Genomic DNA, 72,089 nt, shown 5'->3' on the forward strand with positions numbered 1-72,089 from the left:
TATGTTCTAAAATTTACTCGTCTATTAAATAACTGAATCACCCGTTATCGCAAGCTATAGACAGCAAGATTAGACCACGAAAAGGGTGTTTTAGGGATATTAGGCCTAAAAGTGCTAAACGACCAAATGGGTCGTCACACTACTACATCTGATCACCTTTATATACAAGCTCTCAGCAAGACTCCTAATTTAAATAATTTTCTCGGATAAGCAGGTCTTCATCACTCAAATTTTCCATTAAGTCAGCAACCATACAGGAAATGATAAAACAGAAAGAACTAGCAGTCAATGGGTATAAGTTCATTTTCTTGGGGGATGATATTGGTAACTTCCAGTTAATCTTGTGCCATTGGTAGATCTCGGAGCACTGAATGTCATCGAAGTTTAGTTGTAGAAATTCTATATACTAAATGTGAAATGAAGAGACTACATCAAATTTGATTTGTAAAGTGAAGAATATTGCTCCCAGTGACACTGCTCCAAATTTGTAAATCTTTGTTCTATTGATTGGTAATTTGTTCAACTGGAAGCAATGGTACTGACCAACTTCAATGGAACCGGTGTCGGTTTTGGTATGCATAAATTTTCATTCTTGTCTTTTGAATAAAAAGCTTCTTTTTGTTCTCTTTTTTTTTTTTTGGCTTGTTTTCATGTACTGATGCAAAAAAATTGAAATTGGAAGAAAGGGACGGGTGGGGGAAGGGTGGGGAAATGAAGAAGAAAGAGACGGGTGGGGGTTGGAAGAAAGGGAGGGGTGGGGAAATGAAGATGAAAGGGACGGGTGGGGGGAGGGGTGGGGAAATGAAGAAGAAAGGGACGGGTGGGGGTTGGGGGTGGGGTTGGGGTTGGGATTAAAAAAATATAAATTTAGTATTAAAAAAAAGGAAAAATGAATTAATTTTAATTAAAACGCGCCTATTTTTTAATTATTTTTAAATTTTATGTCACATCAGCTCTCTGGGAGCAAATAATATCACTTTTTTATATATTAGCTGTGTAATAGGTCACTACTGAAGTTTAAGTGTGAACTCGACTTTTCGGGTATAGTTTAAGTGTCATTTGATGTATTTTGCCTATATTTATATACCACGATGGTATCATGGTCTTGAGGAGTGTCTCATTGAAGGACTGAAGCAGTCCTTCATGATACCATCACGGTATATGTATATAAGACGATGGTATCATAGAGGTTTTTTTCGAGAAAATTATGTCATTTTTAATAAATGAACATGATCATTCATAAACCGTCTCGATATATTTATATACCATGATGGTATCATGGAGGACTAAGAGAAGGACTGAAGCATCTTCCATCAAACCATCTCAGTATATTTATATACCATGATGGTATCATGGAGGACTAAGAGAAGGACTGAAGCATCTTTCATCATACCATCTCAGTATATTTATATATCATGATGGTATCATAACTAGGGGGCATCTGGGGTAAATATTTTTTATTTTTTCTGGGGGTACAAAAGTAATGGGGGTATGGGCAAGTAATTATTTTGGTTTAAGAGGTCATGCGTGATCTTTCCCCCAAAATTAATGGAAAAGGAAATTGTGTGGCCATCAATAGTTTTAATGGCTCAATTTTCACCTTAATGCCGTGAAATGGACTTTCGGCCCAAACTATTGACATGAAAGAGCCTGGCGGCCCAATCACTACAAGAGATCAGACTTTTTTGTGGCGACCAAAGTCCCTGCAAAAGATCACAAAGTCGAAAGGTCTCTACATGTACTGTTGTCATGCTAAAGGTTCTTTTATAACGACTCCAGAAGGTCGCCACAAGAACTACACATTTTGTGGTGACTGAGCTTGCCACAAAAAGGAAACAAATATGCGACGAAAAAAAAAATTCACATGCGGGAGAAATGAAGAAGAAAGAAGAAGAAGTGGTGGAGGAAATTGAGTATTCAAGAAATATCCCAAAAACATGTATAATATGTGTATAATAATTGTATAATATGTGTACAATTAGTAAGTATACGTTGATTATACATTTATTATACACAAAATATACAAGAATGATATATTTTCTAAACACGTACTGTAGGGATACATATTCTATACAACAATGATATAGTTTCTATACGATACATATTCTATACATATACAGTAGCGATACATATTCAATACAACAATGATACCGTTTCTATACATATGCTGGAATTAATTGGAAAAAAAACTACAAAATGATTTTTTTTTTTTTGCTACGAAATGAAATGATTTTAAGAAAGCTAAAAATATCTTTTAAACTTCTTGGGCCATCCGGTTATCAATAGCTTGGGCCGGAGGGCTACTTGTGTTTCTTTCCCAAAAATTAAAGACCAGTCCATTTAAAGGAAAACCGTGCAACTGCTTGCTTGAAATTGGGTGTTTTTTGGGCCGAAAAATGGGCCTAAGAGTTTCACTTTTTCAGGTTTTACCAACACGAAATGGTTCCTGCCGCTAGATATCTCCAGGAACAATTGAGCCTTCATTTTTTTTATAAGAAATTCAGAGACCTTACATCACATTTTGCTTCGTCATATTATCCTCCTCTCACGCTTACAGCCATATTAACCTCCTCTCACGCTTACAATATTACGCTTACTTTTTCTATCTTAATTTCTTTATAATAGCTATTCAGTCTTATTTTTTATTAACGAGAAAACACTATGGAGCCGTTTGGACATGCAATTTGAATTTCTTAAGTTGCAATTTTTTTATATACATAAAAACTCACAAGTTGTGAAAACTATCAAAATTTTCCTAATTCTTATATAATCGTACCAAAATGGGTAAATCATAGTTCGTAATAAAATTAATACGCTACTAGAAGACCTTTCTAAAAAATACAACATCAATTGATCAAACTTTAGTTCAATAAAAAGGAAATTTTAACATGAATAGTAATGTAACTACGCTTTATATAATCCACCCACATGGTAAACATGATTGGTAAATATATTTTACCAACTTGCATATTAATATTTAATACAAATGGTTGGTAAACATGAGTGGTAAATATATCTACCAACTTATGGGTCTTTTTTTACAAAATATAAATGTATGGATCGAATTTTACATTTATATTTTTTTGAAATCATGATTTCAAATCCCAAATCATGCCTTTTTGGATGATTTGGGATTTCATCTCATGAGATGAAATCAGAGATAAAATTGCATGTCCAAATGCTAATTTCATCTCATGGTATGAAATCACATGTCCAAACGTCTTACTTCATCAATTGATATTGTATTTTTTAGAAAGGTCTTCTTGTAGCGTATTAATTTTATTATGAACTATGATTTACTCATTTGGTAAGATTATATAAGAATTGGAAAAACTTTGATGGTTTTCACAACTTGTGGGATTTTTATATTTATATAAAAAAACCGCAACTTAAAAAATCCAAATGAGAAAAGACGTAAAATCCCCCGTAAAGTTGTCGTGAAAACTCACTTTGGCAATTTAACTTTACAGACGTTTATATACCCCCCCCCCCCCCTAAACAACTTTCCAGAGAATTAAATATCACCTTAATGGATGACGTGGATCAATTTTTTAAAAGCGTGAGGGAGGGGGAAAAATAACACTAAAAGTGGTCCTAACTATACATATGTCATCTTCTAATTGGATGATATATTAAGATTTTCTTAATATTTTATTTTCCATTTTAGATTATCTTTTTCCTTTTCCTTCTTTTTCTTTCTCTTCTCTTTCTGCTTTCTATTTCAACAGACGGCCCTTCGCACCATTTTTTTCTTCTTCTTTATTTATTTGTATATAGCTTTAATTTATGGTTTTGATTTGACACAATAAAAGAGATCATTTTTTTTGATCGATTTTAATTATATAAGCCCGTTTGAATTGGCTTTTAAGTTGCTTATAAGCTGTTTTCAGCTTTTTTGAGTGTTTGGCTGGTCAGCTTAAAGTCATTTTGTGCTTAAAATAAGCCCAAAAAATTAATTGAACCCATTTGACTTAATTTATCTAAAGCAACTTATAAGGGGCAATTGGCGCGAATGCCCCTCTTCTGGGCTGGTCTTTAGATTTTGCCCCTCAAAATGGTGGTCTTTAATTATTGCCCTTCCGAGCAAAACCAACATAGTAAAAAGGCATTAATACCCCTAACCGTTACATATAAAACACAAAAATCGTTATTCTCAAATCCTTCTATCGTTAACCCAACCCAACTTCGTTCCCCAAGCCAGATTTCTCAATTATTCAAATCATTGTTTCAAGCCAGATTTCTCCATTGATTTTGCTGCTACATCATCAGTAAAAGGTACAAATCTTAATTCAACTCAATTTAATGATTTTATTGAGTTTAGATTGTTAATATTTGAAAAAGATCATCTTCTACGACCTGATTATTAAGAAACAGATGACATACAGCTCAGATTGAACATTACACATGATAAAATTAATCAGCAAAATAGAATCGATTGGATTTAATGCTTTGTTCTGATTAAACTTTATACCTTATTAAATTAGTATAATGCTTATTTACTTGAAATTGTAATTATAGTAAATTCAATTTAAATCAGGCAATGCTTATCGATTTAAACTTCAATTAAGGTAAACTGTGTGCAAATTTAGAACAAGTATGCCGGAGGAGGCAAAAGTTCAATTTACAAAAGAGTAGAGTATGCCGTTAACGGCAATGTTCTGAACCAATTTCATAACAAGTATGCCGGAGAAGGTAAAAGTTCTAGTTTATATAGAAGTATAAATTAGCCCAGTTGCGTCAATCCTCTAATTGGAATAATTGTTGCAGAAATTTGATTTAAATTGGATGAAGGTAGAGGAGGTTTTCATTTTTTTTAACCAAAAACAGTTACTGCATTATCATCAGCAAAACAAAACGTGCTTATGCCGGAGGAGGCAAAAGTTCAATTTACAAAAGAGTAGAGTATGCCGTTAACGGCAATGTTCTGAACCAATTTCATAACAAGTATGCCGGAGAAGGCAAAATTACAGTTTACAAAGTAGTAGAGTATGCCGTTACAAGCAAAGTTCTGAACAAACTTCTGAACAAGTATGCCGTAGAAGGCAATACTTCTGTTTAGAAGCCATTAAAGTAAAATTCTACATACCTAAAGAAACTTACACTTCATTAACATATATTTAAATATATATATATATATATATCTGTGTGTGTGTGTGTGTGTGTGTGTGTCCACAAAACATAAACTCCTAGCTTCATAAGTACCAAACTACCATCATCAGTTCTAATTTCATGTGTACCCATTCCAAATTGCCCCATCGTCAACTTGGCCAGTGTGCTGGAATAACCTCTGCCTTACAAATCATAATTCTCTTTGTAAATCATCATTTTCTCTACTTAGAGCACCGTAAAGAGCCCTCGGAATATCTATGTCTCTTTTGATATCAGCAATTTCATGAGTAATTTGGAAATTTGAAATATTAGGATGGATTTGATTATGAAGATGGGCATGTTCATGTGCTTGCCCATGGCCACCATTAATATGTACAATATGTTGATTTTGGTTCATTTTGTATATGATTATATCTGGTTTTCAGAAGTAAAGTGTTTTTTTTCCTTCTTCCAAAAGTTGTGTTGGTTTATATAAAAGTATAAATTAGTCCATTTTAAATTAGAATAATTGTTGCATGGATTTGATTTAAAATTGGATAAAGACAGAGGAGATTTTTCAGTTTCATGAAAATAACTATTGCAATTTCATTGGAATAACTGTTGCAGAAACAGTTACTCCGTTTTTGAAGAATGCTGGTAGCGGCAGAACTTCTGTTTACAAAATGGCAGAGTATGTCGTTTCAGGCATACTTCATGACTTTACATACAAAGCCTGCTGGGGAGGGCAGAACTTAAATTTTCAAAACTAACAACTTAAATACATTTCATTTTGGTTTTTTCTCAAGTGAATCTCTCTTTATCAGGAAGTTTAACAAAAAAATGACACTAAGATGCATCTACGTAGCCTTCAACGGCAAATGGGACGCCGCCTACAATTATGTTAATCATGAAACCAAGCTAATACTTGTCAATGATGGTGTAAATTTTCAAAAATTCACTCAACAGATATTTGCGGGGCATACACAAGACACTCAGCAAAAAGAGGCCAACATATGGTTTGACCCCAGTGAGAAAACATGTAAAGGGATGCGTGTAACAAACGACATTGATCTTCACACTTGCTTGTACCTGCTCAACAACAATGACAACTTTAGAAATTCCCATTTCATATTAGAGTTCAATTCAGCTGATGCGGAGAACAACCTATTACAAGAACATCATAATGAATCTATCCTAATGATAGAAGGACAAACCATAGACGAAATTGACAGACAACTCTGCATTGCTTATGAAGAAGACATGTCTGAAGTTGGATTGGATGACGAACAACACAGCCCTATTGGACATAACCTTGGGATTCCACATGAGCAGAGCGAGATAGTAACTCCTAACCAAACACCTCAGCAGCTACAATGGCAACCACTAAACATTGAGCAAGTTGTAAACAATGACCTTTCTCAGCATCCAACTTCAATGAATGTTGTATCACTTACTCCGAGCATGACAGTTAAAGAGACACAAACACATCCATGAAACAAAACAAAGACATTAAAGAGGAAGAGGATACAAAATGATACACAAATTTTGACACCTAGTGCATCAATCGATCAAATAGAAGTTGGCATTTTATTCAAAGACAAAGATACCGTGAAAAAGTGCATGAATAACATTGCAATTACTCGTCATAAACAGTACAAGGTAGAAAAGTCATGCATGCAACGGAATTACATCAGATGTGTTGACCCAACCTGCATTTGGCGTTTCCACAGTTCAAGGTTCAGAGGATCAGAACTTTTCAAAGTAGTTAACTTTGAAAAGAGACATAGTTGTTCAATAAATTTCATCACCTCATGAGGAATGCAACTTCAAAATTCATAGCGGAATACATTACAGACCTAGTACGCCATACACTACAAGAGATAACACCCAAATTTGTCATTGAAGAAATGAGAAGCAAATATGGCTTGCACATTGGTTACCACAAAGCATGGTTCCCTCCAACACGCTTATAATGTCATAAGAGGAATCCCAGAAAATAACTACACACTTCTACCGCAATATCTTCACATGATGAAATTAAGAAATCTTGGAACAGTTGCTAACATCAAATGGACCGCTGACAATAAGTTTAAGTATGCTTTTTTCGCGTATGGAGCATCAATTGAGGGTTGGAAACACTGCAGACCAGTAACGATAGTGGATGCAACCTTCTTGAAATCAAAATACCACGGTGTGCTCATGATAGCAGTAGCAAAAGATGGAAACAACAGCATATTTCCTCTCGCATTTAGTATTGCAAACTCTGAGAATAATGAATCCTACAGGTAGTTCTTCAGACACGTGAAAAAGGTGTTTGGCACGCGCAAAGACCTATCAATTCTTTCCGATCGCCACTCATCAATTGCAACTGCAATCAAAGAACTGTATCCAGATACCCAGCATGGAATATACATCTACCACATGGAGAAGAACTTGCAGAAATATTTCCCATCCGAAGCGATCCTATCACTGTTCTACAATACAACAACTACATATAAACAGGCAGAGTTTCGTACCTATATCTCACAGATACAACAAATCGATCCAAAAGCTGCAGAATACATAGAACAAGAACCACCGGAAAGATGGGCACGTTCATTCCACACCAACAGGCGTTACAACATGCTCACAAAAAACAATGTCGAGACAATGAATTCTGTATTGAGGAAAGCAAGGGAGTTGCCAATAATGACATGTATTGATTACATCCAGAACAAGCTGCAAAATTGGTTTTACCAGAGAAAATTGGACGCAACAGGACCGTCCCATGACCTGACATGTTGGGCTGAAAAGATTCTGCTTGAAAAGATAAGTAGAGGTTTCACAATGAAAGTAAGTACATTTTACCAACACACACTTCAATATTAGTTTGGTGATGCATAGTTTAATTTTAACCTAACACAAAAGTTATGCTGGATAAAGGAAGAACTATGACCCTATTTTTATACCTCGTTTTGCCGGAAGGGGCAACACTTATTTTAACTAGCATGGAATTATGCCGGTAAGGGCATAACTATGACACTTTTTTTATGCTCACAATGAAAGTAAGTAAATTTTACCAACACACACTTCAATCTTAGTTTTATGAGTAATGTATAGTATAAAATTAACCAAACCCAAAAGTTGTGCTGGACAAAGGAATAACTATGACCGTATTTTATACTTAGTTCTGCCGGAAGGGGCAAACTCTTATTTTCACTGTACAGGAAGTATGCCGGAAAGGGCATAACTCTCATATAATCTGAAAATTGCCACAAAAAATATCACTCATTTATATTGTCAATTTCCACAGGTAGAAAACATAACTCCCGTCAAATTTGTTGTGAAAGATGAAGGATATCAATACAATGTAGACCTGAAGAATATGACTTGTGAGTGCTTGGAATTCCAAACTGATGAGTTACCATGCATACATGCCATGGCAGTTATAGACAAAGAAGTTTTCCAAAATCTACATACTGTGCGGACTGGTTCAAGAAACAAGCCTGCCAAGAGACATACAAAGGTGAAATACTATCAGTTGGAAATCAAGACTCATGGATTATTCCAAAAACATTATGGATATTAAAATAACGCCGCCTGATGTTAAAATAAGACCTGGAAGAAAACAAACAAAAAGAAATCGCCTAAGAAGAGAATCGACAAAGTACACATATAAATGTGGTAGATGCAAGTTCTTTGAACACACTAGGGCAACCTGTAACCACAGTCCAGCTCTCAATCCATATTCAAGAAGATACAGGAAGAGGAAATTGTCATCCTAACATCACACTCTTATACATGGTGTATATGAATTTATCTTATGATTCTTGACGCATAATGCACAATCTACTTGAAAGAAATGGCAAAACTTTGGTATTACTAAGACTGAGACTTCAAGCATCTTATCACTCATTTATTCTTCTGTCCATTCTTTCTTTTATTATTTTCTTTTATTAAGTTGTTATCTTCTTGTTGCTGATAATAAAATACTATATAATAGCAACAGATAAATGTCCCTACATGAAATCTACAATTCTCTACCATAAAACATTGAGGAAAAAGAAAAAAAAATCATCAACTTTAATTATCCAGTTTTATAATTTATGCCTCCTGTGGCAGGTATAACAGTTTTTGTCGGGAAAACAAAATTGGTATCTCAAAGACTACATCCTGGTAAGTTTAATAGATGTATGCCTTGGGACATAACAATATTGTTTATGTCTGATGTTTTCAAGTTTTACATTTATGCCAGAATCGGCAGGTCTTCCGCTTACAAAATAAATAAGTAGGTCGTTAGGGGCACACTTATGTGCTTTGCTATTTATACAATATTTTAAATGCTGAAAAATTGGATAAAACATTTAGCACAATACAGTTAACACTAAGTAAAATATTTCATTCATTAATACTAAAATTTCATTCATACAAATTTTGGATTGGAAAAAAAAAATAACAACAACAACAACATAGACTACTAAAAATAAAAATTCATTCATACTAAAATAACAATTATGGGATCTCAACTAATCCCAATAAAATGTGTTCTGACTGGTGAAAAAAGTTAAAAGGTTTTGCCTTTGTTGCTGGTTGTGGCAAGTTCTCTGAACTTAATTTCTGTCGGAAAGTGTGGAACTTCTGTTCATAAAATGACAAACTATGCCGACCCCGGCAAACTCCTATTACATAACCACCATAAAGTTGTGATGCAAAGGGCATAACTTTGGTTTTCAACAAAATAACAGCTTTACGTCACAAATAATCCCCAATAAATGCATTTTTGCTGGTCAATAACTTCAAAGGGTTTGTCTTTGTTGCTGGTTTTGGAAGGTTTTCTGAACTTAAATTATGCCGGAATGGGCAGAACTTCTATTTACATAATGAGAAACTATGCCGACCCCGGCAAAATTCTATTACACAACCACCATGAAGTTGTGATGGAAAGGGCAGAACTTGGATTTTCAACAAAATAACAGCTTTTATGAGATTAAAAATGAACACCATCAAATTATAAAGGGGCTTAAATTTGAAATTTATAACACAAACAAACTATACAATCTTATAACATTTACAAAAAACACAAGGGCGCACGAAAAAAAATTACATAGTGCAAAAATAACTAAAACAAACTATTTTTTTCCTTTCTTCACAGATCTAGCTCAACTAAAACAAACTATTTTTTTGCTTTCTTCACAAATCTTGCTCTCTTTTTCATCTCATATTCACACTCCATATCGTTATGCTCATGACAATCACTTCCAGATGTATCTGGTGGCGTGTCATAACCCTTTTTCAGCTTATCTTTCCCATGACAAACCAAATTGATTGACCACTCTTTCATGTAGTCCATCAAACCAGAACCATCCCAATCAGCAGGATTTTCACCACTAATCAGCATATCATCAAACTTGATCAAAAAACGACCACAATTATAATCTCTGAAAGTCATAAAATAGAGATGTTTTAGAACAACAGAAAAAAAAAATCAACAAAAAACAATGGAAAAGTTAAAAAAGATAAGAATGAAACGTACGATCCTTGCTTTGGACAAGCAGCCCAGGTATATGTCAAATTACTGAAGTTATTGTATGATGACCTGAATAATTGAAAATCATTGACCATCAACGACTTAGGGATCATACCACAGTAGGCCTCGACAATGCGAACCAAACGATCATCATTATGATTGAGTGAGTTATAAACTACCAATTTACGCTCATCAATTATGAAAACAGCAAGTACATAGTGAGAAATTGCTTTAGGATCATCAGATCCTGAGCGAATAGGAATTAATACCCTGTTGACATTCTCCTATGATATACCACATTTTCCTCTTTGACCATACACAATATTACTCAGCAAAAATGCATCATCATTGCCACCAGCAAACCAGTGGTAATTAACTGGGTCTTGGTAGTATCTATTGATGTCAAATTGCACAAGCTGATCAAACATCATATCTACGGCTGTGTACTTAACAGCATTGGCAGCTGGAGGATGATACATCATTTTCTTCCTCAAATAATATAGCATCACATCAATATGCTGTGTTAAGGAAAAAAAATAACGATTCAGCAATAAAGAAAAAAAAAGCAAGAAGCAATAACTAATAGCAAAATAAGAAAAGAAAAAGTAAAAGACAATCACGAACCTCATCATTAAGCGCATAGACATCATGGTACAACTCCAAAAAAAGACATCCTATATTTTGGGTCAACATCACCCAACTTATAAACTTCACTGAGTTGGTTCAACTTTCCAGGATACATTACCTCATCTTCTTCCCTAATTAAAGAAAAGGGAACGAAAATTAGAAAAATACAAGCAGAAGTTTGGTTCACAGAAAGGAAATTTTATGAATAAGGTTTGCCGGAAGAGGCAAACCTTATGCTTGAAAAAGGGAAAAGTATGCCGGAAGGGGAAAGATTTAGGTTTCAAAAAGTAAAAGTATGCCGGAGTGGGAAGAAAATAACTTTCCAAAAGAGATGAGTATGCCAGAGGAGTCAGAACATGAGTTTGCAATAAAATATGAAAGTATACCTAGGCAGAAATATAACTTTGCGAAAAAAGGTAGTATGCCGGAGTAGGCAGAACAAGAGTTTGGAATAAAAGGGGGGATTATGCCAGGAGGGGCAAAAATACAGATATTGTACTTAAAAGACTGAAAATAAAATAAAAACATAAACCCAAAAATAAGGAAGAAAAATGCAAGAAAGCACACAATAACTAAAAACTTACCCAGTAGGCCGAAAGCTACTTGGTGGAAGATTTCGAGGATTGATAAAAACTTTCCAAAAGGTCACAGCAAGTTTGCTTTTGAAGTAATGGAATGGGCACATCCTTCTGTATTGTTCATCCCAATCACTTTCGTCCTTCCGTGACCCAAAAGGAAGATCGTTTCGTCCAGAATATAGCATCCATCCGGGTACCGGGGTATCACCCACTACTTTCCTTTTCCTCTGGCACCTTGTCTTCAAGGAAGATAGCATTTCCGCCACTTCAACAACAGGTTCTTCTTCAGCAATAGGAGGGGTTTGACTAACAATACTCTCTTTGACAGCGGAAGAAGTGACATTTACAATATCTTCAAAAGACACATATCGAAAATTGTCGTTCATTCCTTAAGAGTTCTCACCCTTTCCATCAACAACAGTGGACTCCCTAGGAGTACTGACTTGAACCGGGTCTGCATTGGCTGGTTCGCTCCTCAATGGCTCAACCGCATTAATAGGCTCGGGCAGGTCTGCATTGGTTGGTTCGCTCCTCAATGGCTCAACCGCAATAATAGGCTCGGGCATAACACCAATATGAGGAACAAGAGTGCGTTCATCACCCTCGTTAGAAACTTGAGCTTCAGGTGTTTCACGTCTTATATGCTCAAGATTTTCAAGTGTTGTTTGCTCAAGATTTTGAGCCATATCTCCTTTTGGTGGAGATACAATGGATTCTTCGCAATTGGCGTCACCAAATTGTTCACCGCCCAATTGTTCCTCCATAACAACCTACATAAAGTAACAAATTAAGAAACACAACTTCCGTCATCAAAGCAAAAATATTAAAATAAAAAATTAACAAATTCTGCAAGTGGTAAAAGATTGAAAATTATGTCGAAACAAGCAGAAATTAGGTTCACAAAAAGGAAAATTTACGAACAAGTTTCAAAAAAATATGCCGGAAGGGGCAAACCTTATGCTTGAAAAAGGAAAAAGTATGCCGGAAGGGGTAAGATTTAAGTTTCAAAAAGTAAAAGTATACCGGAGTGGGCAGAAAATAACTTTCCAAAAGAGATGAGTATGCCGGAGAAGGCATAACATGAGTATGCATATAAAATGTGAAAGTATGCCGGAAGGGGCAAGAGCTAAATTCAAAAACTAAAAGTATGCCAGTGTAGGCAGAAATATAACTTTGCGAAAAAAGGTAGTATGCCGGAGTAGACAGAAAATGAGTTTGCAATAAAAGGGTTGATTATGCTAGAAGGGGCAACACTATCATTTGCATAAGCAAAACAGAAAAGAGCAAACAAAGTGTTAAAAACAACAAAGTATAAATGTAAATTTACCAAAGGCAATTCAGCCTCAACATTTCCAGTTGCATTTCCTTCAGCTTGAGATACAATGGATTCATCATGATGAGGCGACACCAACGTATCACCCTCTTCTATCCTATCATCTCTGGCAGGAGATAAATCTAGTTCGAGATGATCAGAAACCACCACAGCGTCATCTTGAATTTGCTCAAGATTTTCAGGCATATGTCCTTTCGGTGGAAATACGTTGGAATCTTCACGATTGGCGTCACCAAACTGTTCACTGGCAAATTGTTCCTCCATAACAACCTACATAAAGTAACAAATTAAGAAACACAACATTCATCATCGAAGCAAAAATATTAAAATAAAAAACTAACAAATTCTGAAAGTTCTAAAAGATTGAAAATTATGTCGAAACAAGCAGAAGTTAGGTTCAAAAAAAGGAAAATTTATGAACAAGTTTTGAAAAATATGCCGGAAGGGGAAAACCTTATGCTTGAAAAGGGGAAACGTATGCCGGAAGGGGCAAGATTTAAGTTTCAAAAAGTAAAAGTATGCCGGAGTGGGCAGAAAATAACTTTCCAAAAGAGATGAGTATGCCGGAGGAGGCAGAACATGAGTTTGCATTTAAAATGTGAAAGTATGCCTGAAGGGGCAAGAGCAAGTTTCAAAAAGTAAAAGTATGCCAGTGTAGGCAGAAATAAAACTTTACCAAAAAGGTAGTATGCCGGAGTAGGCAGAACATGAGTTGCAATAAAAAAAAAGGATTATGCCAGGACGGGCAAAACTATCATTTGCATATAGGGAAACAAAAAAGAGCACACAAAGTGTCAACTACCAGAAAAGTGTGCCAGGCAACTTAGATTTAGTAAACAACAAAGTATAAATGTAAAATTACCGAAGGAAATTCAGCCTCAACATTTTCGGTTGCATTTAGAGATTCAACTTGTTCAACATCTGTCTCCATAGGACATGCCACATTTGCTTGGCCTTCTCCAAAAAAATCTTCAAATGCCACATTTAGAGAAGCATTTGCATCTTGTTGTTTTGCGTAATTTTCTTCTCTTATAAAACTGGATTTTGCCTCCCAACTCTATCTCATCAACGGTTCTTTCACTAGAACCGGCTTGCACATCTTTCATCTGAATTTCTTGATTACTTTCAGCCTCAACATTAGACAAATCAACACTGTTGCCCCCCTCGTCTACGGTGGCAGTTTCAGATTCCCAAAATGCCTGTTCAAGATAAGCACTATCTTCCCCAACATCAGACTGCACCGATCTTCTTCGTTGCCCAACAGAAGATTGATCAACATTTTTACGAGACATGGCTTGTTTAGTTTTCCTTTTAGCAGCAGCACTTTTACGAAAAGATCTTGTGCTCTTGCGCCTACCTTTTCAATATGACGAGGAGAATCAACATGTTGACGAACATTTTCAGCATCAGAAGCAGTTTGGGATTCAAAATTTAACCCTGCTTTTTGCAAAGCAGAAATCAGCTGATCTATCTGGGTCTTCTCCTTCTGTTGATTATTCAAAATCCTATCCAATTTAACATTACAAACATTTTCCAGGAACTGTGAAAATAAACAAATACAACAAAGTGTTAAACTCGAGAGAAAAAAAAAGGAACAAAACTTTTACAGGAAAAATAGAGAGGACCCATGAGAAATACCTCAATGCGACGCTCTAGAGAAGAGCTTTCAGTGGATTTGCCAGCAATATTGGCATCTTCAGATTCGCTTCCATCACCACTTGAATTGTCCGGAGATTCATCAACCACCCCTTTACCTCGCTATTGAAATAAAATCCATACAACAATAAAATAAATAATGACATCAAAACAGAAAAAGAAAAACCACATTAAAAGTTGACACGAAAAGTAAAGGGCAATAAACACCATTACCTTTCCACTCGTGTACTCTTCGGATACAAGCAATTTCTTCACATCATTGAAATGTGGAGATTTATTGCTGACATACGACAACATCAGAGGTTCACGACAATTGCAAATAATATCAACATATTGTTTGCGATAGTCATTGAATCTAGACCAAACCCAAACACTAAAACCAAAAACAAAACCAACAACACCATAATCAATGTTATGTCTATTTATCCCTTGCTTATATATTAATTTGAAACACCTCAAGAGTTCGGCAAAACACAAAGACCCCCAATTAAACTGCTCAAACAATTCACTGTCTTCTATGTATATAATATGCTGCCACAATACCTTTTTATCAATTCTACCTCCCAATAAAACACGACCAAGAATGTATACCTCTGCTAGCATCACCACATCAAGGTAATCTTCAAAATCTACATTTTCAGCACTCATCACATTCTTCAAATCCCTCATTTCCAAATTCCTTTTACCATCTTCAACACTAAAATATCTTCTCAAAAGACGACTGCCATTCGTTTTGTTATATTTAGCATAGAAAGATCTAGGAGGTTCAGTAATTGACAACCCAGTGACTCTCTTAAATGATTGGTCTGTAAATGTCACAAGTTTATCTTGTATATTAAAATGCATTTCATTTGTTTCAGAACACTGAACTTCCGACAACAACATAAAATTCACCAAGATACCCGACATTTTTATATTATGTAATTCCATAAATTTCCAAAAAGGACGATTCTTCAAAATTACCAATTGTTCTTTTGTAAGAAATTTCTCAACAAATTTAACAAACTTTTCATCCCCTCGTCATACAGCGCTGATGCGTGTATCCGTCCACTCTTCCGGAGGAATATAATAGTCAACAACTTGTCCAAATTGTCGTCTCATGATTTAGCACACTAACATGAGCAAAACATAAAATTCAATCAGGAAAAAAAAGGGGAAAAAAACACATAAAAAACATTATCAACAAAAATACATTACCACAATGCATTACCAAAAACGTAAAAGGAAAAAAAAAACAGAAAACCTTATTCAAATAAAATACAGACACAAACAATTGAAGGAAATAACTTATCAACAAGTAATAAAATAGTAATTAATAACTTACACATGAAATTGGAACCCCACTAAGAGAAATTAATGAATGATAAAGATGATATAAGAAACGTGACAAAGCAACTGCCTTCTTCAGCTTTAAAGTGAACAAACGAAAATAAAAAGTAAATTACAGGAAGAGCGGGCAAATATATATTGAACAAAAAAAAAATTAAAATTGCACACGTGCTAACCACGTGACAAAACTTATGCCGAAAGCGGCATAATGTAAGTGTGTTAGGAATAAAAGTTTGGCGTTGCCGGCATAACTCTGTGGCTTTATATAGAAGTTCAAATTAGTCCATTTTAAATTGGAATAACTGTTGAAACGGTTGGATTTCATTTGAATGAGGATACAGGGAGTTTTGCAGTTTTTTCTAAAAAAAAAAAAAAAAAAAACAGTTAGTGAAATTTGAATTGAAGTAACTGTTGCAATTATTGACAAAAATACAAAGAGTTTCTCAGTTTTTTCTTTTTTCTTTTTTTTAAAAAGAATTAATACATTTTCAATTGAAAAGTAAATGTAGCAATACCTATTAGAGATATTGGGAATAAGAGTCACTTTTTCATTATCTTTTTTTATTTCTAGAGAAAAAAAAATTGTTACTATGAATTTAGAAGTATGCCGGAAGGGGCATAATTTATGTTCCCAACGGGTAAACTTATGCCGGAGGCGGCAAGATTAAAATTATTGAATTTTTTTTTTAAAACCAAAAACAGTTACTCAAATTTAAATTAGAGTAACTGTCGCAACTATTGACAAAAATACAAAGAATTTTTCAGTTTTTCTTTCCATTTTTTTTAAACAAAATAATTAATACATTAATTGGAAGTAACTGTCGCACTTATTCGAGATGTTTTGGAACAAGAGTCACTTTTTAATTATCTTTTTTATTTTTAGGAAAAACAGTTACTTCCATCTTTGAAGTATGACGGAAGGGGCAGAACATTTATTGACAAAATGGCAAAAGTATGCCGGTTAAGGCAGACTACAGAACACAGTTTGAAAAAGTGAAACTTCATTATATGTACAGAAATGAAAGACCAATTTACATATACATCATTCGAAAAAGGGAGAAACACAATAACATAACACTTGCCGTAAATAACAACGAAAAAATCAATTCACTTTCCTAACTCTTCTGCAGTACAGTATATATCTTCAACAGCAGAACTCAACCGTTTATCAACTGGAGTACTGCTTGGTGTAAGCAAATACCAATTAGGATAACCATCATCTTCTTTGTTTTCATCTTCGCATCTCGGACGTTTTCTACTATCTTCAACAGCAGTTGCTGCTTCATTTACATTTTGTGATGCTTCATTTGAAGAAAACACATAATCTCCGCATTGAAAAGCATTATTAATTGCAGCAATTTCTTTAACGCGGTCTTCATTTTCTTTCACGAATTCCTTTTCAAACTGAGAAAGAGTTTGAGTTTTATCAGACAGTTGACTTGATGAAGAAACAACAGCATCACAGAGCATATCGAGCATGAGAGACGTCTCATTTTTTGTAGACCTTGCTTTACAAAGCATATTCTCCTCTTTTCCAAGATGTGCATCTAACTTCACCTCATCATTCACTGAATAACCCAAATCAGGTTGTCTTTTACCAGATGCACATGCTTTACAAGATTTGTTTTCGCTATGCAGTCAAACTAAACTTTCAACACAATGCATCACATAATCAAATTTACTTTCCAAACTGTCAAGTCTACTTTCTAAACAAGTTCTTTTAGCACTTTCAGAAGCTGCTACACATGACTTTGTTTCATCATGTACACGAACTAAGCTATCCACAGCATTAATCGCGCCAACAAATTTTTTATCCAATTCTTCGAAACGGCTATCCAAAGACTACAAAAAAATGGGAAAAAAAAATTAAACAAAGAAGAAAAGAAAATGAGAATAAACAAAAACAACGAATGCAGCATGCAAAGTATACATATCATATTAACAAACTCAAAAATAAAAAAATAAAAAGTCATACCTTTACTTGATTGACAATTATAGATCGTTCATCATCAAGTTGCTTCTTCACACTACACAAAACACCCTGCATAACAGATCAATAAAACAACAAATTACTTTTGATGTCACTAAATTAATGTTGAACAAGTATGTCGGAACCGGCAGAACTGAAGTCTGAAAATGAAAACAGTTTGTCGGTAGGGGCAGAATTCAAATATGAAAGGAGAAATGTATGCCGGAAGGGGCAGATTTTAAGTTTGCAAAACCAAAAAATATGCCTCAAGAGGCATAAACTTTCATTTCCAAAACCAAAACAGAGAAGACTGCAAAATGTTTTACCTACTAAAATTAGTCTCAAAATGAGAACAGTATGCCGGTAAGGGCAGAACTGAAAATATGAAAGGAGAAATCTATGCCGGAAGGGGCAGATTCTACGTTTGCAAAATCAAAAAGTATTCCTCAAGGGGCATAAACTTTAATTTCCATAACCAAAATAGAAAAGACTACAAAAATGTCTCCTACTAAAATACTATACCACAAGGCCTCTAACTCAGAATTCAGTTAAACAAACAAAAACACAAAAAGAAAAGTACAACTTACATCAACTATCTGAGAAGTAACTTCATATGGCAAAACCGCACGGGAAGAACAAGGGCCTAAATCATCAGGAAATTTAAGTGCAACTGGATAATCCAGCATCTCTTGTTCCGTACCAACAACAACAGCATGGACAATAAATTTTTTGAATCTCTATAACACAATATAAACACATCAATTTAGACAAAAACACAAAAAATAACAAGAGGGAAAAAAATCAAGAAAAAGAAGCATCAACAAAAGGGAAACACGTACTTTTTCAGCATAGAAGAAATTATCAGTAATAACTTTATAATCAACTTGCTTTGAAGGACCCCAAGACAACATACGAGGAGACTTCAGACAATGAAAACTTGAAAACCCTCGAAAGATAGGGAAAACCTCCAACAGCCACACATTTAAAGCGTAAGGGAAACCACTAATCATATAACGTGTAGATGGCATGCTCTTGAAAGTCTTCACACAACCACAATCGACCGTACCAATCAATTAAAACTAAGAGAACCCCAAGGATAAGACACCCGAAGACTGTCATCGTCAATTATCTTCATTAGATGACCTTTAACAACACATTTCTCGTTACGACCTAACAAAACCCTCTCCAATATATAGACCTCAGCAAATCTAACAGGATCACTAGATCTTTCCCAAAAACCACCAGTACGATTACTTGACTTGATCTGTAAGAAACTCTTGAGATCACACAACCTTATTCTATCCTGATTTGGAAAATAAAGTCTCCACAATCTATTTGGTCTGCTAGACACAACACTAAAATCGCCAACAAAAGAATCCAACCCAGTAATAAGACGGAAAGACTCGGAATCAAATACACACACGCGATCAAAAATCTTAAACTTTAACGCACTATCATTACTAGATGAAAGTTGCGATAAGATCAAGCAATGGAAAATACTATCACTCAGGAGGACATCAACCAAATCCATAAACTGTCCAAACACACCCTTTTTCAACAACTCCAATTGAGAGACACTCAAAAAGGACAAAATCAAACTCTGAAAATGAAAATCACCACTGCACATGCCACCTCCTTCAACCCAGTGTTCAAACTTAACCAATGGATGTTCCTTCTATAAACGAAAAATTAATGTCAATAGAAACCAAGAGTTAACATAAGAATAAACCAAAAATGAAAATGAAAATAATTAACATATACCATAATAAAAAATCAGCCCCTAGACTGGTACACAAATACCTGCATAATAGAAGAAAGAACCAAAACACATAAGATTGCATAAAAAGCCAACATTATTAACAAAACAACACCAAAACACATAAAAATTGCATAAAAACCAAAATTATTAACAAGACAACACCAAAAAACCAAGACACACATAAATTAACTTAATTCATGAAGTTATGCCGGAACAGGCATAACTTTATGCCGGAACCGGCATAACTTCAGTTTCAAAAACCAAGAACTCTGCCGGACCGGGCATATGTTCCCTTAGACAAACACATTCTTCACAAAACCCAGATTATGAAACAAAAACAACATCAACAACATAAAACAGCTTTTCACAGGCAAAACTTCAAAGATTCAACAAAGAGAAAACCAAAACGCATATCAAAATCAACTAAAACATATTACGACATTCATAATATGACATTCAAAAAATCAGAATATATACATGGGGACCGAAACTAAAGTTCAAAAAATCATACAGACACTGTAATAAAAACACTATAATTTTAAATCAAAAAGGATCAATTAAATATAAAAAACGACGAAGACAAAGATATCAATTCAACAAACAACAATTTAACATAAAAAAAATATTGAAACGAGCAAAAAATCCAAATTCATACCTAAATTTTAGAACAGATAAGACAGACACAAAACAGAGGAGGAATGAAGAAGCAAAAAAAGAAAAGAAAAGGGCAAATGACGAAATAGAAAGGGTTTTAATGGGGTAAGGGTAATTTCGTCAAAAAATATTCATTAAACAGGCGGTAGAGGCAAAAATTAAAGAAGGCATAAATGAGGGCAAAATATAAAGACCATCCCAAAAGAAGGGCACTCCGCGCAAAAAAAAAAGGCTTATAAGCTGAAAATAGCTTATAAGCCAAAAAAAAAAAAAATTGAGCTACCCCAACTTTTTTTTTTTTTACTTATAAGCTGTTTCGAGCTTATAAGCTATTTTTTTAAGCCCATCCAAACAGGCTCCGTGTAGGTTTAGTTGGCAGGAATAGGAAAACAGAGGTATGGACGTACCGTTGCTATGGACTTGCGAGCCCTCATTTTCGATTATTCTTCTAATCACCCCCCGTTTTTAAGATTATTCTACTAAACCACCTCCCCATTTTCAGATGAGGCAGTAAAAGAAGACCCGTCCATTTATTCTTTGGCCCAATTCGATCAACAACTATTGAAATTTAAGCCATCTTCTTTCTTTTTCAGTGATTTTTGCAGTAGAAAATGTGAATATATATAGAGGTGCTTCTTGGTGTATATGGGTCATCTTCATAGAAGAAATGAATGTATTTCAATTTGGTGTTGATTCTGGGTGTTGTTCTAATGGGTCTAATTTCTTGGATTTGTTTGCTCTTCCTAAGCTATTTTGCAGTGAGAAGTTTAAACTGAAATTATTTTGAGAATTATTGGGTTGATTATGAAATAATGAAAACTTGGTTGCCATGGAAGTACAGCTCTAAGCTGCCATGAATATGGAAAAAGAAAAGAAAGTGGGGAAAGAAGAAAGAAGAAAGGGAAATTGTTTTTTTAGTTTGTATATGACTGTAAGAGCCCATTTGAATTGGCTTATAAGTTACTTATAAACTGTTTTCAGCTTTTTTTGAGTGTTTGACTGGTCAGATTAAAGTCATTTTATGCTTAAAATAAGTCCCAAAAAATAATTGAGTCCGTTTGGCTTAACTTATCTAAAGCAGCTTATAAACTGTTTCCAACTTATAAGCTCCTTTTTTTAAACCCATCCAAGCAAGCTCTAAAAGTAGAATTTGATTTTAGCATATGAGAAATTTCATTTCTCTCCTATGTCACCACTATATATATATATACATATATAGAGAGAAATTACTGCATATATATAGAAATTACTGCATATATGCTTTGACCAGTAATACATACTTTAACTGGTCTAAAATGAAAGTTGTTTAATGATCACTCATAATTGGTCCAACTGATGCAGAAAGCTATGATTATAAGTTCTTCTTAAAGGAGTCTCCTGTTTGGCCAAGCTTATTTTCCCCCCAAAATACTTATTTTAAAAAAATATGAGGTGTTTAGCCAAGTTTTTGAGAGAAAATAAGTGCTTTTGGAGAGTAGCAGAAACAGTTTTCAAAAGCTTAAAAAAAATAGTTTTTGCCCAAAAGCACTTTTTTAAAAAGTGCTTTTGAGAAAAATACACATAGAAGCACTTTTTAAAAGCTTGGCCAAACACTAATTGTTGCCCAAAAATATTTTTTAAATTAATTGGCCAAACACAAACTGCTTTTAGCTAAAAATACTTTTTTAAACTTTTTAAAATAAGCTATTTTTAAAAGTTTGGCCAAACATGCTATAAAGAGTACAACTAAATTATTTGGCTGAAAAATACTTTTTGGTTTAAAAATGATCTTATAGATGGGGTAGATGTACCGAAAGTCTGAAGCTGATAATAAAGATGATATGTTTAATAAAAAGTGCGGATTATTCTATCAAAATGACTACTATGTCCTTAAATTTAATTTATAACAATTACAAATTAAAAAGAAACTTCACGAGGAGAAGAACGAATGTTGAAAATGGAATAGAGAGAGTTAGAAGTTATATTTTGAGAAGAGTATTTTGAAAATTAAGAAAGATATTAGGAATAAATTAATAAAATATTTGATCAATCCGAAGTGCTTATTATGAACTAAAAAGCATTGGGTGATCAATTTATGGCTTTTTGGTTGATTTTGCGGTATAAGCACTTAGCTTATAAGTAATTGGGTGTTTTATCAAATGAGTAGATAAGCAAAAAAAAGATCTTTTAAGTTAGTTTGATCAACTTATAATTAAGCTTTACCCAAACACCCTTTTGGAATTTCTAATATATATGTCTTCCTGACAATGACAAAATTGTTAATGGGTTATTTCCTATATATATACATACATATATGTATATATAGATTACTGCATATAGACTTTGACCACTAATACATACTTTTAACTGATCTAAAATGAAAATTGTTATAATGATCACTCATTGGTCCAACTGATGCTGAAAGCTATGATTATAAGTTCTTCTTAAAGGAGTCTAAAGAGCACAACTAAATTATTTGGCTGAAAAATACTTTTTGGTGTAAAAATGGTCGTATAAATAAGCATTTACACGTTAGGTTAGAAATACCGAAAGTCTAAAGCTGATAATAAAGATGACGTGTTTAATAAAAGTGTGGATTATTCTATCAAAATGACTAATATGTCCTTAAATTTAATTTATTACAATTACAAATTAAAAAGAAACTTCACGAGGAGACGAACGAATGTTGAAAATGGAATAGAGAGAGTTAGAAGATCTATTTTGAAAATTAAGAAAGATATTAGGAATAAATTAATAAAATATTTGCTCAATCCAAAGTGCTTATTATGAACTAAAAAGCATTGGGTGATCAATTTATGGCTTTTTGGTTGATTTTGCGGTATAAGCACTTAGCTTATAAGTAGTATTTGGGTGTTTTATCTAGATAAGCAAAAAAAAAAAAAAGATCTGTTAAGTTAGTTTGATCAATGGGTTATTTCTATTATCAATACTAATTTATTCTTACCTTTATACGTAATAAAATTCTACCATTTGATAAAATGGTGATTTGAGTCGGGGGGGGGGGGGGGGGGATCACCCCACTTGCATGTCTTGATTCTTGACTCTTAACGTGTTTTAATGGTTGCCACAATTTTCTTCTACTGTACATTATCATTAATGTACTCTTCCACGCCCCTCCGCCCTCCCTGGTAAAAATTTATTCACACCGAGTGTTTACACCAAATTAATGAATATATGTCGTGTATGGAATATACACAATTATCACTCAACCATGATTAATTAATGTATATATTCACTTCATTAAATCACTTAACTATCGTAATATGCATTACTTATTTACCTCCCCGCCCCGCGTACTGTTACCCATTCCAAAAATAGAAGTAATGGAGGAACTTTACTTCCTGAATCCAAGCAAATTAAGAGCAAGAATCGGGCATTTCAAAACAGACGTTACACTACTAAGCGTAAATCACTTCAAATCACATATAACAGATGAACCAAATAATTTCCATATTTTTCACTTTCCACCTCACACACCAAAAAACAGATCAATATAAATAAATACCCCTCACTCTCACACACACACAAACGAACAAAAAAAAAGGATGGAATTCCGCCTATGCATTATTTTCTTTTTCTCACTAGCCTTGATAATCTATCCATCATCTTCGTCTTTATACAATAATTTCAAGACTCAGTACAAGAACTTCGATCAATTATCGATCATGCATGGCGACAACCGTGCAATTACATCCTCGACGAGGAAATGCAATGGCCTTGTAGGAAATTGCATAGATCAGGAGGAAGAAATGATGATGGAGTCGGATTTTAGTCGACGAGTATTACAAGGACAGAGTAGCTATATTAGTTATGCTGCAATGTCGAGGAACAATATTCCTTGTAATGTACGTGGTGCATCTTATTACAATTGCCATGCACACCAACAGGTTAATCCTTATCGTCGTGGCTGCTCTGAAATTACACGTTGTGCTAGGACCAATTCTTGAATAATCTTGGAAAAAAGACAATGTTTGATTTATTTAGTGTTTTGGTTATTTAGGGTAAGTAACTAGATTCTTTTCTTCTCTATTATATCGGATGACTTGTAGGAGGTGAGAGAGGTCTTATTTCGTTCTATACAATTTATTACTATCGTCAGTCAAACAATATCCACATGAGGAATATCGAGGATGAATTTCGAAATCTCATGGTGTGAGAGTTCCTTTCTACATTTTCTCTACCTAGGATTTACTTCATTAGGGTTATTGTCCAAGGATGTCTTGAAAAGATTTGTTAGTATTTGCTTATGATGACCTGATCGAAGGAGTACATTATATCAGTGTAACTGATCGATCTACCTACACAAATTTGATCAGCAGATATTTTTTTTTTTTTGTTGCGCCCTCAATTGGTAGATTTGAGGCGGAGTCTTAGCGGCCATTTCCAAAGTGTTTGCTTTTGTTGATTGATTTTGTACACTGTAGGAATGATACGTAAATTTCATTAAGACTGGAGATTTGAATTTTACACTTGTTGTCTATTTATTTTCTGTTTTATTTCCTTATCAACGTCATTAGCTGTGCGTTTCTGCTTATTCGCCAGAATCTCAAAATATAAATGTCTTAATTCCATACCATATCTTTTCCATTTAAAAAAGACCAGAACAAGAACAAAGTTCAGTGACACATTACTTAAAAAAAAAAAAAACTAGGGATTGTCACCCAAATGTTGTCTTAAATCTGGACACTTTCTCATCGATTTTTGTTATAGTTATTTTGTTACTTTTGAGATATTCTTTTAGGTGTTACACCAACTTTATACGATATATTTTTTGCTTCTCTTGATTAAATTATGTAACATTTGACAAATATTTTAAAATGTACTCCTATTAGTCATCATATAAACATGAGAAAAATGACAACCGCTCCCTCTTTTCATATAGTATTTTAATTTTAAATTATTGACTTGAACTAATCCAATTTAGCTGTAAGTAACATTTTAATTGACTCTTCGAAAACAGGAAAATGAGCTATAAATTGGGAATATCGTAGCTTCATAAGTAATAAGCACCAGTGGTCTAGTTGTAGAATAGTACCCTGTCACGGTACAGACCCGGGTTCGATTCCGGCTAGTGCATTTCTAGAGCAAAGATGAAAATTTGCTCTAAATTGTGAGCGGATGGGTCGTCACGCTCATCTGATCTCAGATGAAATAATGTGCATTTGAGCTCTTTTTTGCTGCTCCGTTTTCTATTTTTTTTCATTTTATTTTTTTGGTAAATTTGTTAACTCTAATTTATCTGCTAGTGAAAAAAAAAAACTGCTGGTGAAGCTTATGGTTATTTCTCTTTTTATGCTTGCAAGAGTTTGGAAAAATCTAATTTAAATAAATCTGTAGATCTATGAATGGACCTAATAATAACTTCTCAAGTGTCACAATAGTACAAAGTTATTCCTATATAGTTTTTTCTAGGGAGTAAACATATGTCAAATACTTATTAATTTGATATATATTTGATGTGGGTAAATTTTTACTATTAATTCAATGACTTAGATATCACAACACACATACGCAGCTTTCGACTTGGAACTTCCTTATTGTTTTTGTTAACAAATGTGAATCAGTCATTAGAAGATTGATCTGCATTACTTCCTCTTTTGTTAAGCTTCCTCTATATTTCATTGATCTTCAATTGAACATTTGATTCATACTGTTTTTAAATAATTGGAAGTACTAAATAAACTACACCACGATTTATTCGCAAACTCTATGTTATTATTGTAATCTTATGTAAATCTTAGAAATAAAATAATATAATAAGTAACGTTTGCATAGTCAATCAATTAATATGACAATGATTACAGTTTTAGCCGTTAGGGATAATTAAGATGAACTTATGTGTTATGGATAATTGTTCTAATCAACTCACAACTAATTAGAACAGTTTGAAATGTACAAATTAAAAGACAAGATCTTTTTTAACTATGCACTCTAAGCATGTAGTGTCCAGATCTGTTGGAGCCTTAAAACTTCCCACCACCCCAACATTCCCCTTCAACAAAGTATTATTTCTTATATTTCAACTTATATAGAAAGATAGTTTGTTAAAAATCCATGACTAACTCGAATATTCTAAGATAGGCATATCATTATGAAACTTATTTAATGCTTACATCAAACTAATAAAAACGTTGTATACGTATCTCTTATGCCCCTTTATAATTAATCTATAGTCTAATAACACTATACACATCTTCACCTCAACTAAATACCCTTATTAACTCTAATAAATTAATATGGTTTGTGTACATACTAAATACCGAATATGAATTTCTTCCATGTTATGTCAAGATTAAGTATAAAAGAACCACGACTTGAATCATGAGAGATAATTTTGAAAGAAAACAATCTCAAATATCCAAATACATTTTAGTCGCACTAAGTTTTCTCCAAAGTGCCACCTGTCGCCCTTCTTAATTAATTGCAAGTTTAACTAACAATGGTTTAGCCTAACAAGAGGGTTAATCTTTTAAAAATAAAATTAAAAAAGGCTTCACCTTATATAGGCAAAGCACATGGCTTTTTCAAAACCTTCATAAAGGCGAAGAACTCGCAAGTCGCAACACAACACACGACCCTTTTTCACTTAACATATGCTATGTTTTTTAGATCCTTAAGGCTTAAACCGCCCGACGTCCACAAAATCTTTCTACATACATTCTGTTAGGATATATACTATTAACCATGTGTTTGGATATAGTATTTATTATAGAACAATTATTTATTCAATTTTTAATAAAGAGTTAATAGATCATGTCTAGTATGTGTGTCGTTTACTTATATAGTAGATGATTTAGTGTATAGAGTTTAGCTTATACACGGAAGATTAAATCATCAGTTCTTATAAATATAAAGTTTATGTTCATAATCTAAGATGGAAATTGGACAAAGCCAGCGGTATGATTGTAGCACAAGATTAAATATAATGTATCTTCATTATGGGAATGGTATAGTTCCGTCTTCTTGTTCTAGCACATTTTGTATGTATTGAACAGACCAAGTAAAGATAAGTGTTTTTGTCCTGAATATATAAAACAAATTCTCTAGTTCATTAAATGTACTTATACTCTTAATCTTGATATAATTATTACGATCAATGTGATTTGTTCATTATTTTGATTTATTAAAAGGTACGACTCAATTGTCGGTCTATGTATTCCTGGTACATTGGCTAATGACAAAATATATTTATGAAATAATAATTAGTTGTTAGAATCCATGTCTCGACTTTGAGATTGATGATGCCCCTTTATGGATGCTTATAAGTTTTCATGTGAAAACCTTGCAGGTGGATTTTGTATCCGTCACATGAAATAAGTTAAGCGGAAGTATAAAGGATCTAATTAGTCAATGAATTAAATTGTCAGTAATTTAATTGAATTAATTGGTATCTGTAATCTTAACATGGAGAGTTAAATAAGATTTAATGAAGTTGAACTGAGGAGTGCAATTATGATATTTTAGTGGAATAATTCTTAATTTATTATGGTAGGATTAGTTCAGCTATTTCGAATTAATTCCATAATAGGAAGCCTCGTTAATTAAATTATGTGGTTCCTGTTGTGCCTGAATAATTAGGAATTAAATGGAATCTGATTTCATGGTGGAAAAGGAAGACCTAGCAGGTTTGGGAAAGGAAAACCCTGAGACCTGTGGCTATATAAAGAGTCTTATTCCATAAGAAGTGGACGAAGATTTTTCATAAGTTACTACACATTCTTCCATGGAAATTCACCCACACGAATTTTGTAGATTTCGATTTTATTTGGGTTACACAATAGAAGACAGTGGATGATGCAGACTGAATGAAGTAAATACAAAACAGAGGAAAAACTAAAAAGAAAGCTACAACTAATTAGCCAACTACTGCTAGGGTATATTTTCATAGATGAGGCAATTACAAATGGGAACATTACAATATATAGCATCCCTAAAACCCTAGCTGACTCACCATTTCCCTTTAAGAGATAAGGTAGTACAGTACTATTTGCTTCCCTTTAAGAGATAAGGTAGTACAGTACTATTTGCTGGAAAGAGATAAAGGACTAGATAGGGACCCTTCCTAAATGTTAGGGTCTAGTGTTAAAATAAAAAGAACTCTTTAATTAAAACCTAAGGGACTTAATTGAACATACGACTTAACTATTTTTTTAAATAACTTAACCGCCACGTCCAAACTCGCAAGCCTGAGGTACAATTACTGAAACATCGATTTCTTCTTCTTTCTTCTCTCCCACCTCAATCTGCATCATTTCTCCCTCCTTAAAAACTTCCTTGTCCTCAAGGAATAATGAAGGAAACCTTGTTCTGACCACATGATAATCCTCCCAGGTAGATTGCTCCTTGGGCATGTCCTTCCACTGAATTAGAAGTTGTGCTATAGTCTTGTTTCCCTTTTTGATCATCCTTCTTTCTAAGATTTTCTGAGGCTCGACACAATAAGGACTAGCAAGATCAATAATAGGAGGGTGGGTGAATTGAGCTGGAACTTCATAGCACATTTTCAGTTGAGAAACATGGAAAGTTGGATGGATAGCCACATGATGGGGGAGTAATAGTTTGTAAGCGACTGGTCCCACCTTCTGAATAACTTGATAAGGGCCATCGAACTTGGTTGATAGCTTGGTGAAGGGTTGGTTGGATAAGGTTGATTGCCTGTAGGGCTATATTTTTAGGTAAGCCTAATCACCTATTTGTAATTGTCTGTCACTTCTTCCTTTATTAGCCAGAGATCGCATCCTCTGTTGTGCCCTATGCAAATGGAACCTGAGAAGTTGACCCTTGAATTCCCTAGTAATCAAACTTCTATCAACCTCCTCATCTATAGCATCACCAGCTATGTAAGGCAAATGGAGTGGTGGTGGCTGTCCATACAAGGCTTCATAAGGAGTTGTTTGGATTGCAGAATGGTAGGTAGTGTTGTACCACCATTCTGCCATAGGCAAATAGAGAGACCAGTCTGTTTGACTGTCTGAACAATAACACCTCAAGTAAGTTTCAAGAGTTCTGTTTAGCACTTCAGTCTGCCCATCTGTTTGTGGATGGTATGCAGTTGAAGTGCTCAGTGTTACTCCATGTGCTGAGAAGAGCTCTTGCCAGAATTTACTTAGAAAAACTGGATCCCTGTCACTTACAATATTTTCTGGCGTTCCATGGAGTTTAAAAACCTGACCTAGAAATTCTTGAGCCACAGTAACAGCTGTATAAGAATGACTCAGAGCTATGAAATGTCCACTCTTGGTCAACCTATCCACTACCACCATGATAGTAGTTTTCCCTTTGGAATTAGGCAAACCATCTATGAAGTCTATGCTGATATTGGACCAGGCAGAAGCTGGAATTATGAGAGGTTGCATAAGTCCTGGTGAAGCTGCAGCATCATACTTGCTTCTTTGGCATATAGAACAACTCCTAACATAGTGGTTGACATCATCCCTCAACTTTTTCCAATAAAATAAAGTGGTTAGCCTCCTATAAGTGTTTTCCATCCCAGAATGACCACCACTAGGACTGTTGTGCCATATTTGCATAATGTCTTGTCTCAGTTGACCATCAATGCCCACCACTAACTTGCCATACCTCCTGAGTTGTTGGTTATTGTAGGTGAATCCTTTTAGATCCTCATCCTGTTCCTGAATTTTCTGAATCACATCCTTCAGTTCAACATCAACTTCCCAAGTTGCTTGAATCCTTTGAAAGAGATTAGATCTTGTAGGAATGACAGATAACAAGAATAAACAAGCAGTTGGTACTCTTGAAAGAGAGTCAGCAGCCTTGTTTTCTCTTCCCTTCTTGTACTCAATATGGAAATCAAACTGCATAAGTTTGGCTATCCATTTCATTTGAGTGCCAGTGTGCAATTTCTGTTCCAGTAAAAACTTAAGGGCCTTCTGGTCTGTTCTTACCACAAAATGCCTTCCTAAGAGGTATTGAGCCCATTTGGTCACTGCTAAGACCAAGGCAAGTAACTCCTTATCATATACTGAAAGTCCTTGATGCCTTAGGGACAACCCTTTACTGAGATATGCAAGTGGATGACCTTCTTGCATTAATACTGCTCCTACCCCAATATCGCAAGCATCAGTCTCAACTACAAATTGTAGAGTACTGTTAGGTAAGCTCAACACAGGTGCACTAACCAAAGATCTTTTAAGTTGTTGAAAAGCAATTGATGCCTTATCACTCCACATAAACCCTTCCTTCTTGAGCAAATAAGTGAGGGGCTTGATTATCAACCCATATCTCCTAATAAATCTCCTATAGTAGCTTGCTAGCCCCAGAAAACCTCTCAACTCTTTCACAGACTTAGGAACTGGCCATTCTTGCACAACAACAATTTTCTTAGGATCTGTAAATACTCCCTCTACAAAAATAAAATGTCCAAGGTACTCCACCTTAGATGTACCAAATGAGCACTTGCTCTTTTTGACTAACAGTTTGTGTTGAATTAATAAAATAAAAGTGATCCTCAGAAGTTGTAGACGTTTTTCCCTGTTCTTGATATAGATTAAGATATCATCAAAGAAAACTAAAATGAATTTCCTAAGATGATCCTTAAAATCATGATTCATAAGGCCTTGAAAACTTGATGGTGCATTTGTGAGGCCAAATGGCATCACCAGGTACTCATAGTGGCCCGAGTGGGTTCTAAATGCAGTCTTTTGGACATCATCTTGAGCCATTCTTATTTGATGATAACCAGACCTCAAGTCCAGCTTAGTGTATATTTTTTATCCTCCCAGTTCATCCAACAGCTCCTCTATAATTGGAATTGGAAATTTATCTTTGATAGTGAGTTTGTTAAGGGCCCTGTAGTCAACACACAACCTCCATGACCCATCTTTTTTGCCCACCAAGACCACAGGAGAAGCATAAGGACTGCAGCTAGGTTGGACTATGCTTTGATCAAGCATTTCCTGAATAAGCTACTCAATAATGTCTTTCTGTCTTGATGAGTATCTGTATGGTCTAGTGTTTACTGGATTGCTTTCCTTCTGTAATGGGATTCTATGGTCAAATATACCTCTGGAAGGAGGAAGTTGCTTAGGATCTCCAACCAGCATCTGAAACTCCTCAACTATGGACAAAATCTGAGGATGAATTTCACTTGGTTCCTCAGCTGGTGAATCTTCAGTAGGCAACACCCTGATCATGAATAGTTGACCCCTGTTTTGAGTCATTTTATCCAATCCCTTGGCATTAACTATTGTTGTATCTCCCTTGATTCCCTTTAGTTCTACTTTCTGCCCTTGGTACATAAAAGCTAAAGTTAGCCTTTGGAAGTTGAATTGGAGATCACCAAGTGGTAACAACCACTGTACCCCAAGGATGATGTCACAAGACCTTAGAGGTAACAGTAAGAAGTCATCCACAAAGGTGACTCCTTGCATCATCCAATAAAGATCCTTGCACAATTCATGGGTCTGTCTATCCCCTCCATCTGCAACATTGATGGATTGTGGTCTTACTATTTGAACCTCAAGTCCCAACTGCTTGGCCACTTCATCATCAATGAAGTTGTGTGTGCTCTTTGGGTCAATCAAGATGTTGAGCGATCTCTGTTCATTGTAACCAATCACCCTCAAGGTATGGAATCCTGAAATTCCATTCAATGCACGAATGGATATTTCACATTTCTCCCCTCATGTTTCCTCTTCTATCTCCACTACGTCTTGCCCCTCCTGTATTGTTTCATCCATTGGTCCTTCATCCTCACATACTTCCAGTAAGTAAAGCTGTTTAGAAGTATTACACCTATGTCCAGGAACAAACTTTTCATCACAGAAAAAACAAAGACCCTTCTGTCTTTTCTCACTCATTTCAGCTGGTGTAAGCCTTCTGGTGTTTGGTCTATTAAGGTTAGCAGTCTGATCTCTTCTTGGATGTTGAGATTCCCTTCTGTTAACACCTCCTCTACCGTTAGATCCAAAGATAGAACCTCTATTCTGACCAGAATCGCCACTATATAATGATGCTTTTGTCAACTTGAGTTGTGCATTCACTTGGGATTCTGTGTTTCTAGCTATTTGATAGGCTTGAGGTAAAGAATAAGGCCTATGATTCTTTACGGTGAACCCTATTTCTGGTTTCAAAACCAGTGATAAAAGCACTAATAGCATACTCAGGAAGAATAACCAGCCTTGTCATGATTCTATCAAATTCTTTTTGATAATCTTCCACCATCCCATGTTGTTTAACTAACTTTAACTCAGCCATGGGGTCTGCATATTCAGCCCCAAATCTGTCTAGTAATGCATAGACATATTCTTCCCAAGGAGGATAAGGAAGATGAGGTCGACTTCTCATATAAGTTAAGTGCCACTCAATGGCTATGTCATTAAAATGGATAGAAGCTATTTTTACCCTTTCATGATAATATACTTCATCTAGGGAAAAGAATTGCTCTACCTTACAGAGCCAAGCTCTCAAGTTGGAGCCATTAAAACGTGGAAACTCCATTTTTGTTATCCTTGAGAAGGTTTGGCCACCTTTGTTTTGAACTGCTTGATGGTTTGAGCCTGTGTTGACCACAGTTCTTTGTGCCCCTGTTGAAGTTTGTCCAGTCTGAAGTCCACCTGAAGTGGGAGCTGCTAGAGTTTGCTCAGTCTGTTACTCTCCATTTATAGGAGCTTGTTGAGGGAATTGCTCCAAAGTTGCAGGATATTGAGGTACTGAGTTCACCCCAAATGGATATCCTGTTGGAGAGTAGTGAGGTATGGTATTTCTTCCTGCTGTATTAGGTACCCAAGCTGCTGGATTACCAGAAGGAGTGTAGGTTTCTCCCCCACTATCAAGAACTTCAATGCTTTTTCCTCTGTCAAATCTTCTCACTTCATCTATGGATTCCTTCAGCTCAGCAAAAGCTTTTTCATGTTGATTCTCGATTTAAGTTTGTCTAACAGTGAAGTTGGGAATCTCCACTGTCATCCTCTCAAACATCGATTTCAGCTCATTCATATCAGCAGCCATTTAATCCCTCACAGAGCTCAAGAACTTGCTCTGATACCAAATGATGCAGACTGAATGAAGTAAATACAAAACAGAGGAAAAACTAAAAAGAAAGCTACAACTAATTAGCTAACTACTGCTAGGGTATATTTTCATAGATGAGGCAATTACAAATGGGAACATTACAATATATAGCATCCCTAAAACCCTAGCTGACTCATCATTTCCCTTTAAGAGATAAGATAGTACAGTACTATTTGCTTCCCTTTAAGAGATAAGGTAGTACGATACTATTTGCTGGAAAGAGATAAAGGACTAGACAGGGACCTTCCTAAATGTTAGGGTCTAGTGTGAAAATAAAAGAACTCTTTAATTAAAACCTAGGGGACTTAATTGAACATACGACTTAACTATTCTTTTAACTAACTTAACCGCCACGTCCAACCTCGCAAGCCTGAGGTACAATTACTGAAACATCGATTTCTTCTTCTTTCTTCTCTCCCACCTCAATCTACATCAGTGGAACTGAAGGATAAACGCGTGGATGGTTTTTGCTCGTGCTTGAAGGCTAAATTCGAGGTTACATTCACACTTGCATTTACGATTCAAGAGATAAGTATCAATTTTATGTTTGATTAATATCTTGATTATGTGTTGTCTTTATTACAAGCAAGTTCGATCTGGCTATTTGCTTCCGCTGCGTATGCCTGATTTCCATCACATTCAAAAAATTAAATTATTTTTAGTTTGTTGAAAGACCAAGCCTCTTTAGTTTTTGTCATCATATATCATTTTCACTCGTTATAGATGAAGTTAATACCTCGCATAGTGTATGAGACGGTTACATTCATGAAAATATCATTTAAATGATTACATCTCTAAACACAAACCCGTCAAATACGTACGTCAAACATTAATGCGATTGTGGTAAGCATATAAAATACATTAAAGACCAATAATTTTCGTAATACTAAGATAATTGAAATTTAAAAATGTCATAGACATATTTCTATTTTACTGTTAGTGTGGCTCGACATTTGGTAAGACTACATTTTCACTTTTTTTTTTTTTTTTACTACAAAGCGGAATACACAAAGGAAGTTTGCAGAGTTTTTTTTTTTGGGGTGGGGGGGGGGGGGGTTAATAGCCTGTTTGGCCAAACTTATTTTTCCCCCAAAAGTACTTATTTTTTCAATAAGTGCTTATTTAAAAAAAATGAGGTGTTTGACCAAGCTTTTGGGAGAAAAAAAGTGTTTTTAGGGAGTAGCAGAAGCAATTTTTCAGAAGCTAAAAAAATAGCTTTTGCCTAAAAGCGCTTTTTTGAAAAGTACTTTTGAGAAAAATACACATAGAAGTACTTTTTAAAAGTTTGGTCAAACACTAATTACTGCTCAAAAGTACTTTTTAAAAGCTTGGCCAAACACTAATTACTGCTCAAAAGTACTTTTTAAATTAATTGACCAAATACAAACTGCTTTTAACAAAAAATACTTTTTTAAAAAGTAATTTTGAAAAAAACATTTTTTAAAATAAGTTATTTTTAGAAATTTGGTCAAACAGGCTATAAGCCTAGGTGGAAATGCTAGATAATCGTGCGGAAGCAATACAAACGTTTTACTTTTAAAGTAAACCCGATTTTGAAAGGTTTTTGTGGAGCTCTTACGTGCATTATGAGCTACGGAATAATTTAAGTTGACTTAATTTAAACAACCTACAAATAAAGCACCATGAATACCAGTAGTGAGAAGTTAATTCCTTTTATTATAGATTATGAAATTATTAATCAAGAAAAATAGTAGTAAAAGTTTTTTGGGAAACTTTTCTTTAGTGATACTTGTTTGAAAAAAAAATTCAAAATTTTCTTTCTTCCAGTATTTTGCTTTTCTTAACATTTTCTTGAAACAAACGCCACCAATCTCATACAAACAAAAAAAAAAAAAATCATTATTAACCGCGAGTCCCTGACGACTAGCACTAGAAGAAAGTATAGAAATGACAATAAAAATTTTTATATTTGGCAACAATTTAGTTTTGTTGTTGGCAAATGATTTTTTTGTTACCAAAGAATTTAATTTTGTTGCCATAGTATTGATTATTGTTGCAAAAAGTACTTTTGGCAACAAAATAAAAAAGTTGTTGCACGTTGTTGCAATAACAGCCGTTAGGAAAAGTTCATGCAACAAAATATTTTTTTTGTTGCCAAAAGTACTTTTTGCAACAATAATCAATCTATGGTTACAAAAAAAAAAAAATTGTCACATATATTTTTTCTTGTAGTGTAATATTGTCCATGAAAAAATCGTTCTAAAAATTATGGTCGGATAGATAGGATTTTTCCAATCTTAACCAGAACTATTGAGCACGAGCTTTGTAAATGAAAAAGTTCTGGTAGAGAGGGATTCCATCTTCAATGGGTATTACATGGTACAATTTTGGATTATCTGTGGCCCCAAAACAAATATGGAACACAAGTTAGAACCCAAAAAAATGAAAAATCAACAAAGCTGCATCAATATACCATTTTTGTTCGATCAATTTCCATTAAATCAAAGGAGGAAGAACAAAAAAGTACATTTCACTGAAAGAATTAACATAACAAAAACGAACTGAAAAAATTAAACTAAGATACAAAAATAAGTTGCTATTATCAAACTAATAAAGCCCCAATAAAAACCACTTAGAGCACCAATAAACCCTGTTGCACCCGACTTAGTCGGAGTCGGAGCAGGTGAAATTGGGCCAATGGATTCAGTAGGTGTTGGGCTTGAGGCTATGTGGGCTTTGTGATTTGGTGACAACACAACAATATGGAGCTTTTGACCCTTTTCACAATTATCTTCATGTCCACTAATAAAATAAAATGGACCTGATCCTTCAAACTTGAATTTTGAATCACCATGTTTTAGTTCACGAATTGGCTTGTCATTGTTGCACTTGGTGTAATCATCTTTGTCAACTAAAAGAACTGAATCTGACCCCCTTTTATACTTGAAAACTGCAAAAAAAAATAAAAAAAATCATTAAATATAAACACAGACAAAAAAAAAAATCATAGTTTTCGAGTCAAGAATTTTGACAAAGAGATCTTTTTATAAAATAAAAGTAACAATGTTCCGCGTTGAATTCAAACCATCAATCTAAAACAATTTTTTAGCCACATTTGCCCTTACTCTAACAGTTTCCTTTGTGTCCAGGTCCACCGACTGATGCAGAATTTTACCAAGAGAGTTCAACATTTATTATATGCACATTAAAATATTTACTTTACATATATTTACAGTGGGATTTTCGGACAAAAGGCTATGGATGAACCACTTCCACCCCTCTAGCACAACCCCCATCAAGGAGTTCCAAGAATATATACGTCTGCGCGCGCGTGTGAAAATTATTTATACGATATAATTCAGACGAAGGAAATTAGTAGCTAGATATATAAACAATTCTTCTTCTTTTTTTCTCTCTGTTCTTTTCGGTAAAGGAAGAACAAAAAGAGGAGAGAATTTACCGATGGTGTCATTGACTTGAAAGCGATTTCGTTCAGCCCAATGACGGTAAGATTCAGAAGGATTTAAAACCCAGCCACTTTTGCCACCAGCATAGAATGTATAAGCTTCACATGATGACCCCATAATAAACCCCAAAAAAATTATAAAGAAATAGCTTTGAGACAACAAAGACTCCATGAATAATAATGAAATTTAGAAGACAAAAGAAGAAAATTGCAAACAATGAAGAGAATGATGTGGTTTAATGAGTGGGAGATTAGCAGGTATTTATTGAGACAAATGTAAGAAATTACCGTTGTTTTGCATTGTAGTATATGGAAAGGCGTAGCTGGTAATTTTTGTGTGTGTGTGTGTGTTAATTGCTCATAAATTGGCTTTTATTGATTAATGAACGGTATTGTATTTTCAGAAAAACGTTTACATCTGGCAAAAATGATTACACATCTGGCCGTTTATGGAGATTTAAATTACATATAATCTGAAATTCAAAGATTCATGCAAGTTGCATGACATTGAATTGATTATAGTAAGTTATTTAGTTTTTTAGATGTTTCCGGATTAAGATTAAACTATAGACATTATCTGTTATCGCTGGTTGTCTTATCTTATTCTCAGAAAAAAAGCATTTTTTTTAGAAGAAATATAAATATTTTTGGCTTGTCAGAAACTTGACCAAACAGACTATTAATCTAATGGTAGTGCTCACTGCTCAAAAGTTAAACCCATTCCATAATAGCAGTATAAGTTTAAGTTTTATAGTGCACATATAAGAAATTTGTCTATCATCAGGTCACTTTTCATGCAGGGGCGGATCCCGGATTTTCACTTAGGGAGTTCGAAAAAATAACAAAAGCTAAATATAAAATATAATGTTGTTGACTGGAATCGAACCTAGGACGCTAGAGACAATTTTAAACACCCTAGACCATTTGAGCTAACTTTTTACATCTATTCAAGGTGTCTAAAAGTTAATATATGTACATAAACATAGAAAATCTACCTTATATATACACTATAAGTTTTTGCTGAGGGTGTTTGGGTGAATACCCTCGAATCATATAAATCCGCTCCTGTTTACATGTAGTAGTAGGTAAGTGGTAACATGTCTAATGTTCAAGATTACAAATTTTATATTTTAAGGAGACTTGCCTATAAATATTCTTTAGGTAACGTGATAGTATAAAAAATTTCTAAGAGTAATAGCGATTATGTATATCTTAATGTCGGCATGTTAGAAGGTATTTTTAGGAGTGAAGCTTGGATACAATAGGATGAACCAGCGGCGGAAAAGCATAAATCGAAGGGTCGTTAGTTTAACATTATCCGCAAATTTATACTATGTACATATAAAAAAATAAACTATATACTTAGATCAAATAAAAAATTACTTCTATAAATAAATATAATGTTGAACAGCGTGTACAAAATTCCTGGATTCGATCGCCATTGGGACTAACATATGGAGCATGAAGCATCAATGAGTGGCATCAGTTCAATTCATGAACTGTGATTTAACTCGTGCATCAATCAGTATACGTAGGATGGACTCGTTTGAGCTGAAAATAAGTTAATACCGATTATACTATGGAAACTATAACACGGGGATTAATTTTTAACAAAATTATTTTGGTCATGTTTGTTTGGTTGAAGTTGTGGAATGAATAATCCAACTTAAAATTTAACATTGTTTTTATATATATAATGTTTGGTTCCACTTTTCATTTTTTACATAAAAGTTTAGCATTATCATAAAAATAAGGAAATTAGCAATACGTGAATTAAACTATCAAATGACAAAAAAAAAAAAAAAAAAAAACTTTATGTAGACCAAATATTTTATTTTGTTAAGAAACTAAAAATATATTTTGCCTCACTCCACGCATAACAGGAGCTTAGTGCACCAGACTGCCCTTTTATATTTTAACACAAACATTATATAAGTAATTTTAGTACAATAAATTAAAAGTCTAATAATAAATAATTCCTGCATTATAATTCTCATATTACAATCTCTATATTACTTGTTCTTGCATTACAAAATTTGTATTACGAATCATACATTGCAATCCTTGCATTACTAATTTTGTCGATAACTTGCTTCTAAACCAAACAACTCCATAGTGACAATACTTTTTTAGGTAGATATTTGGTTTATTAGATTAAAACCGAATGTACTGAGTATAATATAAAATATATATTTGATTTTACAATAAGAAACTTGGATATCAAAACGAAATCGTTGATCTTGTAAAGGTTGAATGAAAATAATATGAATTTCACACAAACATGTGATTTGAGATTTTATTTTCAAATTATATAGAAGTAATTCATCATTATTATTTGGTTAGGATCAATCTAAATCAACCCATCATATCATGTATATATGAGTTAACATGTCAACTATTAAACAACTTATTAGAAATACAAGACAACTGTTATGTCCCGTATTTTTATACATTGGGACAACCCGGATTAACTATGATAAGTTAGGGCCAAGACCATTCCGGGACTTGAAGTCGAGACTTTTGACCTTCGATTTTATTTTGAGACATAAGTTGTTCATGAAATTGTTGGCATGGAACAATTAGGAAAAGTTGGGATCAAAAGTCACAAATTTTGAAGTTGAAAATCATGCAAGAAGTCCCACACTTTGTGGCCAATTTTAAATGGTCCAACACTTGTGTGGGCCATGGACACTTGGAGAGTTAGTATGGGAACTTAAAAGATGACTTCTAAGTCATCTTCTCTCATTCCATACTTAGCAAGAAAATCAAGAAGTTGAAGAACTTCAACACCAAACTTTCGGCCAAGCCAAGAGAAAACCAAATCCAATTTGAGCCATTCCAAAATTATTTCTTTGGTGCAAATCCACTAATTGAAGGTCCCTAAGTAACGTGGAAGTGTTGTTGGAGCGATCAAGCCATCCGTTTAGTAGATCGCAAACTCTAGGCAAAGTGTGGAGTTGGAGAAGAAAGGTAAGATTTGGTCTTGTTTATGTGTTGTGAATGTTGTATGCATGTTGTAGTATGCTAAAATGAATGAAAATCATGAGATAGGGTATGTTGGAAGTGGGTTGTGTGCTTGGTGTGTTAGCCGTATGAGGTGTGTGTATGCTGTGTGGTGTTGAGGTGATGAATTAATTCTATGTAGCATGTTTGATTGTTGTAGGGTGAAGAAATAAATGAGAACCATTTAAATGTGTATGTGGGTATGTGGCCGTGTGTAGCCTCCCATGTGTGGCAAATGATGAATTAATATCGCTTAGTGTTTTAGTTGCTGTCGTTATGAATTCTAGTTTGGAAATGAGTGTTTAATGACTCAAGATTGATGTTGAAATTGTATGGGCTGGTTTGGGGGTTATTGTGCGTTTGATGTAAGTTGTACATTTATGAGAATGCTATCGTTATAGTGTGGATTGTTGATACAAATCATGATTTGAAAATGAGGAGTGTGTTGTAGTGGAGTTCTCGGGTTTGGGGACTGTTTTCGGGTAAATTGGAACAATTGTTGGATTGTGGGAAATATTATGTAAATTGTTTAACATGTCCTTGAATATTGTTGGTATGGGTTCGGGTTGGAAATTGAATGTATGAGCGATAATATGGCTTGAATGTAAGCCGTCGAATTGGATATTATGAATGTTGTCGAATGATGTGAAAGAGAGTTGTTAATGTTATATTATCTTTCGGATTGGTCATTGGGGTTGCTAGGTTGATTATTGTTGTTGTTGTTGTTGTTGATTCTGGCCGAGTTAAATTCTCGGGGTTGGCCTATTTACAGGGGAAATGCTGCCCAAATTACTGTAGAATTAAGTGTTAGTTTGGAATAAATTGCCTAGTGTCGATAGCTAATGTGTAATACTCGTTGACGTATTTGTAGACCTTGGGGAGCCCGAGGCGTAGGTTGGATTAGCTTGAGTTGAGTTAGCTTGGAGTGCGTACGAGGTATGTAAAGCTCAACCTTCTTTCTTTTGGCATGTCTTAGTTATAAATAGGCTATGTCACGAGCCTCGAGGAAATTCTAAATCCGCAATCCGAGTATGTTATGATCTCTATATATATTCCCTGGCATTCGTATGTTTGATGTGATGAAATATGAACCCTTATGTTTTCGAAATAACTGATTTCCAAATGTTTCACAAAAAGTTTTGTTTTAAAGAATTCCGAAACTATGAACGCCGTAACTTTCACAGAAAGGCTCGGATTGCTTCGATATCTTCGTAAGAGTTTGTATGGCGTATGATGAGTATGTTCTCCATAGGCGGGCCCGGCTCGGGTCGATACCCGTCCGTGGGTCCCGCGACTTTCCTTTATGTAACTCGAAGGACTTTTGAAAGAATGTAGTATGACTATTATCTCGATTTTCAAAGTACGGTCATTTTACTTATAATTGAGTCCATGATAATGATTTTATGCATATGGTTACTCATGACTCTGCTCGTGCGTTCTGTTATATCTTTCGCCGGTTCCCGGGCCGGTTCTGTTGTCGTGCGCCCTTTGATATATTCCGGTGTTATGCTGTGTTGATGGTTCACCGAGCCACTCGCTAGAGGGCCGAGTTCCACTTATATTTGGCGTTATGCTGTGTATGGGGTTATGCTGTGTTATGATGTGTGACGGGAATACGAAGATTTGAAACCTTCTGGTGTTATGCTGTGTTATGGCGCCATCGACGGGCGGGCGACCAGATTCTCTATGCCCTATGCATGACTTATAATTTGAGAGTAAACATTTTGATATTTTGGGTTTGCACTTATGTTCTGAACTTCTATTTCGTTTATGCCTCAGATTTGTTTTCTGTATCTTCTGCTTTGCATACTCAGTACATATTTCGTACTGACCCCCTTTCTTCGGGGGGCTGCGTTTCATGCCCGCAGGTGTAGACGCACAGTTTGGTGATCCAGCCGTTTAGGATACCCTCTTCTGCTGTTTGGAGTGCTCCTCTTATTCCGGAGCCTACATTTGGTATATATCTTCGTTCGTTGCATTTGTATGTATTTGTTCAGGGGTACGGCGGGGCCCTGTCCCGCCATATGATTCGGTCTGTCTGTTTAGAGGTCTGTAGACGTATATGTGGGTTTTGTGCCTACTTCTGTACGGGTGTGTTTGTATGATCCCACTTGCCATGGCAGCCTTGTCAGCGTGCGTTTGTATATGTTTTGGGCCGTTGTGCCATTTGATAGCCTTGTCGGCTTCTGATATATATGTACATATATGGTTGTGTTTGAAATGTGTCTGAGGCAGCGTGTGATATTTGTGCCCGTATACGCTATCTGTATGTGATTCGGATTTGATGAGTGTGTTCGGGTGCCCAGTTCGGGCACTAGTCACGGCCTACGGGGTTGGATCGTGACAACAACCGATCAAAAATGTCATGAAATCTCCAGCTCTTTGGGGGTGCTCTCAGTTTTTACTTTTACTTTAACTTTGATCTCTTAAAAGAACTTTCAAATAATAACTTTGGAGAAGGGCGTTTCTATCCTTTGGTTGCTTTATTCCTAGAATAGTTATAAATATAATACAACAACATGTGATCCTATAAGTGGAGTCTAGGGAGGATGGGTGTATGCAGATTTTATCCCTTTCTTTGCGGGGTTTTCTCGATAGTTCCTTGGCTCAAAAAAGCATTTTTTAAAACAGATTAGCAAAATATAAGAGTAAAAAAACTAACGAAAATATCGAAGAAAAGAAGTATTGACAACAAAAATAGTAAAGAAAAATAAACAATAATCATAGTCATAAAAAAATTATTATTATTAATAATAATAATAATAATAATAACAACAACAACAACAACAACAACAACAACAACAACATTAGTAAGGAGAGGCGGAGCATATAAAATGCTCTAAATTAGAACCATGTTCTCCTCCGAAAAGAGGGGAATAACTCAACTACCTACTAACCTTTTACTCCAATCCTCGACCTCCAGGCTCTCCTATTAAAGGTCATGTCCTTATTGAGGTGAGGATGTGCCATCTCTAATCACCGCTTTCAATTCTTCCTCGATCTACCTCTACCAAATAAAATTCAAGTTCTGATATAATTAATCCCGAAATTATTTATATCGAAAATAAAAATTTAACAAACACTAGATTAAATAATTCCACATGTAAGGGAAGTGTATTCCATTCTGTGCATCCTACATTGTATAACTTTCTTCAACTGAACATCTAAGCAATTATAGTTGTCACGACCCAACCCCGTAGGCCGTGACTAGTGCTCTACTTGGGCACCCTGACATACATGTACATATCGAATCACATCCAAATAGTATATGTGGCAAAAATGCTATATGGCGTCTCAAACTATCTCAAACTGTATCAGACACAAATATATACATATACATATATCGAAGAGCCGGCAAGGCTATCAAATACGTCAAAAGCCGACAAGGCTGTCAAATATATCAAAAGCCGACAAGGCTATCAAATGGCACAACGGCCCAAAAACATATACAAAATGCACGCTGACAAGGCTGCCATAACGAAAGAGATCATATGGACACAACTGTACAGAAGTAGGCACACACACCCACAAATAAGTCTACAGACCTCTAAACAGACCAAACGAATCATATGGCGGGACAGGGCCCCTCCGTACCCCGGAACAAATATATACATACATAGCGAACAAAAGTATATACCAAAAGTGTATGCTCTGAAATGAGAAGAGCACTCCAAACAGCTGAAGGGGATATCCTAAACTGGGGGATCACCGAACTGTGCGTCTGTACCTGCGGGCATGAAACGCAGCCCCCGAAGAAAGGGGGTCAGTACGAAATATGTACTGAGTATGCAAAGCAGAATGTAAGGAAAGCAAAAATCTGAGATATAACGAAGTGGAAGTATCAGCATAAGTGCAAATTCAACATATCAAAATTTGTTCACTTTCAAAAACATGTAAGTCATGCATCGGGTACAGAGGAATATGGTCGCCCACCCGTCGATGGCGCCATAACACAGCATAACACCAGAAAGTTTCAAATCTCCGTATCCCCATCACATATCACTTCACAACATAACGCCATACACAACATACGCCAAACATAAGTGGAACCCGACCCTCATTAGCGAGTAGCTCGGAGAACCATAACACAGCATAACTCCGGAGTATATCAAAGCGCACACGATAACAGAACCGGCCCGGGACTCGGCGAAGGAATGACAGAATGCACGAGTAGAGTCGTGAGTAGTCATATGCATAAAATCATTATCATAAATTCAAACATAAGCAAAATGATCATACTTGAATTTCGAAATAATAATCATAACAAATTCTTTCAAAAAAATTCCGAATTACATAAAGGAAAGTCGCGGGACCCACGGACGGGTATTGACCCGAGCCGGGCCCGCCTATAGAAAATATATTCATCATATGCCATATAAACCCTTACAAAAATATTAAAGCAATCCGAACCTTCCAGAGGAAGATATGGCGTTTATAGTTCGGAATTCTTTAAATCAACTCATTGTGCAAAGTTTGGAAATCAATTTCTTCAAAGGCATAATAGTTCATATTTCATCATATCATACATAGGAGTGCCAAAGAATATATGTAAAGATCATAGCGAACTCGGATTTCGAATTTAGGATTTCCTTAAGACTAGTAGTCTAGCCTATTCGTAACTAAGGCATGCCAAATGAAAGAAGGGTACTTTACATACCTCGAACGCACTTCCAAGCTAGCCAATCTAAAGCTACTCCAAATCTACGCCTCGGGCTCCCCAAGGTCTACAAAATGTGCCAATGAATATCCAATATTAACCATAGGCACTTAAGCAATTATTCATTCCAATTAACTTTAAATTTTACAGAAAATTCGGCAGCACTTCCCCTGTAAATAGGTCATCCCGAGAATTTAACTCGGCCAAATCAATCAACAACAACAACCAATCTATCAACATTAATATCTCTCTTTTCCATCATTCTATAACTTTCATGATTTCAATTCGACGACTTGCCTTTAAGCCAACATCGATGCTTATTTATTCAAATACTAACCCGAATCCATACCAACAATATTTAATGACATTCTAAGCGATTCATACAACATTTCCGACAATCCAAATTTTTTCCACATTAGCCGAGAACAGCCCCTAATCCCGAGAACCTCACTTTAACCCACTCCTCATTTTCAAATCATGATTTGCATCCACAATTCACATTCTAACAATGCTATTCTCATCAACATACAAATTACATTTAATATACTATAACCCAAATCAGGCCGCATCAATTACAACATCAATTTGAGTCATTAAGCATTCATTTCCAACATCGAATTCATAACGACGACGACTAAAACATTAAGCGACATTAATTTATTCATTGCCATATAAGGTGACCCATTTTCGACTAGCACACCAACATACACATATGGATAATTCTCAATCATTCCTTCACCCTACAATGATCATAATATACTAACTAGGCATTAATTCATAGTTTCAACACAACACAACACAACACAACACAACACACACATACTTACACGGCTCAAGCACCACACACACAACTCACTTCCAACATTCCATATTTCATGATTTTCCTCCATTTTAACATACTACAAGATGCATACAACCTTCATAACACATAAAACATAATCAAATCTTACCTTTTCTCTTCAATCCACCAAATAGCTAGGGTTTGCAAATGGGTACAACAAATGGTTGGATGACCCAAACAACTCTTCCACGCTACTTAGGGACCTCAATATAGTGGGTTAACACCAAGGAAATAATTTTAGGGAAGTTAAAAAATGGGATTGGATCTCCCCTTGGCTGGCCGAAACAGTGGGGAAAAAAAAGGGCTCTAAATGTTGATATTTTGCTAAGTGTTGAAGTGTGTAGAATGAGTAAAGAAGACTACTTATTCATCTTTTAAGTGTCCCCATTACCTTGGGTCCACACAATGTGTTGAACCAATTAAAATTGGCCACACAATGTGTGGGACCCTTTTTTTTTTTTTAATTCACACGGCTACAAGGGGGTTTTGAACAACATTTTAAATTCCAATGTTGTGAATTGTGGTCCCAATTCTTCCTAAGTGTTCCATACCAACAATTTCATATATAACGTATGTCTCCAAAAAAAAATCAAATGGTCAAAAGTCCCGACTTCAAATCCCGGAAAAATTTTGGCCTTAAATTATCATAGTTAATCCGGGTTGTCCCAATGTATAAAAATACGGGACGTAACAATAGTTTTGGCTAAACTGGCCATGGAAGCCAATTACCCAAAGTTGAGTGACTTTTGGAAGATAAAATGAAATTGAGTGACTATATAGGTCACTTACCCAAAGTTGAGTGTGGAAGATAAAATAAGGTTGAGTGACTATGATATCTAAAGTTGAGTGATCGTATGAGCTTCCAAAACATGAATACTTGGGAGTTGGCGCAATTCCTGCCCGTCAACCTCTCTAGTATTCCTTTCATTTCATAATAAGTGATATTTTTAGTTTGAATACGTCATTTAAGAAAATTACTCACTTCTCGAAAAAATATTTTTACTGATTTACTCTTAATCAAATGCCTTAAAAAAAGATATTTAATAGTTTGCTTGATCATGTGAAACTACATTTATTTAAATAAGATAAAATTAAAAGATTAAAATTAATACTTTCTTAATTTTATGAAATACGACTTATTTTGAAATAAAATGCAAGGATAAAAATATCACTTATTTTAAAATGTAGGTAGTATATAAGAGTTGGTAACAGATTACATCCCCTTTTTCGGGTGACAGTTCAATCACAACCGTTAAAATGATCTTTGCTTTATGCTTCAAGCCCACCTTCTTTTTTTTTTTTTTTTTTTTTTTTGGTTTAATGCATATGCAGTCCCTCTAAATTTGTTTCTATTTTGGCATCCCAAGCCTTTCTATTAAACCCTGAACTATGTAGGGTAATATATTCTTTAGGTCATGTGTTGTGTTGTCCGCTTAATGAATAACTTACTCTTTTTTTGTGTGTCAATTGCTGCTAAAAAATGGCATAATTGACGATCATTCTGTAGGCCAAATATTCCTACATCTCTGTCAAAACAGTAGCTTTATGCTTCAAGCTTACCTTTTTTTTTTTGTTTTTGTTTTTAACTCCCTGCAGAACTGAAAACATCCCACAATCTTATTTTTGGCTGTGGTACTTATGTGAGTTGTTATATGGTCTAGAGCCTTTTTCAACTAATAAAATATTGTGATGTAACTGTTTTTTAATTAAAAATATTTACAAGTGGGGCTTCCTAATTTCTGGTTCATGAATTTGACCTTGGAAAAGTCATTCTTGGTGAACCCCAAAATCAACAAACCATTTAGTATTTCTGTTGAGCTTTCATTTTCTCTTAAGTTGATTAGTATCTTGATTTTTATTGTTGGGGTGGTTAGCTTTTTTTTTTTTTTTTTTTGGTTTTGTTTTGACTTCACTTTAAGCAACCCCATTTTTCTTTATCTATTAAGTTTATCTTCTTTGTAACTGTAATGGGCTTTGTTTCTTCATTTGGGTTGTTCAAGAATTGCTTAAAGGTGAAGAATTTGAGTTGATCTTGAAAATGGATGTGACAAAAAGATTGTATTTTTTGAGGTTAAAGAGGAAAGACTATGGTTTTTTGTTTAGAATTATCTTCAGTTTATGGTTTATCTTTGGAGGGTTTTGTCCAGTAATGGGACTTAGGCCTCTAAGAGAAAGATATCATTCTTGGGGAGATGAGGTTAGTAATGGAGTTATTTTTGTATTAGTTCTTTGCTTTTAAAAGACAAATTATTTAGTAGAGCCTTAAATAGTTTATCCTTTCATACTAGTAGTAGTTGTAGTATTGCTTTATTGTCCTTTGTTTTTGTAGTATTTTGCCCTAACTTTTTATACTGCTTTGAATTGCTTGTCCTTTTGCGGAGAGTCTGACGGAAACAACATCTCTACCTCCCGAGGTTGGGGTAAGGTCTGCGTACACTCTATCCTCCCCAGACCCCACTTTGTGGGATTTCACTGGGTATGTTGTTGTTGTTGTTGTAGCCCTAAATAGTTTAGGATTGAGGTGTAGATTGATTGATTTGTTAATGTTGTAAAAGTATCTTACCGTGAAGATTGGCATTTTAATTTTAAATAGAGCGATAGGGTATCTCAATGTGAAGATCGCTACTTTAATTTTGTATAGTGTATTAAAGACTGAAACTTTACTCATTTAAGTATTCCAAGTCTTGAAGTGCAAATTTGTGTTAGGTAGCTGGTGAAAGGAATTAAAGGTATTTGGCTTAACCTGCATCTGATAGGTTTAGTGCTTTATATTAATTGAATTTTACTAAATTTAAGTTAGTTTAGCATGCATAATAACAAGAATGGCTTTATACTATGGACATAGTACACAAGGAAAATTATATGAGCTAATAAGGAATATATTGCTTTTATTTGTCCCCCTTTTTTTGATAAGAAACTTGCTCTTATGAGTATATGTCTAATTATCTTGAGAAAATCCGGAATAAGGTAGGATTTTCTCTTGAACTACTTCATGTTTATTCCAAGAGCCAAGATATTACATAAAAAGGAAAATCAGGGATGATGAAATGGCTGGATAAGCTCAGTCAATGAGATATGAAATTATTTGCTGGATAAATTCAGTCAATGAGATATGAAATTATTTTAACTCCTAGGCAAGACTAGATATCAAAAGTTGACTAGGGAACTATATCGAATCAAATTTGATGCTAGCTGTCTTTGGTTTCCTTGGTGTTTTAGAATCAGGTGACTATCCTTACTTAGTTATAACTTCTTGGAGCTCAGAAGGAGTGCAGAATTCTGGAAAGGGTATTACCTTCCTCTATTTGAACACAAGACATGAGGGTTTTGGGGGGATACAGGGTGGAGAGACTTTTTGGGAATTGAGGGTTAGAAGGGAATTTCATGACTCGGAAGTGACCGAGTTTCAAGGATTATGAGCCTTACTACATAGACAAATAACCTCGATGCTTGGAGATGGGGCTCGGGGAATAATGGAGTGTTCTCAGTGAAATCCTTTTATGAGAAACTTTTGGTTATGAAGGAGTATGCTGTTCCATATAATGCAATATGGATTCCAAATGTGCCGAGGAAGGTGTGTTTCTTCACTTGCCTTGCCACTAGAGGGGTGATTTTGACAGCGGAAAATCTTAGAAACCAGAAGGTTGTCTGCGTCTAAGGAGGCGAGTGAGGACGCGGATCATCTTTTTCTACATTGCGGGCTGACTATGAGGTTATGGTGGGATATGCTACGGGTTTGGCACTCCATGGGCAATGCCAAAAACTGTGAAAGAGTTGATGTTCAGTTGGAAGAGCTGGAGAAGGAGAAGAAGAAGAAGGGCTTGGGATATGGTTCCACTTGGGTTAATGTAGGTTTTATAGAGAGAGAGAAATAGAAGAGCTTTTGAAGGCGTAGAGTCGAGTTTCTCACAGTTGAGTAGTCTCTATTCCCTTATATTCTTTTGGTGGCCATAGAAAGTTCCCTGTTGCATAGACGATTGGGTGGAGTTTGTAGAGAATCATATCTTTTTGTCGATTCTCTACCTTTTGGTATACCCTTGTATAGTTTTAGGCCATGTTTATGAATGAAAATCCATTTACGTGATTAAAAAAAGAGGGGGGGGGGGGGGGGGGGGGGATATGAAGATAATATCATTGCCAAAGTGAATAAGCTGTTTATTTGTTTCCCCTGCTACTTGTGCCTAAACTTTAATTATATCCTTATTGTTTGTTGCAGTGGCTTCTTGTAAGAAAGGATGAGAATGAATTGGGACCATTTTCTGCTTGGAATATAACAGGAACTTACAGAGGTTTGTACAGTTTGTTGTTTTAGTGCATTGATCATATTAGCCATGAGTTTGGCAGAACGCTTTCGTTTTGTTCTACCATTCAAAAAAGAAAAAGCTTTCGTGCTGTTCTTCCTTACTCTTATGTGATGTGGTGATAACACCCTATTTGTTTTGTTAAGCTGAGTGGGGTAAGGGCTTATGTGCAATTTGTAAGTGGTTGACTGGAACTCATCAAACAAAACATGATGGAAAATTTATAATCACTTCAGTTGCTGCTTCTGTCTTGAATCTAATAATACCCTCTTCTCGATATTTGAGTTGCAGGGTCTTGGAGGTTCCTGGATTCAACAAATAACTCTTCCAGGTTTCCTGATTTTAGGAAGTCCAATGGCAACTCGGTCCTTGAGTTGATAAGTAATCCAACAAAAATAACTGGTGTACATTATGTTCAGGTAGTCACGGTCATTGTTAAATCCCTGTTTTCCGCTTAAGTACTTGTCTCTAACCTATTATACCATTGTCTATGCCGTTGTGCCAATATGTTTACTGAATTTTTAATTGATGATTTGGGTAGTTTACTTCTCTTTATATCTCAAGAGAGCATCTATATCATAAGCATTTCTGGTCTTTCTCCAAACCATGCTTGTTTACTGTTCTTTACTTGCTTATTAAATAAAGCATGGTGCTTCCAAGCATAACTTCCAATTGACCGTATGTTTGTAAAAAACTATATTTTTTGTAAATTTTTCTATTTTTGGCATACTTCTTCTATACGGGTGATTTTTGTCCTCCATTAAAATAATCGTATTACTTTATTAATAAACATCTATTGTCAAGATGAACATATATCCATATATATATATCCATAATGATATGGTTAATGTGGAATTGCATTTTCCTCATAAAGGAGCTAATCAATGATGCTATAGCTCCAGTCTCCAGGCATAAAGGAAATTAGACATTTATGCAATTAGAAAGTTACCAATCTTTATCTAGACTAAAAGTCAAGATCAAGCGTTATTGCGATACTGAGTGCCAATGTAGTTTTGCAAATAACTACCCCATCCCAATAATATGGCACTCTTTTTATTTTGGAGAGTTGACACTGTTCCATTAGTAATAACGATTTATACAACTTTTACAACTTTCAAGAATTCAAATACATATAACTATTCTAATTGTCGAACTTTGATGCTATGTTCTTTTTCAAACTAACTAATAAAAAATTACTTTAATGTTTGCTTCTATCTTGCTTCTTTATTGTAATGTGTTGCTATCCCTTGATGAGTGCTGAGAGCTGTGAAACACACGATTCTTAAAAATTGAGGTCTAATATAGTTCCCCTATTGCAGATTAACTATTAATAGTGATGTTTATTAGGCATTTCATCTTTGCTTAGATGATGATACTTCTAATGCAGAAATTGCACATTTCTATGTTCAATCTTCATTTGATTTCATTTTGCAAACAATAGGGTGCAATACTTTTCCATGACGTTTTTGACAACGAACATGGAGTTGGTGGTGCACAAATCAGAGTAGAAGGTGTGTATATATGGCCATTCAGACAACTTCGAATGGTAGCTTACAGGTACTAGATCTTATTTGGTACCTACGCTGAAAGGCAATTTCTAACACCACTATCTTTTACAAATGGAATAAATTGATATAAAAGTATGCTAAAGTAATTAAGTAATTCATGCGAAAGTGTACAACATTTGTTTTCTATCCTTGAAATGCTTCAGTCCTAAAAAAAGTGATACATTCCTTTTTATCGTGCTGAATTTTTCCAATAAGAAATTGTATTTACAGAACCCATGAGAAGATCTGTAATATGATATCTACGAAAATGCATGGTTACATCTAGTGTGTTTATGTGGAATTTGATTTATATTATGTCTCAAATATGAAACTATCTATGCGTTATTGCTCAAATTACCAAATAGCAGACTACTTACTTGTAGTTGACTAGTTCCTTGTACTTAACAAGTTGAAAGGTGTGGTATTTAGTGCGACAATAATAATCCTATCCGTTTTGACTTCAAAATAGTTAAGATCTGGGTATTAAGATAGGCTTTAGAGTTTCTAAATTTTTAGGCTTTAGAGTTTCTAAATTTTGTGTTCTTCAGAACATGGAATGTAAATTTAGATACTGGTTCACACATCACTTAACACGCCTGCAGATGCTATTTTATGTGCTTCATCAACTCATAGTCATGCTTCTGATTTGCAGTGGCAAAGATGGTGAGTTTGGCCAGAAAGACGATTATCTGTTATCAAATCCGTATCACTTGGTATTATTTACGACAATATGTCATTTGTCCTCAGCATGGATTACTGAGTATAGCTTTACATGACTCCTTATGATCATCTCTTAAAATGATTTTTGCTGCTGCTAGAATCAATTGACATTAAATTTTTTCATTGGTGTTACATATTTATTTGCTTTATTTTTTAAGAGCATAATGCTTGAATACCATTGAGAATTGCATGCTTTGACTTTTATATTATATTTTGGTAATGGCATAACAAATTTCAAAACTTCTCTCTTCTACTTCCAAAGAGCTCCTTTTGACTACTGTATTTTTCTCTCTTAAATTTTTTGCAGGGTATGTCTTTTTATTAACTTTTGAAACCTTAGCATATGTTTGGATATGCATAAGTAGAATTCTTTTTCAGAAGTGGAGATAATGAAGGGGGATTATGAATACTATTCATACCCCTCAGTTGTGTTTCCTGTCCCCTTATCCTTTCCTTTTTCCTTCCCTTTTTTGGTTTTTAAAAATATTTTTGGACGTTCCATTCGTCTCGTGGATAAGGCATTCACAAGTTCGAAAAAGAAATTACCAATACATCTGGATAAGCTCCTGTTTAGTGGTCTCAGTAAGTCAATTCGCACTACATAGCCTTCTTTTACCCTTTTCATCAAAAAATTCACATTGCATTAGCCTATGCAATCCGGTTAAGCTTCTTTGTAACCAAAAAGAGCAGAAAATGAGAACTGCTCTAAATCTTTATTCTTCCACAAGGGCAGCTAATTGCCGTCTGATATCTCATACTCCGTGGTAGTCAAATTATTTTGGAAAGACAAAAAGGAGGCACTTTATCAGGAATTTCTTGTCTTCCCTAATGAATATGATGGTTAATTTAGACGCGCATCCTTTTCCTGTGACAATGATTCGAGTTTAAGACTTTATGAAGATTTTTGTGTATTGAAAAATGACTTGCTTCATCTATTATTTTTGTTGACAGCTTGGAGTTTTCTCGTCCCAGATCTTCCAGGAGTCTTCTCAAGATAAGATTTGGAAGAAGAAACACTGTAATAATGGATTTTTCAACATTGATCCAGTTTAATGTTTTAACTCCTAGCTAACTTATGTATCTTTTTGTTCTGCAGCACCGTTTTACGAGATGGAGAAACATTGCAATATTGAAATTGCTGCACAAATTGCTCGTGTCTCATCCTCCTCAAATGGTACTTGACTTTTCTTTTCACCTTGATACGACACAAGCATTAAGAGGATACATTTCCTCTCTGGATCATTTGGCTTCCCTTTCATTCATTTGATGAACTCTATTTTATATTTTTACTTCCATAATCTTCAAGAAAAGTTTTTTGTCATTACTCTTTCATGTCTTGGGTATTTTAGCTCTTGATGCCCATTGATGTTCTAAAGTTAACTTGACAGGATTACCTAGCATTAAAATTTCCAAAACGCCTATTTTACCTGAGCTACTTCTTTTGTATTCGTTCAGGATCTTCATATACTTTTGCACATGTTCCTCAGATTTTTACAATCTATACATGTACGATGATGCAGTTGCCCAGAAGAAGAGGGGGAGGGGGAGAGTGGTTTCGGGGGGGGGGGGGGGGGGGGGGGGGAAGAGAGTGGTTTCGTAAGTGGGAGGGGAAGAGTTGTGTCCTTTTCCTTATGTTCATTTAAATGCTTATGTCCATTCAGTATTCAACATATCCATAAGCTTGCTCAAATTATGAGGAGCAAGTGATTTATCTTCCTTTCTCAGATGGAGCTCGTGACCATTATCACCTAGAAGGATTGATGGAGAGCCCTTCAGTGGATGCTGACGGAGACTGTTTCTCACCAATTCTATTGAATGCTACTTCTGTCAATATAGAGGTTTACTACAACAAAGCGGTGAACTACACATTGATGGTCACATTTGTATCCTACAACACTTCTCAGTATTAGGGATATTATTTTTGTAACAAATATCACTTGTCAGGATTCTTTAACTTCCTGATCCACCAGATATCTTTTCTGCAAGTGCTCCTTCTGATTCGACAAATGGAACATAGCAACACCCAATCAGTAAGACTACCTCTCTCTCTCTCTCTCTCTCTCTGTTATAGCACATTGAATGACACATGATATTCTTTTTCTAGGGAGCTGCCAAAGTTTCAATTCTGATGATTGGACAACAGGCTATCATGGATGCTTATCTTTGTCTTTTGCATCTGACCGCAGGGATACTTGTTGGTAAGTTTGATCAGCAGCTGTTCTCTTCGTAATCAAATCATCTCATTAAGGGTAAATTGGGAAAAAAAAGGGGAAGTTAAAAGTTAAAAATGTTACTAAGTATAGAAATGTGTCATTCTTTTAGGAACTGATTAAAAAGGAAAGAGTGTCTCTCCATACTTATATTCGTTTCTTGCTTTCTGTTAATCAAGTGGTAGAAGTAAAAGCTGGTCGCTGCTATATTATGTCACTGTGTGTCCTTCCCCTTTTTTCATTATTTTGCAGAATCCCTTTTCAATGCTTTTGCAACTGCTGCATTCTTCAAGTTTGTTGTCTTCTCGATATTTGAGATGAGATATCTACTTGCTATATGGAAAGCAAATAGGCCACTGAACAGCGGCGAGGCTTGGGAAGGAATGAGGCGAGAACTGTCAATACTTTACAGCCGTTTCTGTAAGTATCTTTTACTTATGGTGGACTTGTATCGAAACAGTTAACAGAATTAGCAATTGAAATGCTGCTATTGAAAGGGTAGTTAGATGTTAAAATCAGATAATGTATCTGGGTTTCACTGGCATAAACAATCTGCTTGCGTTTACTTCTTCTTTTTCTGAATCTTTTGCAGATGGGATCCTTTTAAGCGGTATATGTTTCATGTATGAGTTTCACAAGTTTCTGCGCCCTGTTCTTCTGCTTTTACACTCATTCTGGATACCTCAAATTGTAACTAATTTCATTCGCGATTCAAGAAAACCGTTGCACCCTCATTACATCTTGGGAATGTCTATAACTCGTTTGGCAATTCCATTATATGTCTTTGGCTGTCCTCACAATTTCATGCGTATAGAGCCTGACAAGAATTGGTGTATCTGCTTGGAAATTTTTATTGCGCTGCAGGCATCAATTCTTCTGTTACAGCACTATCTTGGATCTCGGTGTTTCATTCCACGTCAGGTTTGATACTGGGAAGGATTATTTGTTGAAAGCAGAAAAAACAGCATATATTTAGTTCTGCCATTTATCTTACATAAGCTTTATTGTGGTGTTGCAGATTTTACCTGAGAAGTATAACTATTATAGAAGATTTGATCAGGGTGCAAATCATGCAACTGACTGTGTTATTTGCATGACTGCTATCGATCATACCCAGCGTTCAAATAATTGCATGGTATATATAGATGGTCATAAAAGACTTTCTAGATTAGAATGTGATTTTAACTCCAAAAAACATGCACAGTTAGTAATTGGCGTAATGATGTTCAGGTGACCCCTTGTGATCATTTCTTTCACCCGGTTTGTTTGCAAAGATGGATGGACATAAAGATGGAGTGTCCAACATGCCGACGCCCTCTTCCACCAGCTTGAATAAACGTTATTTCTTGAATTCATATTGATATAGAGCAACTGACATTGCCCGACCTGTTTAGAAAGGTAACTGGCTCTGCATGAAGTTAGTATTTGGACAGCAGATAATAACTGACTTTTTGTATTGCAAGATTCAGTAGTAGTTCATTGTGATTATATTTTTTTTAACAATGCTGTAGTTGTAAAATGTCTGCTTTTGTACTTTCAGGTTGGACTGCTTTTGTACTTTCAGGTTGGAGACAGAGAGAATACATGAGAAGTTTTCTGTATTAAAAAAGTTAACACAGATTCACCAGACTGCTGTGCAGATGTCCTGTAATGTACATTACTAATGTAATATAAACTGTCTATTCTTGTATTGCAACAAAAACCGATTTCTTTGAGAAATGCATTTACTTGAGTCGAGAGCAAACTTTGTGGGAAAATGTAGTTATTTGCAAGTTGGGAATTCCTAAGATCAGGTACATGGCAGATATGTTTGGTTTTCAAAAAACAAGTGATGTGTTATACCATCTGTAGAATTCTTGTATTTGAATATAATAACCGTTGTACATAATTTCTTTGGTTATTCAGAAAGTTATGTGGATTGAAAAGCTAATTTCAGTAAAAGTTCAGGAGTCTTGGTCAATCTTGAGCTTGCATGCTGTGATGATACAGAAACTGAAATTATTATGGATAAGTATGGTTTTTATGATAGACTTTTGTATTTTCAGGGATCAAGTTATTAATGACCGGACAAAACCAGGAAATAACTCACACTTGAAAAATTACAAAAGATCCTTTTTAGTTTTTAAGATCACACCATCGAACTTTTGGTTTTGATTTACTTGTTTGTTATGAAGTGCTTCTAGATGTAATTTTTTCAGTGGAAGTGTCAGCTAAGTATGGAGATTAAGAGAAGTGTAATTTCTGCTAGTTTACATTCTGTGCATTTCCAGTGTAAAAGAGTTCTGTATTATTAGATAAATTGGCCTATAACAAGCAATTACCTTCATATCAAGTGTGGTGACTGGTATTGTCACCTGAAAATAAAAATGTTAGAGAACTAAAATATGTTAACGGTTGGGGAAAACACTAACTCCATATTTCAGAGACGAAATAGAGATTAAAAAAAAAGGATACAACAACAACAACAACAAGCTCAGTATAATCCCACCATGTGGGGTCTGGGGAGGGTAGAGTGTACGCAGACCTAACCCCCACCTTGAAAGGTAGGGCGCTGTTTCCGAAAGAGAGAATAAAAAAAAAGGATACTATCTTGAATTACATTGATATGATCCAGCTGCTACTAAGGAATTAGAGATGATTTTGGGCATTTTAATTCAATTCTAATTCAGTTCATTAGCTGTAATTAGTGGATAATAAGGTGGTTAGGAAGTTAGTTAGAGTCATGTGCCAGTCACGTGACTTGAGCTGTCACAAAGTTAGTTAAAACTAACTTTCCCGCTTGTTTTGTAGTTAGCATATAAGTGAGGACTTTCATCATTGTAATCATTGAATTCAGTTGATTAAGGAAATAATATCTCTCTCTTCTCTCTTCTCTCTCACTCAATCCAATTCAATCAATCATCCAATCTAGGGCTCTTAAGCTTGCTATCAAGAGTAATTCAATCCCTTTACTCTTTAGGCTAGTTTAATTGTGGTTTTTGATTCAAATTGAATCCAGAACTGCATCATTGGTATTAGAGCGTTGATATTCTGACCTGTACAATGGGTGATCACAGTACAAGAATGCGAGAGCTAAGGAAAGAAGTCGACTCTCTAAAAAATTCCATGGAAGGAGTTGTAACTTCAATGATTAGCATGCGTAATTTGGTGGATAAAAGGGTAGCTCAAGCTATGGAGGATATTAAAAGGATGTTAATGGGCAATGGAAACAACAATGGCAATGTAAACAATAATGGAAATGGATAGACAGCTCCAGAAGTAGTAACTGTCAATGATGATGAGGCACAAGAAAGAAATCACAGACAACCAAGGTATGAAACTGCTGCTAATAGGAAATATCAACTGGAATTTCCTAAATTTGATGGACAGTACTTGAAAGATTGGTTGTATATTAGTGATCAATTTTTTGATGTGGAAGAGTAGAAGAGGGTGCTAAGGTAAAAATGGCATTATGTAGATTAGAGGGGAGGGCCTTGCAATGGCATCAGTCATATATGAAGAGTAGGATGACTAGGGACTGGCCTAGATAAGGTGAGTATGTAGGGTGTTTGTATGCTAGATTTGGAGAAGAACTGTTTGATGATCCTATGAGAGATTTCAAAGAGCTTAAACAGTTAGGGTAAGTTCAGGAATATGTAGACATGTCACGACCCAACCCCGTAGGTCGTGACTAGTGCCCGAGTTGGGCACCCTAACGAACTTATCCAATTCGAATCACATACAAATAGCGTATACGGGCACAAATATCACACGCTGCCACAAATCATATCAAACTGTCTTAGACACATTTCAAACACAACTATATATATATATATCAGAAGCCGACAAGGCTATCAAATGGCGCAACAACCCAAAACATATACAAATGCACGCCGACAAGGCGGCCATGGCGAGTGGGATCATACAAACACACCTGTACAGAAGTAGGCACAACCCACATATACGTCTATAGACCTCTAAACAGACCAACCGAATCATATGACGGGACAGGGCCCCGCCGTACCCCAAATAGTCAGATATACAAAGCATATATGTCACAAAAGATGTGTACCAACATATGGGCTCCGGATCAAAAGGAGCACTCTATGATAGCAGAATGTGTGGCCTACACTGGCGGATCTCGAACCACTGTACCTGCGGGCATGAAACGCAGCCCCCCGAAGAAAGGGGGTCAGTACGAAAGATGTACTGAGTATGTAAAGCATAAAGTACAGAAATCCAAACCATAACTGAAGTGAAGGGTACAGAGAGAAAAATACCGGATCAATATATCAAAACCTGTACTGAAGACATATGTACATAATGCAAACAGAAATCATGCATAAGGCTCAGGAACGTGGTCACCACTCCGACGCTGGTGCCACAACACAACATAACTCCAGAAGGTTTCAAATCTCCGTACAACCCCGTACATAACACATCATCACAACATATCATAAGCCATATCACAGCATAACTCCATAAACGGAACCCGGCCCTATGGCGAGGTCTCGGGAACCGTAACACAGCATACTGCCGAATATATCATAGTGCGCACGATCACAAAACCGGCCCGGGATTCGGCGAACGATGTAATAGTAGTATGCACGAGCGGAGTAGTGCGGAAATCATATGCATATAAGTAAATAAATTCCGAGACTCGATAAATAAATATGTATATACCGATATCAGGAAGCTCAGAAACAGGTATCGGGTCAATCGGAATTAGGATACAAAAATTACGAGCTTTTGAAGTGCGGAACCTTCTAAAAATATTCCACAAGCCATATTTAGAAATTCAAGTAACAAACATATTAGGTAGCTTTCAAATATCATTATGGATCAAACCAAATGGAGACTTTGGAACCATATATACGTACCAAAATATTTATCAAAGACTTACGTCATATCAATTTTCTTTCAAACACATTCGGAAATATACCAACGAGGACTTTCGAACATCATACATACATATCAAACCGCATGGAATACTTACGGAAATCAAAGACATCGGCCATCCTAGTGGCGCTAAGAATAGAATTTTTTTTAGAAACATACGTATACATTATTTATTCACTCCATAAAGGTCATGCCAAAAGAAGGGAAGGTAAGCTCTACACACCTTACGTTGTTCAAGAGCTCAGTCCAGCCAAGAAATTCCACAATTAATATGATAAACCTTATATGCCTAGAAATGATCTTCTTCCACCTTACTTTTCTTCGAAGAAAATCCGAATTCAATAACACGACAAAATAAAACCAACCTCCGTGCTTGAATTTTAAAAAAATACTAAGCTGATCCACTGGAACAACATTGCTATTTCTCATTCCTCTTTTGAAACCAATATATGTAATTAACGTAAAACGTGGGATCCCAAATATTTGTTGCACTTCATTGCTGCTTCCCAAAGGAGAAAGAGAAAAGTAATTCCTGGATCATTCTTGTTTATTACAGAAGGTAGCAAAGATATATATATATATATATATATATATATATATATATATATATATATATATATCGATATCTTATCAAAAAGATATGATGGACATGAATTAAATAATATGGGTTTGGCGGTGGATACATATTCATTGTTCTGATAACTAGGGCTGTTCACAGTTTTGGTTAAAACCAAAACCAAACCGAAAATTTAACCAAACCGAATAAAATAACCGACATTTGGTTTAGTTTGGTTTGGTTTGGTTTTAAATTTGAAAAACCGATAATATTTGGTTTGGTTATGGGTATAGTAAAAAATAACCGAATAAATAACCGAACCAAACCGATAAATATACATAAAATTTATAATTATTTATATGTATAATATTAGCTTTTCATAAATAATTAAAGATATTTTATATCTTTTCATTATTAATTTAATTTTGGTCTACTTATTTTTAAGGCCCATGTCTTAAAAGAATATGTCCAACAATCCAAGCCCAACTCTAATAAGTCGTAAGCATAAGGGTTGTTTGTATTTTGAAACCTCTGTTTGACTTGTTCTTTTGAATCTAAACTGCGTTGCAAGTTTGGTCCACCTGATTTGCCAACAGCGTGTCTTTCCCTCAATATGCAGCAAAGTTCACCCTTGTGGGCTATGAGGAAAAAAGAGTTTCATAAGAAATTTGAAGAATGTAGAGAGAGAATATTTGAATTGTCACGGCTAGTCATAAACCGAAAAACCGAACCAAACCGAACCAAACCGACAATAACCAAACCGGTGGTTATTATTTTACTTGGTTTGGTTATGGTTTTAGACATTTAAAAACCGACTAAATTGGTTTGGTTATGGTTTTAACCAATAACCGACCCAAACCGAACCATGAACACCCCTACTGATAACAATACATATTTCAAGGAAAGTTAGGCACGTTGCACTTAATAAAATATGCTAACAAAAGTTACTTCATGAACAAAGGACATCTAAGCTCCTCTAATATCTCCACACTAAATAATATGATCATGGTTAATTAATTTCCCACTTCGCTAATGATTCCATACTAATTGCAATTAATTAGTAAACTGAGCACTAATAAAATCGGGATTAAAAATCTTTGTCTCATATCTCAAAATTAATCTTGTCCTTAAATTTATTTACGAATAATTAAATGTACAAAAATACGTGATGTTATGGAGTCAGATGAAAACTTATCAGAAAAAGATTTTTGCTGGCCAAATTTCTTAATTATAAAGAATGAATAAGTAGTGATGATGTCTAATACATGTCCAAAATCCATGTGGTAACGTGGATGATATGCCACCCCTCCAATTATTTTAATATAAAAGTAAGGTCATAAGATGTAATCTCATACACTAATATTTTAATATTTCTTTGAAATACATAAGCTTCCAAAACTTTTGTTATTGAAATATCATATCAACTTAAGACATACAGGTATTTCACAAAAACTAATACATCTAGAAATTATGTTTGTCAAATTATAATCTTTTCTCAACCTAATATCAAGAGTACAAATTTTTGTACTATCAATTCTCATAATGGAAAAAAATAACTTTTCATAAGAGAAAATTTATATTCTCATAACAAATAAAATCTCATTTATAAATGTCCTTACACAGCACATATAATCTAAAACGTATTCGAGAAGTAGTAACAGTAATAGCTATAGAAATCATACTTTTCAAATATTTATTAAAATGAGTTTACTTAAAGAAAATACCAAAGGCAAATGAGCTTAAAACTTTAATTGATCTTTTGCCCTTTACACGTGGTGCATGCCACAATTGAAGATACGACCTGCTCCATAATAATATAGTGTAATAGGATTACACATAAGGCCCGCTTCATGCTTACTATACATATAATTCTCAAAACGTGTCCTAGATCTAAGTAAAAATAATAATTTGTGTCTACTTTTGGCCCACCATGCCACTACACCTTTTAATACACATGCAACTTTCCTTGACAATTTCAAATGATGCTGTGTCCCTTCCATGTGAATAAAATAATACACATGCCAAACATTTAGCTTGTACACTAAATCTGAAAATGTAACCAATCCATATTGGGTCCACATCTGGAAATCATGCCCCTAAAATTTCTCACGTTAATTCATTTGCCTCCCAACTCACTTAAATATTTACCACTTAATAATCTAATCATAGTTAATTAATCCCTAATCTCCATTAATATTTTCATACTAATTGAAACTTATAAATACTCGTGCACTAATTAAAATTGAGAATTAAAAGTCCCTATTCCATATCCCAAAATAATCCCGTCCTTAACCTATGCCGATTCGCTTAAAAATATTCCAATGTACAAAAATATGGAATATAACAGCTTCCATATCCGAAAAATCAACTACTAAAATTACTTATTCTTTGTGCACATTTTATGTTCTTGGACGTTGGCTATCAAAAATGGTGTCATACATTTGTGTTTTGGATTCTTTGTAATTTGTTTGGTAAGGATGAATATTAAAGTGTAGTGTAATGACTCATTTTTCCTTTAGGAGCGTACTTATGCGTTATTTGTTTAACCTCAAATCCTTACGGTACATGTGTACCATCACTTTAACCACCTATAAGCTTGGGGAATAACCTCGTGTCCGTTACTAATATCATTTAACTCACACGCTTTCCGACGTACGAAAATACGGGATGTAACAAGACATCTCTGATGAACTATTAACAAGAGTGGAATTATCAGAGGAGTATGTTGTTAGCTGTTTTGTAAAGAGCTTGAAACCAGAAATAGGTCTTAATGTCAAGATGCTAGGCCCAAGAAATGTAGCCAAGGCTGTTAGTTTGGCTAAAATTCAAGAACAAACCATTGCCGTCCAACAACAACTTTTTACTAGGATTAGGTGCTGTTAGTTTGGCTAAAATTCAAGAACAAACCATTGCCGTCCAACAACAACTTTTTACTAGCCTGCTACCTAATCCTAATCCCAAAAACTTGATCAGATTTTCAAATACTAAACCATCATACCATGTTAGTTCTTCACCTTACCCAAACCAGAATCAAAACGCATTCTCTAAGCCCACTAATGCACCTTTCAAACCTCAAACTAATGCCAATATGGAACCCAAACCACCATACAAAAATGCCAAACTACTGACACCTGTTGAAATGGATGAGAGAAGGAGTAAGGGACTATGCTTCAACTATGATGAAAAGTACAGTTTTGGTAATATCTACAAAAAGAAAAGACAGCTATTTTCTATGGAAGTAGAAGAAGGGGAAGAGATTACTGAATTGGAGGAAGTGTCATTAGACCCTGCTCAATGCTTGTCCATGATTGGTCAAGGGCTAGAAACTGACCTTGAAGGATCAATTTTACCTCATGTATCAGTTCATGCCATGAATAGTGTCCATGACTTTAGAACTATGAGAGTTACACTCTCTATTAAAGAAAAGTCAATTCTTGTGTTGATTGACATTGGAAGTTCCCACAACTTCCTAGATTTGAACACTGCAAAGAGATTGGGATGTGTATTGACTGCTATCTCACCTTTCCATGTGTCTGTTGCTGATGGCAAGAAGGTGTACAACAACTATGTATGCAAAAACTTGATGTGGAAGATGCAAGGTGTTTCTTTTGATTCAGATATGTTAGTGTTCCCTATAGAAGGGTGCAACATGGTGCTTGGCATTCCATGGCTATATACTCTTGGAGATATTATATGGAATTTCAGCAAATTGAAAATGGAGTTTAATATCATGGGGCATAAAGTTTCCTTGAGGGGTATCAAACCACCAGCTGCTAAGGTGATCCAACCAGATAGGATGGATAAGTTACTTGCCAAACCAACAGAGTTGTGTATGATTTCAGTTGGTATGTATCAAGATGAGCAGATCACAGGAAGTGCAGCAGAATTTCTGAGTATGGATGGAACTCAGTTAGAACCTGATGTTGATAATGGATTGAAAGACATCTTGGAGGAGTTTAATGACCTGTTTGAGGTTCGCATTGGTCTATCTCCCTCTAGAGTACATGATCAAAAAATTACTCTCAAGGAAGGAACATCTCCCATAAACATAAGACCATACAAGTATCCAGCTATTCAAAAGGATGAAATTGAGAAGTTAGTGGATGAAATGCTAGAATCAGGTATAATCAGGCATAACACCAGTCCTTATTCATCACCTATTGTTATGGTGAATAAAAAGGTTGGTTCTTGGAGGATGTGTGTAGACTATAGGGAACTGAACCATTGTACTATCAAGGATAAGTTCCACATCCCAGTGATTGAAGAGCTGCTAGATGAACTACATGGGGAAAAGTTTTTTCCCAAGCTAGACTTAAGATCTGGTTACCACCAGATCATGATGTGTGAGGAGGATATCCACAAGCCAACATTCAGAACTCACCATGGCCATTATGAATTCTTAGTGATGCCATTTGGCCTCACAAATGCCCCTTCAACATTTCAGAGCCTGATGAGCCAAATATTCCATGCTTATCTCAGAAAATATATACTGGTTTTCTTTGATGATATCCTCATATATAGCAGAACTTGGGAAGATCATATGTCACACTTACAAGAAGCTTTCAAGATCTTCAGAAAACATGTGCTATTTGTGAGAAAGAACAAGTGTGCTTTTGGGGTGCAGGAAATTGACTATTTGGGGCATATCATATCTGAGAGTGAGGTGTCCATGGACAAACAAAAAGTGCAATATGTGCTAGACTATCCCCATCCTACTACTATCAAGGGGTTAAGGGGATTCCTAGGCTTAACTGGGTACTATAGGAGGTTCATCAAAAGTTATGGTCTGATTGCCAAACCATTGTACAATCTCTTGAAGAAAAGCAATTTTCAATTGGATGCTATTGCCACTAATGCCTTTGAAGAATTGAAACTAGCTATCACTTCTGCACCTATCTTGGCTCTTCCTGACTTTTCAAAAGTGTTTATCATAGAAATTGATGCTTTTGGTGATGGAATTGGAGCTGTTCTAGTACAAGAGCAAAACCCGATAGCATTTTTCAATAAAGGCTTATCTGAGAGGAATAAAGCTCTCTCAGTCTATGAAAGAGAGTTGCTAGCCTTGGTTAGTGCAGTTAAAAAATGGAGACCCTATCTCCTAAGCAGGCAATTCATCATCAAAACTGATTATCATAGTCTCAAATACCTCTTCGGGCAAAGGATTACCACCCCTACTCAATAGAAATAGTTGGTCAAGTTACTTGGATATGACTATACCATTGACTACAAGAAGGGAAAGGAGAATGTGGTTGCTGATGCTCTTTCTAGGAAGCAGGATTCTGTAAAAGTTTTTTAGCATTTCTGGGGTTCAAGATGACCTCTTGGATACTGTTAAAGATTCTTGGATACAGAATCTCGAGCTACAAGTATTGATGCAGACATTACAGTCTAATACAGCTCACAAACCTCACTACAAATACCATTCAGGTGTTTTGAGCAGAAAAGGCAAAATGCTGGTTGGGGCTGATGAGGACCTAAGGGAGAAGCTGATTGCTTTCTATCATGATACTCCAATAGGAGGGCACTCAGGTATCACTGCTACACTCAAGAGATTACAACAAGATTTTTTTTGGAAGAAAATGAAGCAACATGTCTACTCTTATGTGAGAATTTGTGATGTGTGTCAGAAGTGTAAAAATGAAAATATTGCCTATCCTCAGTTGCTTCAACCATTGAGCATCGCTGACAAGGTTTGGCAAGACATCTCAATGGATTTCATAGAGGGGTTACCTAAGGTTGCTGGTAAGAGGTTATTTTTGTAGTAGTTGATAGGTTGAGCAAAGCTGCTCACTTTATTACTTTTAAGCACCCTTACATGCATTAGATGTGGCTCAAGTTTTTATGAATGAGGTGTTCAAACTGCATGGGATGCCTAAAACTATTGTCTCTAATAGAGATGCAGTCTTCACTAGTAAGTTTTGGAGAGAGTTGTTTAAATTGAACAAAGTTTCCTTACTCTCTTCAACTTCCCATCACCCCCAAACTGATAGGCAAATTGAGGTTGCTAACAGGTGCTTAGAGTGTTATTACAGGTGTATGACTTGTGAGAAACCAAAGGAGTGGCCCCAGTGGTTGCTCCTTGCTGAATGGTGGTACAACACCACTCATCACTCCTCTATCAACATGACCCCCTATGAGGCTGTCTATGGTCAACCCCCCCCCCCCCCCCCCCCCCCCCCCCCCCCCCCCCGCTTCTTTATTTACTATTTGACTCTCAGCTTGATCTAGTGAACAGAAGTTTACAGGCTAGAGAAGCCAATTTGGGGGCCCTAAAACTGTATTTGTCTGGAGCCCAGAGCAGGATGAAGTCCCAAGCTGATAAGATGAGGACTGATAGGAACTATTCAGTTGGAGACTGGGTTTATGTTAAGCTACAACCCTATAGGCAACACTCTTTGAGGCCTCACAAACATCAGAAACTATCAGCTAAATTTTTTGGGCCATTTCAAATCGGTGCTAAGGTAGGTGTTGTTGCTTACACCTTGGCACTTCTTGATGACTCCAAAATCCATCCTACCTTTCATGTCTCTTAACTTAAAAGAAGACTGGGTCACAACCTGCTTCAGTCACACTACCAGAGGTTACTTCTCAAGCTAGACCTGTTTTGCTCTATTCTGAGTCCATTGTGGATAACAGATTGATTCAGAGGAATAGCAAGGCTGTTCCTCAACTGCTCATTAAGTGGCTCAACTCAGCTCAGGAGGATAGTACTTGGGAGGATTTTGATTCATTCCAACAAAACTTCCCTACTTTGGATCCTTGAGGACAAGGATCATCTCAAGGGGGAAGTATTTGATATGATCCAGCTGCTGCTAAGGAATTAGAGATGATTTTGGGTATTTTAATTCAGTTCTAATTCAGTTTATTAGCTTTAATTAGTGGATAATAAGGTGGTTAGGAAGTTAGTTAGAGTCACGTGCCAAGCACGTGAACTGAGTTGTCACAAAGTTAGTTAAAACTAACTTTCCCACCTGTTTTGTAGTTAGCATATAAGTGAGGATTTTCATCATTGTAATAATTGAATTCAGTTGATTAAGGAAATAATATCTTTCTCTCTTCTCTCTCACTCAATCCAATTCAATCAATCATCCAATCTAGGGTTCTTAAGCTAGCTATGAAGAGTAATTCAATCCCTGTACTCTTTAGGCTAGTTTAATTGTGGTTTTCGATTCAAATTGAATCTAGAACTGCATCATACATGCGAGTCATAATTCTGGAGTTGTTTTGACTTTATTTTAGTCAGGACATTCCGATTTTGTTTTCGTATATCTGAAGCACTCTAAACAAATTGAAATTAATCACTGTTGTCTTTCGTTCAAATTGTTACTTCTTCCAGTAGAGTTTATAGATGTTTGTTAACACATAATTTTTATTGTCGAATGGATTTTTACTTACCTACATAATGCTTTAATATTTTTTCTCACGACAATTGTGACTTCTCAAGCACAAGATGACTCCATTAGAGATGCAGTGGTAGTAGCCTAGTACATTTGAGATTTGTTGTTTAGCTAGTTGTAGATAACACTGGGGTTATGGAACAAAGGATATCTAGGACTTATTTCTGGAAAAAAAAAATCATTGGCGGGAAGGGAAGGAAATGCTACGTTACTAATGGGATTTGAATCCTCCACCTTAATTGTGGAAGACAAGGGGTTCACCAAGTGAACTACTAGCCCTAAACCCTGATTATCTAGACCTAGACCGAGGTATTAATGTTGATTTTTTGATCTTGCAAACAGAATGTGATACAATCCAATACAAACAAAGATTGGGAACGAGTTACCTACTTTGATTTATTGTTCGAAAGAATCTTAGTTTTGGGAAAAGTTGGTCGTATCACACATACAAAAACAAGTATGGAAGTTTCACAACCAACATGTACAAGCTTCAATACACACAAGATTTACACTGTTTGCTTTAAACCAATATGGACATTATTTCGTAATCTGTACAAGGACACTTATTTACCGTCTTTTTTTTTTTCATCTGAATAGAAAATAAAAAACTATTTTTTTTATATAAAAGCTAGGAAGAGTAGGATAGAGGTAAGGTTCACAAGTAACAAAACACATTCAACACATTCAAATTCCAACAACAACTACCACAATGAAGTTAATTTTAAAACATTCAACTGGATTCTCAGTCACACCCTTACATTCCTTGTTGCTCCTTTGCAAAGGCTTATCTGGCAGACAGTTCCGACATCATTGGACAAAATTCCCTTTGATGTCAAGTTTCTGCAAATGCCTTGCTCCTCACAGAAACAATTATAAAAGAATGTGAAGTTTGACAGATTAGGAAAAACACATATTCCTTCTGTCACAATTCCACTCATCATGTCATGTCCCAAATTTAGTATCTCCAATTGAGCTAGCCCTGCTATAGTATAAGGAATTGGCCCTACTAACTTATTATTGCTCACATCCAACACCTTTAACTTGCACAAAAATCTTACTTCAGGAGGCAAACACCCTGTTAAACTAGTATTGATAAGGAGCAATTCTTCTAAAGTAAAGTTGGAAATGGTTGGTGGCAAGGTTCGTCCAAAGAAATTATTGGCGAAAACAATCACAAAAGATGAGCTTGACCCTAAATTTGACGGGATCATAGAGGTCAAACGATTGTCGTGAAAGAAAATGGCGTCAAGCTTCTTGTTAAAGAGTTAAAAAGGCAACGACCCTTCAAATTCGTTGAAACAAAGATCAAGATACTTTAACGAAGGAAGAGACAGCACGACATTAGGGAAAGGGCCTACGAATCTATTGTTACTAAGATCAAGTTCATATAGGAGAGTTAGATTGGATAAAGTGAGTGGGAGGATACCACAAAGGAGATTGCTATTTAAGTGAAGCAACACTAAGTCTTCGAGAAGGCCAAGTTCATCAGGCAAGAAACCGGCTATATCAACATGGTTCAAATCAATGCCAGCAACATTTTGGATATTTGTGTCATTAGGTTGAGTAGTAAACGCCTGTATAATTACAGACTGAAGGACCTATCCAGTTAGTAGTCAAGTTTTTAGGATCAGAGTAAATTACGCGCTTCGAAGCTTGTAGAGCAATATAGGCTTGATGGAGCCTTGGATTTGCTATAGCCTTAATGGAAGAAAAATGGCCACGACGAGTAGTATGAAGGGTAGTTTTGTGACCATGTTTGGCTGTTAAGTTGTTGAACAAGGAGGTAAGACTTAGTAACAAGATAACAAAGTAGGAAAATAAAACCATATTTGCTAGAAATTATATGCCTTTCTTGGGTTTCATAGGGTGAATTCCTTTATTTTGGAATGAGTTTTTAGTTGTCTGGTTAATCATGTCGATTCTGCAAGATTTGGATTGGTACTCTTCTTAGTATTTGACCTATAAAATGCATTCTACAACAACCTTGTACAGCGACCTTTAACTGTCAAAAATGTTGACAGCAGAATTATGTTGTTTATGTTCTCATGCTTTCTTTGATGGTTTATGTGAAATTACTTAGGTTCTAGACTCTGCAAAACCTTAAATGAATGTAGATAGTTATGTTTTCTTGAGAATAAGACGTATAAATTCAAATGCTTTGATTGATCATGGTATTTGTAGACAAAGTAGAGTCTGAAGAAGATGTGCATGACATGGACCTCTCTCCTTACATGTAGCTTTCTCAGTTATTTGAAGTGGGATTTGAGAGAGACAAAAGGGATAAAGGGAGGCATGATTTTGACTTGAATTTGAAGAGATAAGCTTTGTTTCATAACAAGGTCTTGAAGTGATCAAAATTGTACGTGGAAATAGCTTCCTGTGGTGGTTTGGTGTAAAACCAATAGAATTATGACCATGAAGGGACGCAGCATACTTGCAGCAGGTGCAGGTGCAGGTGCATCCACTATTTTTACTCGAAACACGATATGTATAGTTGTATAATCATCATATATTATTAAAAGTGGGAAGTTCTAAAGTTAAAAGTAAAATACTAAAATAGCCCTATAAAGTTGATGAGTGCCTATAATAACCTTCACTTAAACACTACTATCATTTACCTTTCAATATTTACTGTAAATGTGTGCAATTTATGTACACCTAAATAATAGTACTGCACTAAACGGTTGTTAATCCTTTAAAGACTCTTAATTGCTATCAAGCCAAGTTTCTCTACGTTTCAAATCAAAACATGGATAAGTTGAAGAGTTAGTAATCTCAAAGATTTTTTGAAGAAGAAGGGTCAATTAGGACTCTTAAATTGTGTTGTGTTGTGACAGATCCAATCTGTGTTTGTTCAAGTGGCTCTAGAAATCTGTTTGCATTTAACTTTCTTCTTCAATTATCAAATAATTTAATCAACTTCCAATCTCCTACTCTCACGCTTCACCTCCCCTATAGAATGAATTTCCTCTTAAATTCCTCCCGAATCCATCTTTTCTATTACCTTCTAAAATTAGCTTTTATCCAAGTAATATATTATGTTTCTTTATGTTCTTCTTGCTGATGATTTGATGATTTGTTATATATTGTTTTCTAATATTTAAATTCTTTTGTAGTGTTGTCTGATACATAATTTATTGAAGCCGAGGAGGTATGAATTTTGCAATGATAAATCATCAAATTAAGCCCCATCATTAAGCACCATCATGTTGTATTGCACATGATGATTTGTTATATAATGCTCTCTAATAGTTACATTTTCTTGCAGTTTAGTCCTAGATCCCACTTGTGGGATCATACTAGGTTTGTTGTTGTCGTTGTAGTCTAAAACATACTTCATTGACGCCGAGGAGGTATGAGTTTTACATTGATAATCATCAAATTAAGCACTATCTTATTGTATTGCACATGATGATTGGACTTTTGGGTATTACTTTTTCTTTTCACATAATCCTTTATCAAAAGACTAAAAAGAATGGATTACTTCTTTCCTATTGTAGTTTCCAAATATTCCTGGTTGTTAAATTCTAAATCAAGTTTTCTTCCCCTTTTATGAGTTCTTTTGCTTGTTAGGTTGACTTCTCGAATGCTCCATATTTATCAAAGATTCAAAGGCAATATAAGCTTGCATCATAGATTGATCTTACGTTTTATTATTTCTTTATCTCCACAAATACTATTTTTTCTCTACAGTGTGAAAGAAGTTCTATTATAATATCTACTACATGTCAAAGTTCAAAACTTTTACTTGGGTTGTCAATTGGACTAGAACTTCAACTCCGAATGGCATGTCCAATAAATGAAAGAACAATATTCTTTTTTTATCCTTTTATGTAATTTTATACAAGAAACAACAATGGTTATTGATAGAACCTATGAGTTCACCCTTTATGAGTTCACAACCTGAAAGTTCACCAAAATAGTCTAAGGGACCTAGTCCCTGAACTGTTTTCACAGACAATGCTGAAAAGTAAATAAGGCCGGATATTTAAATGGAAAACTCCTTGCTCAAGGGATGAAAAATCACGACCTACCCCAGTAGGATTTCCAACTTCACTAAACTGAGCAATGTTCAGATTACAACCTATTGCAACGTAGGAATTAAACTCTTAATCCCTCTCCCTTACAATGACCCGATTGTAAGCAACTCTTGACTACCTCTAGCCAAGCGAAACTAATACACCTTGCCTACCTCTAGATAAGTGTACCACTCAAAGGTTAAATAGGTAAGAATTCAAATTAATACACCTAGACTAACTATAGCCTAGTGTACCACTCAAAAGCTTGTGAAGATAAGCTTCTTACAAGCAACCGTTGAGATTTCAAGCACCTACAAACAACTTCTTAAAAGCGAAGAGTGGGTTTACAATTTATAGAACAAAGGAACAAAGACTCAACAACCTAAGGACTTGAAGCATCTTCAGTTCAGGGATCTGGTGTTGATACCCAATTTTGCCCCTCCTTTATTCCAGTTAATAAATCAATATCTTATTTTTACCCTTACTTTATTATAATTTCTACTACTATATTAATATTGTTAAGTATTAATACGTCGTACATCGCTACTTACTTATTATGTATAACTTAGGTAATATTTTCACTCTATTGTTACTTTGCTCATATTTTATGTATTAACGTTAATTATGAATTTATTATTATCATTATTATCATTGTTATTATTACATAATATATTTGATCTAGTTTAGAACCCATATACTAAATTCAACAGCCCAAACGACCAGCCCACATTATTACCCTTTTTCTACCCGATCCAGCCCAACAACAATCGACCCGGCCCATTTATGTTTTAAAATCAGTTGAAACCTAATCGTTTCAACCTAGCAGCCGACCTTCTCTCCTCTCTCTCTTCTTTCCTACGCTCTCTCCCACTCCCTTCACCATTTTTGGTAATAATACAGCTCCCTTTTACCTTATACAGTCTTGTCTTTCCATTTCTATGCAAAAGTTGTCCTCATGTCTACTCACCCGCGTTGGTCCTGTCGTTGAATGGCAGAAGGTTC

General features: G+C 35.2%; 3 protein-coding genes, 2 long non-coding RNA genes, 1 other non-coding gene and 1 pseudogene across 12 annotated transcripts in view; 3 read left to right on the forward strand and 4 right to left on the reverse strand.

Annotated features, from left to right (window-relative positions):
* Positions 1–17,178: 17,178 nt before the first annotated feature.
* On the reverse strand, positions 17,179–19,917 carry LOC132638650 (uncharacterized). Its single transcript, XM_060355461.1, has 3 exons — positions 18,674–19,917; positions 18,093–18,158; positions 17,179–17,959 (listed from the first exon to the last, which is right to left on the reverse strand). The coding sequence occupies exons 1-3, from the start codon at positions 18,770–18,772 to the stop codon at positions 17,756–17,758; spliced, it is 369 nt and encodes a 122-aa protein (XP_060211444.1). The 5' UTR covers positions 18,773–19,917; the 3' UTR covers positions 17,179–17,755.
* A 5,664-nt stretch (positions 19,918–25,581) lies between these two features.
* On the forward strand, positions 25,582–25,669 carry LOC132639039 (small nucleolar RNA snoR114). The gene has a single exon (XR_009582085.1). It is a non-coding gene; the product is annotated as a small nucleolar RNA snoR114 (small nucleolar RNA).
* Positions 25,670–35,937: 10,268 nt separating this feature from the next.
* Positions 35,938–37,271, reverse strand: LOC132638652 (early nodulin-like protein 4). The gene is made up of 2 exons (XM_060355462.1): positions 36,953–37,271; positions 35,938–36,442 (listed from the first exon to the last, which is right to left on the reverse strand). The coding sequence occupies exons 1-2, from the start codon at positions 37,128–37,130 to the stop codon at positions 36,063–36,065; spliced, it is 558 nt and encodes a 185-aa protein (XP_060211445.1). The 5' UTR covers positions 37,131–37,271; the 3' UTR covers positions 35,938–36,062.
* A 6,066-nt stretch (positions 37,272–43,337) lies between these two features.
* Positions 43,338–45,786, reverse strand: LOC132638653 (uncharacterized). Its single transcript, XR_009581841.1, has 3 exons — positions 45,569–45,786; positions 44,619–44,685; positions 43,338–43,688 (listed from the first exon to the last, which is right to left on the reverse strand). It is a non-coding gene; the product is annotated as an uncharacterized LOC132638653 (long non-coding RNA).
* A 1,003-nt stretch (positions 45,787–46,789) lies between these two features.
* LOC132636601 (transmembrane E3 ubiquitin-protein ligase FLY1-like) lies at positions 46,790–56,125 on the forward strand. 7 transcript variants are annotated; one of them, XM_060353548.1, is made up of 16 exons: positions 46,790–47,656; positions 47,843–47,935; positions 49,676–49,748; positions 50,052–50,179; positions 51,202–51,317; positions 51,960–52,020; positions 52,979–53,045; positions 53,124–53,201; positions 53,753–53,910; positions 53,998–54,057; positions 54,132–54,225; positions 54,583–54,657; positions 54,830–55,158; positions 55,256–55,372; positions 55,468–55,635; positions 55,778–56,125. In XM_060353548.1, exons 1-15 carry the CDS (start codon positions 47,498–47,500, stop codon positions 55,567–55,569), a joined length of 1,710 nt encoding a protein of 569 aa, XP_060209531.1. In that variant the 5' UTR covers positions 46,790–47,497; the 3' UTR covers positions 55,570–55,635; positions 55,778–56,125. The 7 variants fall into 7 exon arrangements, with proteins under 7 accessions (XP_060209531.1, XP_060209528.1, XP_060209527.1 ...); XM_060353545.1 differs by having other exon boundaries at positions 46,791–47,656; positions 54,490–54,657; positions 55,802–56,125; XM_060353544.1 differs by having other exon boundaries at positions 46,792–47,656; positions 54,490–54,657.
* Positions 56,126–67,752: 11,627 nt separating this feature from the next.
* On the reverse strand, positions 67,753–68,895 carry LOC132637845 (leucine-rich repeat extensin-like protein 4; annotated as a pseudogene).
* Positions 68,896–71,916: 3,021 nt separating this feature from the next.
* The window catches only part of LOC132636602 (uncharacterized), a 4,401-nt gene continuing 4,228 nt past the window's right edge, over positions 71,917–72,089 (forward strand). Inside the window, exon 1 of the long non-coding RNA XR_009581330.1 lies at positions 71,917–72,089. This exon is cut by the window's right edge and continues 573 nt beyond it. This is a non-coding gene — a long non-coding RNA (uncharacterized LOC132636602).

Source organism: Lycium barbarum, chromosome 4, assembly GCF_019175385.1.
Source record: "Lycium barbarum isolate Lr01 chromosome 4, ASM1917538v2, whole genome shotgun sequence".
In the NCBI taxonomy this organism is placed as follows: Eukaryota; Viridiplantae; Streptophyta; class Magnoliopsida; order Solanales; family Solanaceae; genus Lycium; species Lycium barbarum.

Excerpts from the sequence above, each read along its gene's own strand:
- LOC132638652 (XM_060355462.1), bottom strand. The coding sequence starts at position 37,130 with ATGGAGTCTTTGTTGTCTCAAAGCTATTTCTTTATAATTTTTTTGGGG. Across the intron at positions 36,443-36,952 it reads TCAAGTCAATGACACCATCG|TTTTCAAGTATAAAAGGGGG; the intron begins GTAAATTCTCTC and ends TTTTTTTTGCAG.
- LOC132636601 (XM_060353545.1), top strand. The coding sequence starts at position 47,498 with ATGGATGTGACAAAAAGATTGTATTTTTTGAGGTTAAAGAGGAAAGAC. Across the intron at positions 53,046-53,123 it reads GATTTGGAAGAAGAAACACT|CACCGTTTTACGAGATGGAG; the intron begins GTAATAATGGAT and ends TTTGTTCTGCAG. Across the intron at positions 54,226-54,489 it reads GACCGCAGGGATACTTGTTG|AATCCCTTTTCAATGCTTTT; the intron begins GTAAGTTTGATC and ends ATTATTTTGCAG.
- LOC132638650 (XM_060355461.1), bottom strand. The coding sequence starts at position 18,772 with ATGCTGGATTATCCAGTTGCACTTAAATTTCCTGATGATTTAGGCCCT. Across the intron at positions 18,159-18,673 it reads TTACTTCTCAGATAGTTGAT|GGTGTTTTGTGTAGTGTGAA; the intron begins GTAAGTTGTACT and ends TCTGTTATGCAG. Across the intron at positions 17,960-18,092 it reads TAATTGTCAATCAAGTAAAG|TCTTTGGATAGCCGTTTCGA; the intron begins GTATGACTTTTT and ends ATTTTTTTGTAG.